This window comes from Lygodium microphyllum, chromosome 26, assembly GCF_053477565.2.
Source record: "Lygodium microphyllum isolate KBCC chromosome 26, Lygodium_microphyllum_v1.1.10, whole genome shotgun sequence".
In the NCBI taxonomy this organism is placed as follows: Eukaryota; Viridiplantae; Streptophyta; class Polypodiopsida; order Schizaeales; family Lygodiaceae; genus Lygodium; species Lygodium microphyllum.
Window position 1 is genome coordinate 7463126 of NC_141160.1, and position 72089 is coordinate 7535214.

Below are 72089 nucleotides of genomic sequence, written 5' to 3' on the forward strand. Positions count from 1 at the left end.
TCTTCAATACATGAGCTCCAATGTTAGCCATGAAGAAGCAAACCATGTAAAATCCTTAGAGTGAAAAGAGTTTAGCTTTCTTTATGCTTCAAAAATAAAAAAGACTCCTACTTGATGAAAAACCAAGAAGCTCTTCTACAATGGAAGCTTGAAGTCTCAAATAATGTCCATAAACTCCTAATCTTGCCAAGATTTTAAAGAGTCTTGCTACAGGTAACTCCCAAAGGTGAAAAATATCAAAATCCCCTTGAAATTGATGAGCTTGGGTGAAGCTTTAATGGCTACCCTATTATGAGAGTTAGAGTCTCTCAGAGAGAATGAAAGGATGAAAAATAGGCAATAATATTTACCAATGTGACCTCCTAAAGTAAGGATTAGGTAGCAAAGATTGATTAGAACAAAGCTCCAAGAAGATCTACATGATCCTCAGCATGATTTCAGGCCAAGAATTTAGTAGATTTTGTGCCTACTATTGGTTGTCCACATGGCATTTGATACATCAAGAAATGGTAATAAAAATGCTCAGTGAAGTGTGAGAAATCATTATAAAGCAATGACTAATATCTTTGACCACATAGGGAGAGAAAATTGTAAGAAATCCTCCATGGAAGCTTCAAGCAAGCGAAGAAGAAGAAGAAGAAGAAGAAGAAGAAGAAGAAGAAGAAGAAAGCTTTACTTCAAAAAGTATTTGAAATTTTAGTCTTCTCTAAGTCCAGTTCCTCTTCTTTCTCAAAGTTACCTCCAAAAATACATGTAATGTATGCAAGAACTACTATTTTAGCCATGGTTTGGCTAAATCTCTCCAAGATCTTTGTCAGAGTCCCAATATATGTCTCTACTTCAAGTAGAACACCTAGTACCTACCATGTGGCTCGTATACTTGCTATCCAAGATTAAATGGTGGAAAATTGGAGAAAATAATTCTAAAAATGAGAAAATCAAACATATCAAAAGCCTAAGCTCTGATACCACTTGTCAAGAAGTGAAGTAGATGAGAGAAGGATAAGAGAGAGAAGATTATTGAATGAGATAAAAAGAGTGCAAGAAGAGAATGTGAGAAACACTAGAAGAAGAGAGAGAAACACACAAAAGGAGAAAGGACGTCATAAATGAAAGCTGTGAGAAGAGAGATGAAGCAAGAAAGACTTGTACTTATGTCAAAACTAGTTACAAAACAATTAGTAACTTCACCTTTTATACCTTCCCCTATGTACCCTATTTCCTCTCTTATATTAAGGGAGATTACCAAATATTGGTTTTCCATGGTTATTGTTGAAGGAATGCTATCCATTTTTCTTTTTGCCAAAAGAGTAATGACCAAGTGAGTTTGTTCCTTGTCGCTGATGATTATGATTGAGCTCAATATGTGGCATCATATCCTCAAGATCTTCATCATACTGAACTCTGTCCTCTCTTCTTGAGTCTTCATGATGGTGTTGATATTGTCCATTCCTTGCATTAGGCATTTGAAAGTTTTGTGGATAAAGCTATTCATAGAAAGAGTCACACCAACCATGAATATATTCTTCTTTATCAGCATGCTAAATTTTCTATAGTTATCCATGATCCTTTGAAGAGTTAAAATTTGGTCTTTCTTTATTCCATGAGTTGGAAGGAGAATGAATTGCTTCATTGACTCTTGAAGGACCACCATGTTCATAGGTTGAGTGTATAAACTGATTGACTACCTTTGAATTCAAATTATGAGTTGAACTTTAAACCAAACACAATCTCATACCTTGCCCATCTTATAAAGCTAATCCCTAGAGAGGACACAATAAATCCAAAAAACTATGTACAAAGCTTACACTATGCTACACATTGGCTTTGAGATGAGACTCCTTGTCAACCACCATCATTCTAAAGTCATGAGAATCATATCTCTATCAATACAATACAAGGGATTAGGCTTGTAGATATATAGCTCCACATTTTTCAAATTGTTGATCTACACAATAGAGAGTTATTTTTATGTAGAGGTGGTCAAACCAATGGACCAAATTTGGGGATGCACATAAAAATGTGTTTCCCACACCTTTGTAACTCACCCATCATGTTACATGCTTGCTCATTATAAGTCTGTGCAACATAGAGATTTGTTTTAATAGAGAGGTGGTCAAACCAATTGAGTGCATTTGGAAACACGTATAAAAATACATGTTCCCCACCCCCTACAACTTGCCTACATTGCTACATACTCAATGACACACTATTGGTCTACACATTGGTCTACACAGCACAGAGAGATATTTTTATAGAGAGGTGCTCAAACCTATTGCATACATTTGTGAATGTGCATAAGAATGCATTTTACTACATATTTGCACATTTTGCACATATTTATCCACACAAATACACATGGTTCTTGCTCCACAAAATTTGTGTAGAGATCTTTTAAGGAAAAGAAGAAGAGGACTTTATCTCTATATGAGCTCACATTATTTGGAACCTATGGAGCTTTTTTTGCCTCTTTTTACAAACACAACCATAAAAGCATGCCATGTTACTGCATCTCTAGTCCAATTCTATTGTTTTGATTTTATTGTAATGATACACTTACATGAAGGAGACTCTAGCGAGGATCAACAAAATCATCATGCACCCCAACTGTGAATTGAAAATATAACTACAAAGTGATAACCTTGAATTGTTGTCTAGGTTTTCTTAACCCACCTTGCACTACACATTGGTTGTATAGACTTTGTATGATCCTTTTTACTTTTATCATAATATAGCTTACTTTTCAGCTAAGATAGGCCCATATATTCATTTTGAGTAGACACATGCCTCTTCCAAGGTAGCCTCTTCATAAAGTTCTAACCTCACTAAAACATCTATTCATCTTGTCTTTAAATGCACATGTGTATGTGCATGTGCATGCATGTGTGTGCATTAAGAGTAGCGTAGTGGATGCATGGTGGGTCTTAACCCATAGGTCATAAGCCCCATTAGTGCTTGTCTTCCCCAGTTTCTCTCGAGATGAGGACATCTCGATTTCTCTAAGGGGGGGAGGATGTAATATTTCCATGCAATAAAAGTTAGTTGGTTAGTTTGAAAGTTAGTTAGTCAATTAATATGTTAGTAAGATTGCTAACTAAAGACTAACTAAGGTAAAAACTGACTAGCATTAATAGCTAATAATTTTCATTCAATTAAAAAATATATTAAAAATTTTGAGAGTCATAAATCTGACATTTTTCTCGGATTGATAAGGACCGTAGCCACCCTTCACGAAAAGTACAATGTGAATGGGACTTATGATCCATATTAATCACTAGTATTAATGTGTATAGTTTGAATGGTCCAAAAATATTATATTCTTGGGGGAAAAAAACTATTATATTTTAGATATTATCCTAAAAAGATAGAACTAAAAGTCATTTAAAAGAAAAGACAAGTGATGTTTTAGTTAGTTTTGGAGATTTTATAAAAAGAGAAATAAAGAAAAGTGACTGGCAAAATCACGCGTGCCGCGATCACAATCTACAAGCAGTAGACAGCACTTCGAATAGAGAAAAGAAGGAGTGAACTAAGAGCTTTCTAACAAGTGTCTTGAAGTTTTACCCCCCTTTTGGAGCCAATGCAACCATCAGATTTATGATCTGAGCATCAGATCACTGAGTCTTCTAAGAGCCCCTCCACTCTTGTTCTCAGACTTATCCCCTCCTCTCTAATTCATTATAAATATGAGGCATGGGGAGGTACAAGAGACCATAAGGAGACCCCGAAAGGCTGCAAGAGAGAGGGAGAGAGAGAGTATACCCCTCCAAGAGATTGTGAGAGAGAGCTTGAGAGAGAGAGAGAGAGAGAGACCGAGAGGCTGCACAATTTCCCTCTATCTCGATCCTCGATTTAACCATCTTCTCTTTCACTCTTCCATCTTGAATCTATTCCACCTTCTTAATCTTTTGAGCCTACTTGTGGACGATGGCCTCCAAGCGAAGAATGGCGCATGCAGATGACAATCCTACAACCAGCAATAGAGCTTCGGGTGAATGCATCACTATCAATCCAATTGCGGTACCGGTCGTAAGTAATGTATTTTCAAATTGATATATGCTTGTTTTAATGCTCGCAAGAGATGCATTAGGCTCCGTACCTTGTGGTGCTAGAATAGTTCATTGAAAAGGATAAATCGCATCTCAAATATTCAAAGATGAAGTTTGTGAAGTGCTTCTATTAAAGGGAGTTAAATTGCACCTAGTTGCTATGTGATGAATCCATGCATAGCATAAGCGACATATGGGACACTAAAGTATTGAGCATCGATGAGTCTTTGATTAATCTTTACCAAGGATAATATTTTTTAAAGTTCGCAAATGCATATACATGGTACATACATGGGAGATATTATGTAAACTTTACATCGATGACATGCAACTCCTTGCCTATAGGAGAAAGGAAGATAAAGCCAAGAAAAAATGTTGCATAGTAAAAAAATGCTAAAAGATAATTGTCACTTAGAGAAGAGGCATAAATGCTCTTGCTAGATTGATAAATTTGCATTGGAATGATAGGACTTATGTCATGTATAGTATTGGAACCTTTAGCATATGCCTTAGACTAAAGGAGGGAATATTAAGTAAATTCTACTCTTTGGCCCCAAGGGGGAGAGCGAATATGCGATGGAATTATTGTCGCATCTATTATTGTATTGTTTGGAAAAAATACAATTAGTTTTGTTGGTTGATTGAACAATCAAGGGATTGTTGCATTGTGATTTGGATAAATATTCCAAGGCTTGTGTTGATGGCAAATGCATGGCAGGGGTCTGTAATGACAAGTTGCCATGGGAATAAAGAATTTTTTTTCTAGAATATGATATTAGGGCTGATTGCTTTGATTGTGCTTGAATTTTAATTAGATTAATTAAGGAAGGATATTTTACACGTGTGGATCATCTCCAAGATCACATCATGGATTATCCCAAGAGGGCACTGCTTGATTCACAGGTCGATGGTCGAGTGGTGAAAAGGCCAACCACGAAAATGGCATCTCACTCCTAGACCGCTTGTGGGTCAGGTGGAGATCTAGACACCTCTTGCCTGTCTAGAATGGAGTTGGAGATCCCCGTGAGCCCAATGTCTGGGACATTGGAAGATCCTATTCTAGATAAAGGATGGAAATTTCGGTGCCATGAGATTTGGACCGGGTACTTCTGTTGGACAGAAGGGATACATAATTCTCATGTATGGACAGGAGACAAAGATTAACTTAAAGATAAGTTAAGGAACTTGTTTGATAAAAGGACTGCTTGTTTTGTTTTTGTGCATGTGTTGTAAATTACGTGAATGAACTCTGTGCCCTAAAAGGCTTAGTTAATGAAGCTGATTTTAAATGTCACACATAAATGTGGTAGGACCTAATTAGACAACTAAAGCTATCGAGGAAAGTGCGATGGATGCGACTTGGATCCCGTCCTATGGAAGGGTGGTCCCGGTTAGTTGGGAACTTTTCTCAAAAGATGTAATAACGAAACTATGAAGGCCTAGAGTCAGTAGAGTTAGAATCTCGATTTATGTTGTTTTAGGGGAGCAGAATGGGACTATGCCTTATGGGCAAAGAGGTTGAGCTTCGCATCCCTCTCGTTTCCCATTCTCCATGAACCAAGTGCAGCATAAATCTGCTTCAACTCTATTGTTCCTACGCAAAGTGGTTCATCTCGAGCTCGACGCTAGCTACTTCCTAGAGACTTGGCTGATAGGAAAGAAACCCTGACTTTAGGTCGGTCCTAAGTGGGAACGGTCGGATACTTCCGCTTCGGGACAGACTCGGGAAGACCTCGATCGCAAACCCTGTGACATTCCTTGCGAGTGCCAGGTGGCGCTTTCTAGACTCCCCTCCTGATGGGCTGCTAAGACGTGTCCCACAAGTGGACAAGCAGACATGTTACAAAATTTATTGAGTGCTCACATATTTATTGATAACTATGGATGTGTGTATATATTTTTCAAGTTCTTAGCATCTATACTATCAATGTATTTGTGTGTCTATGTGTGTACTTGTGTTACACATTATATGTGCATATAACTTTATATATATAAACCATCTATATGAAATATATTCATAAATATCACTTTGTTTATATATAGCATTGTATATCATGTTCAACCCATGGAGGATAAGAAAGAAGAGATAGATTTAGATCCATTAATGCTGAGAAATGAACACAATCCTAAGGGAGATTCAAATTGGAGTATACCCCTACAAGAGAAACTCACATAAGCCTAGTTAGTAGATCTATTAATGATAAGAAATGCACACAATCCTAAGGGAGATTCAAATTGGAGTATACCCCTACAAGAGCAACTCACATAAGCCTGGTTAGTAGAGTTGGAGCCATTAGTTTATCAAATTTCATAAACCCTAAGAAAGGTTCAATAATAGAATCTACTCCTAAGGGAGCAACTCACAAAAAGCTCGTCAATAGAGTCTAGTCCATTTTGCTTCCTATTTTGAAAGGTCTAGGGACTCAGCATCAAAGTAAACCTCATCCTCAAAAGATATCAAATATGGCCAAGCTCAAGGATATCCAATCTCAAAGGAAAAGACATGGCCAAGCTCATCTAAGATGTTGAAGAAGCAAAGAGTCATGCTCCTACATCTCAATGGGATCTAGATTTCATCACAATACAATCAAGATAATGTAGCCCTAACTCATGCAAAGAGTAGCTAGAACTATCCTCTCCAAGAATACATAGAGCTCTCAATATCAATAGAGTGGAAAGTAAACAAAATCTAAGAGGAAATGATCAAACCTCCCTCTTCCTTTACAAAAAGAATGTCATAATATTTAAGCTATATACAAAAGATTTGGGTCATCACAAACCCATGGCAACATACTATTATATTCTATCTTGGTATCCCCTCAACCAATAGTGTGCCATGAAATATGCACCTACATCTATGCTAAGTGCTAGTGCTTCTCAAAATAAAGGAATAGGAGACTATCAACATGGAGGTATTTAATGAATTAAAAAGGTAAATTGAAATGAATGGAGTATATTTCTCTTACAATCAAGTATGCAAAGCACTAGCACTTCCTATATATAAGGGCATAGAATTAGAAACCTAAATTGCAATTATGTAGTAGTATACAATACGTGCCATGGAATGTGAAGCCTTAGTTCTTCACAACATTGAGTACATGTCAATTAACACAAGATAAACAAAATCTATACAACCTACGAAATCTATGTGTGCCATGGATTGTGAATCCTTAGTGCTTTGCATCATTGAGTATGTGTCAATTAACACAAGACAAACAAAATCTATACAACCTCCAAAGTCCTCCATGGAACTTGTTTTATCATGGAGTGTGTTCATCCTACAATCAAGTATGCCAAACATCGACACTTCTTATATATAAGAGCACAGAATCACTAATAACCACAATTGCAACTATGCAATACTATGTACCACTTTCTATGTACCATGAAATGCAAAGCGTTGGTGCTTCATAACATGGAGTGTATGTCAATTAACATGAGGGAAACAAACTCCATACAACCTCAAAAATCCATAATGGGACTTGTTTTATCCTACAAAATAAGGTCATTAAGGAAGGATCTTTGATTATCAATGGATAGATGTCCATAACTACTGCCATGTATGTAACATCATGTACCTTGACAAGATTTAAATAAAAGGGCCACAACCATATGGTGGTTGAAAAGACATAATGCCTCAACAAAAACTTGTTGATATATCACATGATGAAATTGGTGTATATGATTAGCTTGAAACCTTGGAATAAACACTACGAGTAGAAAGTTCTTGGCTAGTATCTGGTTGAGAATGCATGCTAAGGTACAATGCACATAAGATATGATGTACATAAGGTGTATCCTTATAGATTTTTCCAATGTGTTGATGTTAATTTTCCTACCCAAACATGCCAAGCATTGATACACGATCATTGTTGAGATGGCAAGCACAACACGTACGGACATTGATGATGGACCGCGTGGCTAAATGGGTCCTCATGTCTACACTTAGCACGTTGGTGGTCATTATGATACTCACATGGCCACTAACTTATCACTTATTATATTTAGTTTGTTACACCTACCTACAATTGGCAAAGACATAGCGCCAGTCGATTTAGTGCAGTTAGTTATGCACTGTTTGACTTTGTAGGCCACTTTTCTTTATGTTGTATCTTATCTATACTTTCTGTACATTGTATAGTGTGTGGAAGAAGAAAAAGAAACCAGCAAGAAAACGTTTTGGCCTCCATCTCTCTTCTTGTGTTCTTCAGTGAGCTTCCTCTTGTGTATACAGTGTGTGTTTGGCGCAGCAGCTAAAGCAAGTTCCCCCACCACATGATTCTTGACATGGTATTAGAGCCGCGCCACTGAGAGAGGCTGATTTCAAATGTTGCAGTGAAGGGGAAGAAGCAAGGTTCGAGCAAGCAAGCAACGGGTAAGAAGCTCTCCCATTCTTCTACTCTCTCTCTTGGATAGTGCCTGTGGAGGCACCGGAAGCAAGGTTGAGAAAAAATATCAGATTACTGTGAGATTTGGTGTGTGAACAATTATTTTGGGCATCTGAGGCCATTTCAGGCCCTATTCTAGAGCCGCAAGGTTGTGGACAGCAATTTCAAGGTACATTGTGATTTCGGCTGTATTGACCAAAAGTGGGTGCATAGGTTATAGATTGCATATCTATAGTTTTTGAGGTGTTTGCAAGAAGCAAACATAAGGTTTATCTGCAAACAGGTTGCAGATTACATATACTATTGAGCAATTAGTGAAAAAGGTTGCTTTGTGTAGTGTTGTGTGCACGTGTTGTGAAAGATTGCAAAAGACTAGCCCCCTTTATCAATTAATAAAATTTTTAAAATAAAAAAATGCCCTCTTGTCGGTGCCGCTAGCTGGCGGATGAAGGGGGGCATGCAGCCCCCTAGATGGAGGGTGGTGCTATCCCTCCCCCCCTCTATAAAGCCCCTTGTGGGCTGAGGCATAGGGGGCCCTTGCTACTACGGCAGTGCTCCCCCCTCCGACTGTAGCATGGCCTTCCCCCCTCGTCATCCAGAAACACGCTCCCCGCCGTCTGGGGTATAGTGCGCCCCCCTAGCGTCCTGATCGGCACCCCCCCCATGTGATCGTTGTGTATTATTGATCGGTTTAGGGTTCATTTTCATATTTTTATTGTATGAAAATCAATAAAAACTCACTAAAACATAAAGATAGAGCTGAACTGAGGCTAAACCTCATACTTCAGACCCCCCATACATCCACAAATATGGTTCTTATTTTTCCTTAATTTTCGGCACTCAAAATCCATTTTTTCCTTATTTTTACCCATTTTTTCTATTTTTCTTGTATTTTTTGCAATATTAAATAATTAAAAATACAAAATCAGTTGTGGGTTGTGGCCCTTAGGTTCATTTGCAGCAAAAACACAAATTTAGTTTGTGTGTCTTATTATATTTTCCACTTATATCTCAAAAACACTCAATTTTCCCATATTTCGCGTGTTTTACGAGTTTTACACCATTAATTTCATTCACAACACTTATGATTTTCTGATTTTCTGAGCATAAGCTGATCAAACTCATAGGAAACAACATTATTATGCATAATCATCCCATGGGAACAAATACTCATGAAGCAAATTGCATAAAACATCAATTTCCTTTGTAAAAATGAGATTACCGTTCTTTGCGGGTTGCGGGTTTTTATTTGCCATATCTCAGGACTGATTTCCAGCCACCATTAATGCTCATGAGAGCCCACAATCAGCAATCTTCCTTCCTCTTGAACCACGGAGCAATCCGGTCTTCATTGGACAAGCATCTATCATCCATTCTTCTTCTTCTTCTTCACCACATGAATCTGCCTCTAGAGGAGAGAGAGGGAGGAGAGAGAAAGACTAGAATTGGCTCTCTTTATTCATGCCACCATTGTACGGGTGAAGACAGGCGATAAGATCGGCCAAGAGGGAGAAGATCAACCCCAAGATCGGTTGTATGGGTTGCTTTCAGCCTGAATACTCCATCTCCATCATGAGAGGGCGCAAAAAACGGCCGCCATGTTGCTCCACGTTTTTTCTTCATCCCTCATTCTCTCTCCACGTTTTTTGCTTCATAAGGTGTATAAAATTTTAGGGAGGGGGTCCAAACTCAAAAGGCATGCCCAATTTTGGCCTCCCAAGTGTCCACCTTTTCATATCTTGACCATTTTGTGGCCATTTCTCTGTCCGGCCTCCAAATCGAGCTCTGAAAAATCTTGGGCATCCGGCTTGATATCCTGCATTGGCGGCAACTCTTGACAACCCGCATGACAGTCTGAAAATTTATGAAAAATCAACAAGTGTCGCTCGGACGCCTTTAAAGCACTTGACGCTTAAAATCGTCCTAGATGGAGCCGTCGCCTTCGACGTTGAATATTTTTCCCTTAATATTCATAATTTTTAGCTATTTTTAAGCACTTCTCGGCATCAATATTCCACTCTCATTGGCGACCACGGGATAGGGCGACTCAGCCCGTCGAATCCCACACCAGATCTGCACAAAACAACCAAAGGAAGCATCAAGCTGATACAAAATAGATACATATTAAAACACATCACAATGCTTACCCTACCCCTTGACAAAACCAAGGCATGATATCCACAAGGAGTAGGCCTAGCATAATCTGATAGAAGGTCCGAAGCTAGTCACTAACCAACTGCTCCAACATGGCCAAACTAAAAAGAACTATCAACGAGATTGCCCTAAGTGGTGGTCTGAACTACCTACCTAACTAAGGACAACACAACCAGGAAGCCTGATCAAGAAGTATTTTCTTTGAACACATTTCTTCTTTTAGGGTTTTTATTTTTCCATACTTGGACATGTAAAAAGGAGGGAGTTGAGCGTAGTGACCCAAGGAGAACAGGCATCGGCCTCAGGTCCTGTCTCGATACCCACGAACCTACCAAGCCCTCGCAAGGCGACACATAATTCTTTTCTAACGCTCACTTTTATTTTCGCTCCAACCTTCCTTAATTTCCTCTTTTCTAGCAAGATGCCTCCCCTAGGAAGACAAGGCATCGGCCCCGGGTTTGACTCATCCCCAGGAGCCTACCAAGCCTTCGCAAGGCGATGATCAACTACTTATAAATTTTCCTTTCTTTTCTTTTCTATTTTGGCAGGGGTTAGAACCCCTTTTTACACACCTTTGTATATATTTATTGTCTTTTGGGATATTCAGGGTTTCTTTTCCTTTATCCTCATTTTTTCTTTTTCGGCAGGCTTCTCTAACTGCCTCACAACTAACAAGAACTCCTAGAATAGTCGTCTAGCAGGTTAGCAGAACAGGGTCACTAGGACTACTTCTAAAACAGGTCTTTTAATATCTAACAATGTCTTTACAGGAGGCAACGACTACTTAGACCTCCCTTCAGACATACTTAACCTAAACCTGGGACTTCATGCCTTGGACGCCGGTCCCCAACAAGAAAAGAAAATCCCCCAAAAAGTACACAGACACATATAGCATAAAATACGGTACTCATAAAGGAGAGATATCACCTGGATAGGGCCACGAGAAGCTTCCGCGCAACAAAGGCTCCTTCCAAGCTCTTCTTTGAAACCTGTCTAGTACAAAAACTGAAACAATAATCCGTTAACCACACTTGTACTAAACAGATAACTGGCCCTCTTGGCCTAATGAAATTTGGATGTAATATCCAAAGCAGCTAGCCTTCCTAGCTTAAAATTAGATAGGTCATTTTAGTCCACGTAATACTGATGTCCTTGGCATATACATCACACCCTATCAGACTACCCAGGGTGCCAAGGATAGCATATAATAGGTCGACTAGCCCCATGCTACTCATGCAAGTTAGCTAAAAGCTTGATCTTGTGTTTTTTTTATCTTAGGTTTTTTTTTTTTGTAGAGATACAAGTCCAAGCCTTTCCACAAATAACTCATCAATAAGGCCGATCCCTTCTTGGGCACTATGAGCTGAATGAATGGCCTCCATGCTCGCATATCCTACATTTATTGTAATCCAAATAAACTGATCGTTCAAGCGGCTGAGTGGCTCCTTTGGCAAAAATAATCATAGCTTTGTACTTATTCGAACCTCCCCTATTTGGGTTTTCACATAAATCAGTGCTGGGACCCAAACTAGGTAGAGCTTCAAGCCTAGGCACATCACATGGATGTATCCCAAGACAGTGTATATTGTCAGATGTATATCCAGTCTTATCCTCTTGGGGGTTCAATAGAATATATCCAGATGGGATCCTTGGCCTTGCATCCGACAATCCTGCCATACTTTTGGAGATTTTGGGTCTCCAAGCCCATCTCACATTTCCCTTAATATTCTTGCATTCCCTCAATTTGCTACACTGGTCTAACGAACTCAATGCAAACTTATCCCTATGGCCAAATGGCCTCACATCCTTATGACCTTTGAGAAGCACCGGTGGACTTTTAGCATTTTTCATCCTCTTTACTTGTTTATGTCCATACTGCAAATTTTTCCCCATAAGAACCGTGCTTTCATTGAAGGGAACAACATCCACCCGAAAGCATGATTCCGACACCAAAGGTCTCTCAAGAGCCTTACTAGCAACAAAATTAGAACCACACACAGAATGCTTATCAACACTCATAGGCCCATTAGTTCTATCGATGTTGCCATCACAACTACCTCTCATGGAAGTGTTGCAAGCCCTAATGGGACTTACATGGCTTGGCACCTGTTCACTAAGAGGCATGTCATTACTACTCATAAACTTGCCCTTTTCTGCATTGAGATTTTGGCCACCAAGGTTCCCCTCATAGGCTGCCTTGGTATCAACAAGTGAGCTGTCTCCTTGTAGAAATGGTTGGAAGCTAGGATGCACTTGTACTGAGCGGGAAAAACTCCAAAAGTTTTCCCAACATCTCTGAATATGACCCTCATAATCAATGGCATGCATTTTTGCTTCCCTTAATGACTTAGGATTCCGCAGTCCCACTTGGATTTGCGTATTAATCTCTAAGCCATTCAAAAAGAGCTCACATAGCACATCATCTGGTAGTGCACTTGCTCTTCTTGGCCAAAGCCTAAGAATACTATCAAAGGCTCTAGCATACTCTTTAACAGAAAGATAAGACTCTCGTCTAACTGCATAAGCTGCCCTAAGACCTGAATCGTAGGGAGCTGCTTTTCATACTCATCTAAAAATCTATCACAAGTCTCCTCAAATGATCTGATCGACCCTCTTAGGAGGCTCCAATGCCATTTCCTCGCCTCTCCCTTCAGGGTACTTGGGAATACAAGCATTCAATGTATATTATCGAACCCACTTGCAATGCAAGTTAGGTCATATTCTCTTAAATGAATCATTGGATCCTCATTTGGCAACCCATAAAACACTGGGAGATCCCTATAAAGAGGAGGACATTTAGTCCTCTCCTTTGGAATCAAGACTGGGTCATCAAAATCTTCGTATTCCTCTTGACCTAATACCAGTGTGTTAGGGTCTTTAATCTCTTCCATTTCCACCTTTACTGGTGTGGAAGAGTCACTAATTCCATGAACTTCCCTTTCCACCAACTCACAAAGTGGTTTAGGGAGTCCAACACTATGCAATAGGGAATCTATCCCATCATCTGCTAGTGGTGTTCTAGTAAGCCCATTCCCATCTGCCACCACTTTGCTAGAACTTAGGATAGGTCCTAATGAAATCTTCCTTACTAACAATGGTTTTCCACACACATGGACATCATCCAATGCTTTATGGATCTTGGCAATCACACTACGGTACCCAACTGCGTCGGGCACTAGCATCAAAGTATCTTTAGATCATAATCATCATGTCCTCCTATGTGCATATTAACCATCGTTGTCACAGTCTTTTCTATGAAATTATCATCATGAATGATCATAGATGACTGTGTCATCTTAGCACTACTTTCACTTTCCCTTTTCTCTAATCTCCATGGGCTATTAATCTTAGAGGTAGCTCCATGGGTATTTTCCATAGTGACCCAAACTCAAGCATGGTATCACTTTCACGGCAAAGGGTAAAATAGTTAATCACCAGACGTGTCAAAGATCCCCCTAGACTGTTCAAGATAGACAAAGTATCCTTTGGGTGTTGGGGACTTCTTGGATTGACCGTCATACTGATGACCAAGATTTTTATTAGACTAACTGGATATCCACCACTTCAAGGCGGCTATCGACCAATAAAACTAATAGGTCCCTTATGAGACCAAGATTCGGAGACTGCCACTTATTGGCAGTGATAGACGCACCACTGATGGGACCTAAAACGGGCCGGCATTGGCTCATGCACTAGCCGGACCTCTATCATGTGCTCAACAACCCCACGGCCTCGCGGCCAGGAGCGTGGATAACACATACATCATCTTCCTAAACATCTTGCGTTTGTATCACGTCTCGTAGTCCAACTCTAACCCAATTAACACTCCTCAGAGGGAGTCCCAACACATTGCCAAATAGCTCGAAGTACAAACATAGGAGGTCCTCCCATGGCTGACTGCCGCTACCTCACTGCGACTCTCCTACACCTTGGGGATTGGCCCCTCGATGCGTCGCTAAACATATATAACACATACGAACACAAACTTCTCTCTTTTATGATTCGCGTATTTCCAGGAGATATACCATGCTTCCTCACTTTACTTTCCCCCTTAGACCCAACGCCTAGCCTACAGCTTGGGCAACCTTACTCAACGTTGGTCATATTCCTCTAAAAAGCAATTGCCATGCATCCAAGAGGTATTGTCTCATACCTTTTATCATTTCTTTATGATTTATGCAAATTGTGAATGTCCATGTGCTCAAACAATTAAGAAAATCAGCATTTGTGCACATGTGTAAAACATTTCATTCAATGAATTTGGCTATCGCTCGTATGCGGCATTGCATGAACCTAGTACCGAGAAACCCCCCGTGCTACTAGGTTTTTAATTTTTAATTATCGACCAACCTAATTGGTATGCATAAAAACCAGCAAGCTTTTCATCATTTCATTCAGCATTTAAACACCTTTTATACACTCTACCCTCTCACCCGTTTATATTGTGCATTATTAATCGGTTTAGGGTTCATTTCCATATTTTTATTGTATGAAAATCAATAAAAACTCACTAAAACATAAAGGTAGGGCTGAACTGAGGCTAAACCTCATAATTCAGACCCCCCATACATCCACAAACATGGTTCTTATTTTTCCTTAATTTTCAGCACTCAAAATCTATTTTTTTCTTATTTTTACCTATTTTTTCTATTTTTCTTGTATTTTTTGTAATATTAAATAACTGAAAATATAAAATGAGTTGTGGGTTGTGGCCCTTAGGTTCATTTGCAGTAAAAACACAAATTTAGTTGGTGTGTCTTATTATATTTTCCACTTATATCTCAAAAACACCCAATTTTCCCATATTTCGCGTGTTTTACAGGTTTTACACCATTAATTTCATTCACAACACTTATGATTTTCTGATTTTCTGAGCATAAACTAATCAAACTCATAGCAAACAACATTATAATGCATAATCATCCCATGGGAACAAATATTCATGAAGCAAATTGCATAAAACATCAATTTCCTTTGTAAAAATGAGATTACCGTTCTTTGCGGGTTGTGGGTTTTTATTTGCCATATCTCGGGACTAATTTCCAGCCACCATTAATGCTCATGACATCCCACAATCAGCAATCTTCCTTCCTCTTGAACCACGGAGCAATCCGGTCTTCATTGGACAAGCATTCGTCATCCATTCTTCTTCTTCTTCTTCACCACATGAATCTGCCTCTAGAGGAAAGAGAGGGAGGAGAGAGAAAGACTAGAATTGGCTCTCTTTATTCAGGCCACCATTGTACGGATGAAGACAGGCAATAAGATCGGCCAAGAGGGAGAAGATCAGCCCCAAGATCGGTTGTATGGGTTGCTTTCGGCCTGCATACTCCACCTCCATCATGAGAGGGCGCAAAAAACGGCCGCCATGTTGCTCCACGTTTTTTCTTCATCCCTCATTCTCTCTCCACGTTTTTTGCTTCATAAGGTGCATAAAATTTTAGGGAGGGGGTCCAAACTCAAAAGGCATGCCCAATTTTGGCCTCCCAAGTGTCCACCTTTTCATATCTTGACCATTTTGTGGCCATTTCTCCGTCCGGCCTCCAAATCGAGCTCTGAAAAATCCTGGGCATCCGGCTTGACATCCCGCATTGGCGGCAACTCCTAACAATCCACATGACAGTCTGAAAAATTATGAAAAATCAACAAGTGTCGCTCGGGCGCCTTTAAAGCACTTGACGCTTAAAATCGTCCTAGATGGAGCCGCCGCCTTCAACGTTGAATATTTTTTCCTTAATATTCGTAAATTTTAGCTATTTTTAAGCACTTCTCGGCATCAAAATTCCACTCTCAATGAAGAAGGAGGAGGAGAAGAAGAAGAGGGAAGAGAGAGAAAAGGGAGAGAAGAGAGAAGGAGAAGAAGAGAAGAAGAACAAGAAAAAGAAGAAGAAGAGGGAAGAGAGAGAAGAGGGAGAGAAGAGAGAGAAGGAGAAGAAAAGAAGAAGAGAAAGGGAGAGAAAGAAGAAGAAGAAGAGGAAGGAGAGAAGAGAGAAGGAGAAGAAGAAGAGCAGAAGAAGAAGAAGAAGAAGAAGAAGAAGAGGAAGAAGGGAGAGAGGGAAGGAGAAGAAGAGAGAGAGAGAAGAAGAGAAGAAGGGAGAGAAAGAAGAGGGAGAGAGAGGAGGAGAAGAAGAGGAAGAGAGAGGAAAAGAAGAAGAAGAAGAAGAGGGATAGGGAGAAGTGGAAGATAATTAGGGGAGGATCTAGGGAGAGCGAGAGAGAAAGAGAGAGGGAGAGAAGACTATGAGATGGAGAGGGTGAGATAGATGGAAAACAAATTGGGGAGAGGGTAAAAGAAGAAGAAGAGTTATGCATGTTGAAGTCACATTGTTTGGCCTTAGATTCCTTGTGAACCCGCTTACCATTTCCTTCCCCTAGGGCAAGAGAGGTCAATTTACCTCAAGGGTTGCAAGACGACCAGGAACGCACAAGGATGGCACCCAATAGATGAGTTACAAGGAGCACAAGAAGTTGCAAACGGAGCTAGGAACATATCCAATGCAAGTGGAGACATGAATACCACCAACCCTCCAGCAACTATAGCTCATATCCAGGTTGTACTAAGATTTAGATTCTTCTCACGCATCTTGAATTCTTAAATAGAGGTAGAATTGCATGTATTCACCATTAAAGGGCTTAGGATGGGTTGATCTTCTACCCTAAATAGGTAGCCATGATTAATAAAGGTCAAGGTGAAATCACTTTGATCATTTAAAAGATCTAGAAGGAAAATGTTAAATTGACCTTGTGAAGCCCTAACTCAAGGGGGAGAGCAAACTTTAGGGTAGTTGATTTATGCTAAGCATATTGCTTGGAACTGTTGAAATGGTTTTAACAAAGGTTGATCTTATTAAAGATGGAAAAAGTAATTGCTAGGCAGAGTGGTTATGTTGAGTGTTGAAATGACCTATTTTTTGGCTGATTTTTGTTGTTTTTGAGAGCTGAATGGTTGATTTTATGAAATGATTGATTGGTTTGGAAGTGGTTTGAGAGTGTTTTGGATAGGTGGGAATGGTTTTATTAAGCTCATGATGTTTATTAGTAGAGATGTGATGTTCTGATGATGTTCTGATATGTTCTGTTTGGTCCTGATAGCTTCTGTTGAGCTTCTGTTTTGTTCTGTTTTCTCTCTATATGGAATGATGGAGTATTTATTGATAGGGTTTGAGATTGTTTGAAAGCTTATTGAGTAATTTTTGATGGTTTGGAATGGTTTTGGTATGAGTTATGAGGTTCTGATGCTTTCTGTTGACCTTCTGTAACTCTCTATTGAGCTTCTATGAGCCTCTGTAGACCTTCTGTATGCTTCTGTATGTGTTCTGTTGGATGAGAGTGTAGCTTGGGAAAGTTTTCTAGCCTTCGAAAGAGGTGAATACAAGTGCAAAAGAGCTAAAAGAAGTCAAAGAAGTAGCTGTTGAAGACTCAAGTAAAGACTGGAGTGAAGTGATAGTGGTGAGCTATGAAAAGACACTGTAGTGGCTCTGGTGCCTCTTCATATCAAACATACCTCTTGAGAGGTGCATCCACGACCTAAGAAGGATTATTGAGGGTGATTATTGAGTGATTGTAGTGAGCATATGATGTACTATTGATGGAGAGAGAGAGAGAGAGAGTCAGAGATAGTCAATTCTATCAAAACAGTGTAATTGTATATGAGAGATTGAGAGAGAGAACTATGAAGACGTTGAAGATGATTACTATGTGATGAATTTCCATTCAAAGATGGTGTATTCCTTTGCTTTCTTTGTTCTATTGATGGATTTTGTGAAGATGTTGGAAAATATGGTTGATTCTATCAAATCCGTGGGAGATCTACATGATGCTGCATGAAGATTTGTTGTGCCTGGTGTTCTTTTCTTCATTGTGATCATATAAAACCTAATAAAAAAGCTTGTTGATGTTAGAAGATGTATTTTCTTGCAAGATAATTCCTTTTTCCTTGGTGTTCTTCTTGGGGCTCCATGTTTTTGGTGCGTAGCCGGGGAAACTTGTCATCAACAAGCACCAGAAGAAGCTGAAAATGAAGGAAATGGCATTGCCAAGAAGAGGAGAATTCAATGGATGTTTGTAAAGTTCATTCTTCCACTGAAGAGTTAGAATTTATCATAATCAAAGCCACTTTCCACAAGAAGTTCATCCCACAATGGCGGAAACACATCACCATCATGATGCATGCTCTATGTGGTGGATAGTTTCCTCTTCATGTTGAAGCAGCAGAAACTTGCATCTTGGTGGCAAATTGTCTAGGAACAAACTGAAGAGCAGAAACAGAGAGAATGACCATCCATGGAAGATTTGGCATTCATTGAGAAGTTTCCAGACATCATCAAGTGGGAGATTGTGAAGAAGCTTCAGGAGTCTTGGTCTGTGGAGGTTCACAAAAATAAGAAGGAAAAGAGTTGGAATTTGTTCGTGGATGCTCAACAGCAAGATACATGGGATGCTTGGTGCACTGATAATCTTCTGCTTGTTCAATTGGCAACCCACTGGAAGTTGGTAGACAGAGTGTTCTTTACAACATACACTGTTGAAACCATTAGAAAGATGGCATTACTATGATGATGGCACCACCACAATGCTCAGACGTATGCATTTTGACACCTTCAGAACCGAATACCTTCCTCTGTGCAGTGGCATGAAAGTAGAATTCAGAGACATTGAAAAGGAAGAAGTAGAAGAAATGTTGGCAAGAGAGTCCTCCAGAGACTGAAGCCTTCTGTTATCCCTTTGTGGAGCACTAACAACATAGTGGAGCCAACCCCCTGATGAATGATGCAATAAAGAGGCAAGCGTTAGAACGAGTCTAGAGGTACATGAGAAAAGAGAAGGCAAGAATCAAAGCTGAGAACGAGCTTGCAGCAGAAGCCACCTTTGACGCCCTTGCGGAACTCTTTACAGAAGTCCCAATGGCACATCAAGCCCTTCCTCCTCCTCTGGAGGTCCACTTCCAAGTCAGATCCGTCTTGGAAATATTGATGACAGGCCAGCGAATGTAGTCCCATTGCCAGTTTTTAAGGGAGAGTACAATGAAGACCCCGATCTTCATGTAGCAGAGTTTATGGTAGCATGTGTGGCTAACAATGCCAGAACCCCTGAGCATTGGTTAGCAATATTCCCCGCCACTTTCAAGGGCGCGGCGTTTCAGTGGTATGAGAGACAAGCAGCAGGAACTTTTGGCACATGGGACGACCTGAAGTTGGCCTTCCTCACTAAATTCAGGCGTGAAGGTTTTGAAGAGTGGATGCGAGAGGAATTTATGAATTTAAGTCAGTCCTGTGGAGAAAGAGTAGAAGCTTATGTCTCACGAATGGAATCCATCCTGAAGAGATTGACTAACCATAATTTAGATGATGGCATTCAGAAGGGGGTGTTTCTCAGAGGATTACAACCAGAAGTCTGTAAGTTTGTGGAGATGCAAAGACCAGCCACACTGCAAGCTGCAACAAAAGGTGCAAGATTGTACGATGAAGTGGAAGCTAGATTGGCGATGAATCCAGGAATAGGAGTCCTACCTCCTTTGATGCCAGGAATGATGTACCCACCAAATGCAGTTCTAGGGACAGTCCCCTACCCCTACCAATAGATGCCCCCAGTATCACAGTATAGTGCACCAAATCCACAGTGGCCACAATCAATGCCTCAAATGATGGTTCAACCACAACAACAATGGTCCCAAACAATTTCCCCAGTGCCAAATCAGCAGCAACAGTGGAACCCTACCAACTGGAGCCAACAGCCCCAACAGTTCAAACAGGAGCTCTGAATTAGAATCAGAACAGAGACCCCTCTGCACCAGCCCAACCTGTTTATGCAGTGATTACAGAGACTCCTCAAAACCCTACTGCCAGTACCTCAGGAGGAGAAAGCTTGAAGGATTATTTATCCAATTCAGTTGCAAATATAAAAAAGGAGTTGATGGATGTGATTATAGAGCAGCTACAGATGCTAAAAGTGAATACCGCCAGTATATCCAACATTGAAGGAGCAGGAAGAGATGTGATGCGGTCAAATACTTGGTGTGGTAAGTGTCATCAAGCAGGCCATTTAGCCACCCACTGAATGTACACGAAAACCAACCATTCCTGGAGCTTTCTGTTCCTACTATTTATGGAAGAACCATACAGAGGATATTTGCTCTTTGAAGGAGATGCATGATAGGAGAAGAAAGGAAGAAGACGCAAGATTCAACTTGCTGGAATCCAAAATGACAACACAGGATATTGGACCCAAGCCTAGAGAGTTTGGTTCTAATTTCGATCCAAGGAGATTTCCATCCCAAAGTTACAGAGGAAGACAGTTTGGCGGTGGTCAAAGATCAGAAGTGGAGTATCAGATGCGGAGAAAAGGGACACATTTCACCAAATTGTCCAAATCCCAGAAGGTCAGTGGATTATAAGCCCTTATGCAGTCGATGCAAAGGAGAAGGCCACACTGCAAAAGACCGTCCAAGCCCAATCCCAGTGAAAAATAGTGCTACTGATAATTCGTCCAAGGCCCAAGAGCCTACCTCCAATTTAGTGGAATTGGAAGTTGCTGCCATCACGCATGCAAAGAAGAAGGAACCACCTATCCAGAAAGAAAATAATCCTCCGGCCAGAACAGTGAAGTTCAATCTTCCACCAGAAGAACAGAACAGAACAGAGCCTGACAGTGCCGTACAGAGCACCACAGTGTCACAGAGAGTCACAGAGACAATTCCAGAGACAGGACCAGAGGTCCAGGAAATAGAAGAGGAGGAGGTGCCACAAGTGGCAGAAGAAGGCCCCATGATGCCCCTGTTGGAAGAAAAAAGGAAAATGAAAATGGGTGTTGCCCCATTCCCTAACCAGTTAGAGAAGCCAGTGGATCCTATTAAGGAATACAATCTGGTTAGAGATCTAGATACCTTTAAACCAAACCTCACATTTCGACAATTATTGATGTTGTCTCCCAGTTGCCGAAAAAGGTTCAAAAGTATACTAACAAGAAGACGTGGATTAAGGATTTCTCCCTCAACAGCAACAAAGTCCAATAAAGCTCCAGAGCCTGTAAAAGAAGTGGATGTGGCTAACGCCTTCCTAGATACGGGTACCCCAGAGACTGGCGTGTGGATTGAAGGTTGCTTTATTGCAAATGCACTGATTGATGGTGGTTCATCAGTAAACATTATGACGGATGTGACAATGAAGGATCTAGGCCTACAAGGTATGCAACCTACACAATGGCTTATCAGACTAGCAGACCAGAGCAGAATCAAGCCTTTGGGCATTCTCCCGTATGTGAAGACCACAGTGGGCTGGAAAAGATTATTGGCTAACCTATCTGGTGGTGAAGCCAAGATCTTATGATACATCCTACCCTCTATTACTGTGCAGACCATGGCTTTTTGAAGCCAGAGCAAGGACGGATTGGTTCAAAGGAATCTTGACCTTGGGTAGAGGACCTAATAAAGTGGTGCTGAAGCTATATGGTGCTAAAAAAGAACATGGATCCACCTCCTTAGAATTATCTTCTAACTCCCCTAATGAGGCTACAGATGGAACATCAATAGACGAAGATGCAGTTAAACAGATCCTTCCCAAGAAAACAGTGGCGCGTGCCTTAACAGTGGATACTGTAAGCCAACTCCCAAAAGATGCAAAGTCCCTATCAATGGGTGAATACTTCCTGCATGAACTAGGAACGATTTCCGAAATCACTTCTGACAGTGAGATAGAAGCATGGATGTACTACTCTCCCTGTTACATGGCCACAGCAGAGCCAGAGACAAAGGTAGAAGATGAAACAGAGAACCTATTCTTCTCTTACAGAGCTCTTACAGAGACAGTGACAGAGACAGAGATAGAGACAGAGACCGAGACCGAGACCGAGACCGAAGAGGATGGAGATGATATTGAAGAAGAAGGTTATGAAAGCGAGATGGAAGAGTCTATCCCACCTGAAGAGGATACATTTGAAGAAGAAGTTCCAGAAGCATCAGAAGCAGACGAGCTCATGCTATGGGACAGAATGGCGATGGTACCATTTGGTCTAGTAAATGGATCTTCTCATATGCAAAATCTTTATAAGAAATGGTTAAAGAAGAACAAGCCGTCTTTCAGTTGTGGCTCATGCCGCCCTCACCCACCTTTGCCAAAGAAAGATGATGATGATGCACCGTGCCAACAAGCACCAGTCTCACGATTCCAACAGGCATCAGAGGGTCCCTGTTATGTGATGTTCCTGGACTCATCATCAAAAGATGAGTCTTCAAGCCAAGAGGTAACTAATCGTGGAACCAAACCCGAAATGGCTCTAATCCCATTTCAACATCTCAAGGGGCAACCTAAGTCTCCACCAAAAGAAGAAGTTGGGTCTAGTGGGACATCAGAAGAGGACATCACCCCCTTGAGGATTTTGACACGTCTAGAAGAGGTGCATTTAACTCTTTCTGGACAAAAGTCTGTCTTTGGAGTTGAAGAGGTTTTGATTGTTGGGCATGTGTGTGGGCCCTATGGGCAAAGACCATCACCAGCAACAATAGATGGGATTGATAGAATGCAAGATGTATGCACGAATGTATCAAAGGTGCATAGATTCTTGGGTGCATGTGTGTTCTATTTGATATGGATTCCTCACTTTGCACATGTAGCCGATGCTCTTTATCAACTTCTCAGGAAAGGTCAGAGATTTCATTGGGAAAGGAAGCATCAGAAAGCAATGAAGAAATTAAAGCATGCCTTAAAACTTGCTCCTATATTGAGAAAGGCTGACTATTCCAATGGAAAGCCTATCATTATTACTGTTGATACAAGCCCAATGGGGATTGGATGGGAAATTGGGCAAGATGATGAGGAAGAGCAAAGATATGCAATACACTTTGGTGCTAAAGTATTGACTGAACGATAGAGAAGGTATCCATAGGTTCAAAGAGAATTATGGGAAATTGTGACAATCCTTAAATGTGATAAGGAGTATTTTACGGGTGCTCATGTTTGAGACTGATTATTTGTGTGTATTGGGTATGATTACTAGTTGTGCTACCCCAAACATTGCTGTGCTCCAGTGGATTGCATACATTAAATCTTTGAGCCCTGAATTTCAGCATATTGCAGGAAGAGATAACCCACTGGCAGACATGTATCTCGAGTACGCTATGAGAATGAAGATGGGATGATGGATGAGGAGGAAGAAGATGACTTTCTTGCGGCTGAAAATGATGTTGCAAGAGTGAATTTAGCAATGCAAGGTGTTGCTACAGTATTAACAAAAGCTTGGACAACAAAGAGAAGACACTTTAGATATTTTGCATCTTGTGTAGAAGTGTTTCTGGAAGAAAAATATGCAGGAGAGTGGCTGAGAATTGGTCAATACCTCAGTACATTAACAAAGAGAGATGAATGGTCAGATGAGGAGTTTAAGAAGATCAAGAGGAAAGCCTATGGTTTTTTCTTAAAAGATGGATACTTATGGAAACATGCTAAAAAGAAACATGGTATGCCATTGCGAGTTTTGGGTGACAGAGCTTCACAAGTAAATTTTATGCAAGAATTTCATGAAAGCTTGTGGGCTGGTCATAGAGGTGTTTGGGGTACTTTTGCAAAGATCAAATAAAGATATTGGTGGCATGGTATGTATAAGGATGTTTCTCACTTTGTGGAAACATGTACAACATGTCAAATGTATTCAACTGTGAGACATCGGGATGGATTGCAACCCACATATCCATTGTCTCTTCATTTTAAGTGGGTGGTAGATTTGATCACAATGCCTACAGGTCTTTGGAAAATGAGGTATCTTGTGCTTGCCCATGAGAAGACTTGACTAATCAAGTGGAAGGGAGAGCATTACGTACTAAGACAACAAATGCTGTGTGTACTTTTCTCTTAGAAGAGATCTTTTGTAGGTATGGTTGTGTGGGAAAAATTACAGCAGATAGGGGTGAGTTGGATGCAGATGAAGCTCATGATTTCTTTGCACAGTTGGGGGTAAAGATTGCTTTAATTTCAGCCTATAACCCTGAAGGAAATGGAAAAAGTGAAAGAGGTCATCCACCTATTGTGAAGGCATTGGCAAAAGCACGTGGAGAGAAGGTAAAAGAGTGGCCACGATTGCTCCCTTATGCTTTGGGGGCTGACAGAACAACTCATAGTACTGTTATAGGATATATGCCTGTAGAATTGATGTATGGTCAAAAACCTATCATGCCGATAGAAGAGATGGCAGTCACATGGAGTGTGCTACCTTAGGACGAGGAGTTGAATTGAGAGGAGTTATTGGCCTTGCGCATTAGACAGTTGGAAAGAAAGTCAAAAGATATAGAGGCAGCAATTGCAAAGTTAAGGGTAGCAAGAATACAAAACAAGAAAAGGTTTGACAAAAGACATAGACTGAGACCAAGAACCATACAAGATGGGGATTGGGTATTGGTTTATGATAGCAGTTTAGACAACCAGCATAGTGCCATGCGTAAAGTTTCCAAAAGGTGGTTTGGACCCTATGTGATAAGACATGTATTTGATAATGCTACTTATGCATAAAATGAACCAAATGGAATAGCCATTAAACTTCCAGTAGCACGAAAAAGAATCAAATTATTCAAGAGGCAGTAATCTACTGCCCATGAGTTGCCAAAATTGGAAGAAAATAGTGGCCATGATATAGGGGCAAGCCAGGAAGATATGGAAGATGAAGAAGCAAATGATATGGTTGCAGAGGATGAGGAAGACTCAGAATTCGGTGACAACTAGGACTTTGGCACATACTGGAGGATGTGCAGGTTCAAAGGGGGTGGATGTCGTGATGCTCTGCGGACACAGTGTGAAAAAGCATGGAATGCATCATCATCTGACTTTCTTATTAATGTAGAGAGTCAATGTGATCTGAGTCATTAGTGCTAGTGTCCGTGGCATGGATTATCCAAAAAATACTAGATTTTTGGATAAATTTATTCTATTTTTATATTATTTATTGTAAAAATTCGAAAAAGTTAAAAAAGCTTCTAGATTAGGATGGCATGCAAAAAGCAAGTTACTTTTTCAGCCAGTTATGGGATTTTCATAAAAAAGACAGATTGATGAAATCGCGCACGTTGCGATTGTTGTTGACAGGCTAAAAATTGCAGTTTGAATTGGAAGAGGAAGAAGGAGTGATCAGGGAGATCCATGACTAGGTGTCATGCAATTTTACCACCCTTTCGGAGGCAACGGAGCCATCAAATTTGGGTTCCGAGCAGCAGAGAAGAAGCTGTAATTTTGATGCACTTTTTGTTCTACGAAGAAGCTCTAGGAGATCTAATGCCTGGAGATTGCTTTTGAGTAGTACAAGGATTCCGGGTTCTTTCAATACATATTGATTCAACTCATTGTGCTTTGTCTTTGTCGTGTTTATCTCTTGTACCTATGATCCTTGGTGGATTCGACCTTTCGACAAAAACCCCTCCGATAGCGTGAACACCCATGTGAAAATCCCCACGGACTCGCATGAAAAACCAAGCATGTGAACACGAGACGGGCTCCCATGCGATGCCAGGCGAACATGTGCACCTGCGAACGGGGGGTGGGATTAGGCCAGTTGGGGGGGAGGTAATTAGGGTGAGTTGGTTGGGGGGGAGGTTAAGGGGTTATGGGGGGGGGTTAGGATAATTGGGTGGGGGAGCTAGGTTAGGGGTGGGGGGTTAGATTAAGGGGTAATGAGGGGAGTTAGGATTAATTGGGTGGGGGTTAGGATAATTGGGTGGGGGAGTGAGGTTAGGGGTGGGGGGTTAGATTAAGGGGTAATGAGGGGGGTTAGGGGATATGTGGGTGGGGGTAAGGTTTTAGCGGAGAGGGGGGGAGGGGGGAATTAGGGGTAGTGGGGGGTTAGGTGAAGGGGTGGGGCTAGGGGTAAGGTTTTAGTGGGGGGGATTAGGGTTAATGGGGGGGTTAGGTGAAGGGGTGGGGCTAGGGGTAAGGTTTTAGTGGGGGGGGGATTATTGTTAGTGGGGGGGTTAGGTGAAGAGGTGCGGTTAGGGGTAAGGGGGGTTAGGTTAGGTTAATGGGGGTTAGGTTAAGGGTAATGGAGGGGACGTGCGGGCAGTGTGGAGGGGGTAGGGGGAATGGGCAGGCAGGGTGGAGGGGAAGGGACAGCGAGTAGGGGATGGTGGGAGGGGGGTAGGGAAGGAATGTGGTGGGGGGATGGACTACAAGGGGCAGGCGAAGGCGGCAACATCGAAGCAGTCGTTCAGGCAGGAGTGTGGAATCAGCATTGGGTGGCGGCGAGTGCAAAGGCGGGCGGTGCTCAGCGGGGGCGGTGTCTACGACACACATAGGCTGGGGTGTGGCTGAGAAGAATGGTGGTGGGTGTCTTGGGGGCTGGCGAGTGCAGCAAGGCTAGCGGCATCGGCGGAGGGGTTGGGGGGGAAGGGAAGAAGAAAGAAGAGGGGGAGGGTAGGAGAGGAAGGAAGGGAAGGAGGGGGGAGGAGGGGGGAGGAGGAGGGGGGAGAAGGAGGAGGTGGGAGGGAGAAAGTTGGAGGGAGGAAGTGGTGGGGACAAAGGGGAGGACGGAGGAAGATGACAGCCCAAGGGGAGGAGGCAGGAAAAGAAGAAGGACGGGGGAGGAGGAGGAGGGGAGAAGGAGGACATGCAGGAGGAAAGAGATGGAGGGGAGAGGAGGAGAGGGAGGGGGAAGCGGAGATGGAGTCGGGGAGAGAGAAAGAGAGGGAGAGAGAAAAAGAAGAAGGAGAGAGAGAGGGGAGAAGGGGAGGGGGGAACCGTTGAGGAGGGAGGGGGTTTGTTTTTTTTGTTTTAAATGATTTTTAAATAAATAAAAAGAAGAAAAGAAAGGAAAAATGGGAAGCCTCCCTTGTCCTTCACGCATGCGTAGGGCAAGGGTAAAAAAATTTACAGTGACGAGAAGCAACAGGGAGTGGGACAGTGGTGCAAGTGCCGGGTGATGTGATGGACGCGATGTCAAGAGTAAAAATAAAAGAAAACGGGTGGTCACATGTGACGCGAGAGGCACGACAGGCGCAAAGTGTACAAAAAATTTCATAAAACCCAAACCGTGTCCCGAAACGAAATTCTGGAAAAAGAAAAATGGTGCCGAAGTCAAGGGGAGACAGCGGAAGAGTGCAACGGAATGTCCAAGAACAAGTTAAGGTGTTCACATGGAAAAAATACAAAAATTGGGCCCGAAAACGCATACGAAAATTAATATTGGAAAATCCATTCATCGAAATGAAACATGGGAAAAAGGAAAAATATGCGAAAAGGCATGCCGGACAGGTCTATCATGTCAGAACACAGTTCCGACAAAGATAAGACCCGTTCACATGGAAAAAATCCAAAAATCGTACTCGAAAGGGATTCAAAAATTAATATAAAAAATTTCAGGCACCAGAACAAAGGGTAGTAAAAAGGAAAAATGTCAAGACATAGATAATCTTCACGGATGTCACATTAGAACTCAGTTCGGAGGGGGTTAGGAGACGCGCACATAGAAAAAATAATAAAATGGAGCTCAAAAGCACCAATAAAAAATAATAACAAAAAATACAGAGGAAAAAATAGGGTGAAAAAAAGGAAAAATGTGCAAGAAGGATGGTTGGACAAGTCTATTCAGTCAAAATTGAATTCCAAGGAGAATAGGGTAGGTTCACATGGAAAAAGGGCAAAAATACGCACAAAAAAGACATGAAAACCTGCAAAAATTAATAATGGACAAACCATATAGCAGAATAACAGGCGGGTAAAAGGAAAAATATCCAAGGGAAGGTATAGGACTGGGTTGTCACGTCAGATCGCAGTTTTGAAGTGATAAGGACACGTTCGTATGGAAAGACATCCAATTGTGCGAAAAAAGCTTCAAAAATTAATAACACAAAAACAATAAGTTGAAACAGGGGGATGTAAAAAGGAAAAGTGTGTCATTCAAAGGGAAGAGCATGAATATAAGGTTGGATTGGGGGGTGGTGAATGGAGGGTGTGGGCACATAGAAAAGGGAAAAATAATGTGTAATAAAAGCAATCACGAGGGAAATGGCCTCGATAATAGGGGAGACAAGGGTGCGTGGGTACGGAAGGGACCCCATCAGGGCAAAACTAGTACGTGGTAAACATGCATGATTGGTTAATGACATATGCAAGGGTGTATGCACAATAGACATGCATGGACACATCCCCACACTTAAGACCTTACCAGTTATAGTAGATTGATTGACACGGCCTAGAACTTGTCAACCGACTGGACACTGACGTCTCAGTATTTGAGTTTCTACATCATGCTTAGGTAAATCTGTGGCAATTGGCTCATTTGATTCTTTGAACCACTGCTTAAGCTCCTGCCATAGCATTGGGTGCTACCTAAGCAGGTCGCCTAATCTCAGAGTTATCGAAGTGGTCACCAGTGTATTGAGGAGGTTGCTAGTTGCTCACCTCTCTTCTAGGTCTGTGGTTATTGGCCAATGGCCTTGATTAATTTTCTAGCTTGGGATAGTCATACTTTGTCCAAGTGGCCCAGCTTGTGGTTCCCTCATCTCTCTTGGTTTTAGTCATGGGAGAGAGATTGGGGTGCCTATGCTTGAGACATCGTCGATCTCATCCTCTAGTATTATGGGATCAATGTCTTTTAGGTGCTCCTGGGCCTCCCTCACCCATTATTTCACATTCTTAATGGCTTCGAGTTGGTGCTTTGGGTTGGGTACTCCCCAACCTTAGCACTTCCCTTTTTAGTCATTTGAGGTGCTGACATCTCTTCTTTTGCTTCAATGGCTTTCCCTCGAATCGGCAAAGTCATGGCGCTTTCGGTTTTGAGGGTGACCTTAGCATCTACTCGCTTCTTTCTTTGTCTCCGACTCTTTTTTCCAACTGAGGTTGCGTTAAGGTTGCTAGGCCTTGGCAATAATATGCCAACTTGCTTTGTTTGTGCATGGGTCATGACATGCAAAGGGATAGGTGTGGCCTCCCCGTCAAGTGTCTTGACATCGAACAACCCCAATGGAACTGATGGCTCATTTGCTTAACTAGAGGATGGTCTTTGCCTAGGGTAGTTGACAAAGAGATGAGTGATTCCACACTCAGCGCACTCAGGTCAGCCTTATGTTTGTTTGCATGCTCCCTCTCGGGCCAATGCGAAGAAATGTGTCCTGGGTGACCGCAAGTCCGCCCTCCTAGGCCCCTGCCTCTCCATTGTCCCAATGCCATCACCGATACTAGTCTATATTCCATGAGGATAGCATTGCCTTCCTCATCGTATGACATGTATGGGCTTACATACTTCTCATCATTGCTTGGATCGTTCGCATAGTGGATTAGAGTATCACTCAGTGGATGGGTCAGGTAGGGTCCAGGTGGTCTAGGGATACCCATAGGATTTATATTCCATCCTAAGGATGGTCGGTTTAGCATCATTCAATGTTGGAAGAGCCAATATGGATCCCCTTTCAAAGAAGTTCGGTTCCTTGTTAGCAATGTGGGGTTGATCATAAGGCTACGAGTTCGAGAGCCTATGAGGTAATCAACAATGCATGGTATCATGGACAAACCTACCACAATTAGCACAGGTTGTGACCTAGGGTCCTGGCACTCAACTGGCAAGTGGTTTTTGCCACAGTGCACACATTGGATGTGTGGGCGTGTTGGTCGTCTCATCATATTTTGTAGTTTGGCTATGTCCATCCTAATCTCAGCTAGCTCTTGTCCTGACTATGGCCCTTCTCTTTGTCCTGAGTACTTGAGTCTACTCTCTCACTCGGTGCTAAGGCTCTCTTAGCGCTTGGCATTGGACTCTTCTTGATTTGAGTCTTTGGAGCTTCTTTCCTTGAGCTGGTCATCCACTCTAATAACTTCTTCAAAGACCCTTGCAGTCAGTGCGTCTCGCTGCAAGCTTGAGTTGCTGGCCAAGGCTTTGTAGAGATCCTTGCTTTGTATATTTCGTTGACGAATACAGTGGATACCACCCTTTCGGTTGGTCTCTCACCCATGGGGATTCTCTTGAAGAGGCTCCTCGTGTGGGTCATGTAATCTTGAATATCCTCTTTCTCTTTCTTCTTGGCGTTCATAAGTCAGACTAACAGGTTATCGGAGTATCCAGGTTTAAGAAAATATCTTAATGAAGAGTTTTTTCAAGCCATTGAAATTGGTACGCTCTGCATCGTCTAGACTCATGTACGAGGTCCAACCCTTATTGCCTAAGTACAATCCAAAGGATTGGGAGCACTAAGTAGGATTAGTGAGGCCGTTGGCCTTGTAGACTTGCAAAACTATTCCATGAAGTTGTATGGGTCATCGATAACTTTGTATTTGTCCAATTTTTTTGCTACCACAAAGATTTCGATTGGCTCTTAGAGCCTTGGTTGACTTCTAACCTTGTCAATAGTAGCGATGTTGCCAATACTACAACACTTCATTCTACGGCCCTGTTATCTAGCAGCCGCTTTGTCAGAATCTCGCTCAGTGTGAGATCTTCTTCTAGTGCTCTCTCGCTCTCTGGCCGATTCCTAGGCCTTACAAAGCCCTACACGCCAGCTTCCTCTCCTCCTCTAGGTCTGCTATGATGTCCTGTACTAGCCTACCATGGTGTTCTAGCTCAGTTTGAGTGTTGTATTGGTTCACTAAATGTTGGACAACCTCAAGAAAGTTTCCTAGGTTAAGCTCCTTGTTGCCTCTACAGCATGAGCTGCCTCCTTCCATGTCTAGGACTTCCTATTTTGCCAAGTTTTCGATCAAGTTGATAAGGCCGGGCCAATCCACTTTCGTGGTATTGCCTGTCCTTGTTGCGTTTAGATTTTTGGCCGTGTTCTCCTCTTGGTCCTACCTTTGGGAATTTGATATCTCTTCTATGTCCTTGAGTCTTCTCTTACTAGTGGGTTTCTTTGAGCATTTAAGTTTGGGTGTGTTCCTTATTACTTACAACCAGTCCTCATTTTACCCTCACTTCGTGCGTGTATGCGTGTGTGTACTCTTTTCTGTGCACTGTGCGAAACCAGGCTTTTAGCCTTTCTTCATCATGCTTTGTGGGCTGGAATTCAAAGTGAGTGAGAAGACAAGTGCCTAAATGACTCTATCGCTCTTGTCGTGGGTTTAGCCTGATAGGCTCGTATGCCCGATTTTTGGCCATCCCTGCTGATTTGTAGGATTTGTTGCTAGTTTCCCCGTCCAGTCATGACTCGGTAGTGCTTTTAGACTCCACTCTATGCTCCTATCGTGAAGAATTGCTAGATGGTCGGCTAGTGTTGCCTTCTATGCTCGAATCTCATTGATCCCCTTGTTCCTTGTGCCAAAAGGGCTTATCTAGTGTCTGTATGGTCTTGAGATGTCAGGATAGCCGGTGCCTAGGTGGTTTGGTCCAATGTTCAAAAATTCTGAAAAATTAAACTCGGCCCAATAGGTCTGAGTTGCAGGGGCCGAATGTCCGAGGGCTGAATGAGAAAGGGCCAAACGTAATTGGTTAGACTATCGAATTCTCACAGTTTGAGTGCGGTTGTTCGAGGGCCGAATCAAGTGGTGGGCCAAGGGCCAAGTGGCCGAACGGTAGTGGGCCGAATCCACTGGTCCGAGGGCTGAGTGGATAGGGCCGAGGGATGGATTTTTGAGCGTCTGCGTAAGATTGGACAAATGTGAACTTGTCTGAGTGGGGCCGCGTTGTTAGGGCCGAGGGTCGAATATCAAGTGTGTCCAAATGGTTGACTTGGACGGGCGGAGTAATGAGTGCCTGAGTCTGGTGGGCTAAGTGGCCGAATATAGGGTGGGTCGAGGGTTGATTCTGGGACTCGACCCAGAATTACCGTTGCTCGGACGGGTCGAGCATGATGCATTTTCACCGAGCTGACACAAAATTCGCTGTGCCGAGCGATCAAAGCTTTCACACTACTTGAGCACCTCCAAATCCTAACTACACATGTAGGAGAATGAGGAGCGAGGGTACTCTCTCCCTCTCCTTCTCCCTCTCTCTCCCCTCATTTTCTTTATCTTCTCCTCTCTCTCTATCTCTCTTTTCTCTTATAATATATGCATTTTTTGGAAAAAAAGGTTGATAAAATTTAAATATAATTATTGATTGGGAATGTTGACTAATAGGGGGCTTGTTTGAATGTTCCCCCCTTCTTTCCTTCATTTACTTATTTCTTTCTTTAACCTTATTACTCTAAGGTTAAAATTTCTTAGCTTAGGCCATTGTCACAAGTAAGTTTTGGGGAGTAGAGTTTACCTACTTTGGGGGAGCACTACAAGGATATGAGGGTATAGCGACACCCATTAGCTATGAGAAATAACGGCGCCGCTATTAGCAGCGCATTTGCAAATAGCGGCATCGCTATTTGCGTCGCATTTGTGACACTAATAGCGACACAAATAGCGATGGTACCCAAACAAAAAAAATGCAAGCTGAAACCCGAGCGTGTCATTTTTCATGCATTCACGAAAGAGAGAGTGAAAGGGAGAGTGAGAGGGAGAGTGAGCATCTTGCTGAGAGAGAGAGAAAGAGAGAAAGAGAGAGAAAAAAGGCTTCTCACCGCCACCGCCATCGCCGTTACCATTCGCGAAGAAGAGGAGGAGGTGTATGGAGGGCAAAGAGGAGCCGCCAACAAACCCTTCTTCAAGCCTTTACGATGAGTGCATTGTCCATTCTTGCTTTGCTTTTGTGTTTTCTCTCTCTCTTTTACTTGTTTTTGGTATAATTCGTGTGTATTGAGAGAGGGAGAGGAAATGAGACAGAAAGAGAGGGAGAGGGAGAGGGAGAGGGAGAGGGAGAGGGAGGGAGAGGAAATGAGAGAGGGAGAGGGAGAGGGAGAGGGAGAGGGAGAGGGAGAGGGAGAGGGAGAGGAAATGAGAGAGGGAGAGGGAGTTTTCTCTCTCTCTTTTACTTGTTTTTGGTATAATTCATGTGTATTGAGAGAGCGAGAGGAAATGAGAGAGAAAGAGAGAGAGAGGGAGAGGGAGAGGGAGGGATAGGAAATGAGGTATAATTCCTATGTATTGAGAGAGGGAGAGGAAATGAGAGATAAAGAGAGGGAGAGGGAGGGAGAGGGAAAGAGAGGGAGAGGGAGAGAGGGAGGGAGAGAAAATGAGAGAGGGAGAGGGAGTTTTCTCTCTCTCTTTTACTTATTTTTGGTATAATACATGTGTACAAGGGGGTCACTGCGCAAGATATGAGCAAGCGTGATCGCCAATATTCGAGCAATTCTTATGTGGACGATGCATGACTTTCCGAGATTCGGAGAGTGCTCAGGTAAATAGGCTTCCGTTCTTGTTGGTAATATCTATATTTTATCTTGTTCAAGTTTGTATTCGCTAGATAGAGGGTTGGAACAGGTCTAGTTACCTCAGGTTATCATGCATGTTCATTGTGTGGGCCACAATTAGACTCCCGAAGGTCACAAACCATGAAGAAGATGGTATATCAAGGACACGTTGCTTTCTTGCCAGAGGGTCATGAACTTAGGGAAGGTTTTCTTGGATGACCTCTTATACGTATGAATGCCGCAAGCTGGTACGAGCTGAAAATGGTCCATGCGGAGTCACATCCAAATGAAATGCGATAGTTCTCAGTTTTCTACGAGTTGCCATATTGGACCCACTTACAGATCAACCACTTGTTGGATCCCATGCATATTTTCAAGAATTTGGGTAGCTTGCTATGGGACCACATTACAGGAAATAGAGACACTATAGGGGCACGAATGGATTTGAAGGAGGTAGACAAGATGGAGGTGCTTTGGTCGCAGTCGAGTACTGATGGTCACATGCAGCTACCTCGCACTCCTTGGGTTTTGTCCACTAAAGAAGAGGGCATTGTGAAGCAAGTAGTCAAGTCTATCCGCACTTCAATGGGTATGATGTGTTCTCTTAGGTTTGCATTTTCTAAAGACGACCAATTATCAGGGCTAAAATCCCATGACTGGCATAAGATATGTCAGGTTTGTACTAGGAATGGATTGTAATTGGCGTGCACATTTTGCCATTTGAAGTGTAGCCATTGTTCATAATGCATTCTCATTTGTGGCAATTTGTACTACCGATCGCGATCGCGGGATGACTTACTCTAGAAATACACGGAGCCATTTACAGGTTGTTGACTTTAGTGCAATGGATCTCATAGAAGGAGATTAAGACGTCCTCTATTGAATCCGTGAGATGGGGAGCAGTGTAGACAGTCTGTCTCTTTGAGAAATACCTGCCTACCAGCATGCTTACGATACAAATCCACCTTCTTGTGCATCTTGTAGATGAAGTGGAGATTGCTGGACCTATCCATATGCAATGGATGTTCTTCTTGGAGTGCTTCATGAAAACCTTGAAAGGCTTTGTGCGACAATGAGCTCGGCCAGAAGGTAGCATGGCTAAAGGTTGGTTGGTGTTTGAGGCGCTAGTGCATATTTCACAATGGCTACTAATGGTGGATCTAGGCAAAAAAATGCTATGGTCGTTGAAGGACAATGATAGATTGACTAGAGATGTGGTGGTTGGAAATGGGGTAGAAAAAAGAATGGATGCTGCAATGGAGGAGAAGGTGAATCACTTTTGTATGTTGCACCATGCCTCTATAGAGACGTGGCTCGCCATAAGTACTAGATTGCTAGGCAAGATCGAGAGGAAGCGCAATCTAAATTTTGACGTAGTACACGCCATCGACCGATTCGATATCCCAAGGGCATGGAGGAGATACCGCGGTTCATGTCAACACGATGGTTGCATGGAGCTTTGACCGCAGCATCTCGCGAAGGGGCGGAGGTCTCAATTGAGAAGTGGGAATTGTCGAGGGGATATAGTCCAAAGGTGATGACGTGTTTAGGATTTGTCATATCTATATTTTATATGCGACAACTAATTTGAGTGTTTCAATGTACAGTACAAAATATATAGTACAGCATGGTCACGTGAACGGCATTTTCACGTGGAGCGTATTGACAAAATACGCTCCACAATGGATTGTGGTATCATGGCAAGGTTCAAGAAAGAGAGCCGACGACAAGCAACGGATCCAAACAAGGTTATAGATGAGATGGAGTATTTTGAGAACTTGCAAAGTATTGTTACGGTGGATTACCGTAGCTTCTCCATGATACTATTCAATGTGCAGTAGTTCAAAGTGGTACTTGAAGGAGCTGGAGCAACACTTCGACGAGGTCCATCTGGATTTCTCGAAATAGATTCTGAAAAAAAATGGACGGATTTGTGTGACACCTTTGTGTTGCCGGCCCATTGTGAACAGGTGCATAAACTCATTTGTTTGTTAATTGTATTACGACATGGTACATGTCATAATAGTTTAATCTATTTTGTACATGTTTGTGAATAGGTAATTGTCTATCCAAACCCCCGACAACCTCGATGGTGGTATGTTATACCTTTAGCTCCCCGAAGTGCAAGAGTATATGATCAAAGCGATGTTCCGAGCATAGATGAGGACAATATGCAAATAGAGGGGTCGATAATGCAAGGGGTGGAGGCCATCGAAAGCTTGGAGCATGTAGAGGAGCCAGCATCGGTTAATAATGATGGAAATATAGGAGCCCAAGAATTGTTTGAGAATGAGGTGGACTCATCCTTTTGTGGTGACATGTCTATCGACTTTCCAGTGTATGCGGAGTTGTGTCAGGAGATTGACATGGAACCATATGATACTTCATATTTGGAGCATCCATTTACTTAATTCATTGACTAATCGCTTATAAGGGTACATAAGATATGCATTTTAAGTGAGATCATTTTTTTAGGATCTATATTACCTTGCTTTGTATGATTTAAATTGATTATGCTAACATCATTTTTTGTCTGTGCAGGTGACCTTTTCACGATGAGTCGAGGGATGAGCGATGAGGAGTTGCAGGATATCTTCACGCGCATGTCTCCAAATCAGATGGCAAGATTCAGAGACATGGCATACCAGGAGCTGTCTCGGACATCATTAGGCCACTCTATTAGATCTACTTTGGTGCGATCAGATGCTTCAGCTTCGAAGAGATGAGGTCAATGCTCCAGTCTTGGGCTAGAGGGAGGGAGTGCTTCAGGGTCAGGGGGGATGCTGTAGAGATACAGAGGTAGTGAGCCCGCGGTCAGCACGGGATACAAGTGCGAATCCTCGCTCTCATGGCGGTTCTAGGGAGTGTGGCTCAGGTGGTTGTTGTGGAGGCACGGATGCGCTGTCTCCGTCTCGTCATTCTATTGGAGTTGCATCACCTCCAGGATTTGTCACACCTATAGGGATGTCTACTTTAGTTACTTTGGCTTTTTCTCAGTCGTTTGCAGGAGGTGGCACCCCTATGGGTGCTACACTGATAGATACTATCCCAGTCAGTACACCGGATGTATAGGGGTCTCCTAGATATGCCCAGGAGCGTGGACGCAGGTGGCAGAGGACCCATCTTAGGCATACCCCAGAGGGATATGCCTATATTGTCAATGATAGGTCAAGAGCCATCATCATGAATGATGAGGGGAGGAGGGTGATGGCTCACATGAGAGAGTTGTGCCAACAATTTTTTCGGGCTGTCGCTTCTCTTGCAAAGTGTCCACCACATGGCTCGTCATGGCTTGGCTTCAATATTATGCTAATTTTGTCTCGTGTAGCATATCTTTTCACAACACTCCATCTTTTCCTTTCTTATATAGTGCACCACCTAGCAAGGTGTAGGCGACTAATTCCAACAGAAGCTTCTTCTTCTCATGGCTCGAGATGCCAGGGGGATACTATTGAGTTACCAGAAGGTTGTTTATGTATGTATACCAGGGAGTTACAGTCTCAACCAAGAATAAGGAAGCATCATGAGGTTTGGATCATCCTATTCCTCTTCTGAAAATTGAGGGATCCATGACAAATGATCAGCTCTATAGGACATGGAAATGACCAAGCTTAGTGACCACTTCAAAATCAAACCCTTGGAATAGATACAACCATCACATCATTCGTCCTTTCAAATCTGCTTTGTTCATCAAGAAGGACAAGGCTTCATGGTCCACGTAGAATTTGAATTGCATTGACAGCAGATAGCGTCGAAACTTCTCCAATAGAAACACCATTGCTAAGCACTCAAGCTCTGTCACTGTATAGTTTCCTTCTCTATTAGTGACCTTTTAGCTTGCATAATATATTGGTTAATCCAACTTGGAAGAACCCTTCTGGCATAAGACAAGGCCTAGCCCTTCAACCGATGCATCTGTGTGAACATGGAACTCCTTTGTCTAGTCCCAGGGGGTTCCCTATAGATGTTGTATGGTATCACGTGAGTGTAAGGGAGAGGGGGTTTTGGAAGGGGACACTTAAGCATATACATTAGAGGTAGACCCCTCTTAAGTTCCTATATTGAACTTAAATTTAAGGAGGGGATAGAGGGAAAAAAGAAGGGGGGGATGCATTTGATCACCTCTCTCCATAGATTGGTTTCTCCATGGCATACAAGAGACCTTGACAAGTAAGGTTAAAACCCTAAACCCTCACATAGTAGGGTTATTGAACCTAATGTTTCTAACAAAACAAAACATTAGCAAACTGTGATATGACCATTTTGATACTTTTAATTGCTTAGGATAATTTCAACTTTTAAAAAGAAAGTTAGTATATGTTCTATGAAGACTTACATTTAAGAAAGGGGATACATAAAAATTCATACCTGTATATATCTTATAAGCTTAAATAGGGGGATATATTAGTCTTACAAGCTTCATAAATAGGGTTTTTTTTGGAAGTGCTTGCACGCATGTGACATGTCTTCTTTATTATGAGTGAATCCTCGGTGTGTCGAGTCAGGAGGTTGCAGGATGGATGCTCTGATGAGGCATTGTTTTAGGGTGTTGAAAGCTTCTTTGCAGTCATCAATCTAAAGGATATCTGCATCTTACCTTAGGAGTGTGTAGAGGGGCTTCCTTGGTTGCAAAATGTGCAATCTTCTGTAGTAGCCCACATGGCCAAGAAATCCTCTCAATTGCTTGAGTTCTATTGGTGATGTCAAGGCGGCAATCTTCTCAATCTTCACCAGGTCTATTGCAATCCCTTGTGCAAAGAAAATATGGCCCAAAAGAACTCTTGATGAGATGCCATAGACACATTTATCGGGGTTGAGAGAAATCCCATACTCTCGGCATCTATTAAAACATTTCTCTAGGTGTCTCCAATGCTCACGGATTAGGCTATAGACACAGAAGTCACCAAGATACACCTTAATGAAATCATACAGATGGTTTTGGAAGGCAACCATCAACACTCTTTGAAAAGTAGCTGGGGCATTGCAGATCCCAAATGGCATTACTATTAGGCATAGGTCCCCCATTCTACGGTGAAGGTTGTTTTGGATTGGTCCTCTTTTGCGATTTGGACTTGGTTATATCCATTGAATCCATCCAAGAGGGAATACAGCTCATGGCTGGCCACTGTGTCCAACAGTTGTGGTCTGTGAATGGGATAGGGAAATGATCCTTCTCAAGTTCAGCTTTTGGAAGTCCACATATATTCGAAGTTTCTCGTTCTTTTTGGGTACGATCACAATGGGAAAAACACATTCACTGTTAGCCACATGATAAATGAGCTCAACTTCAATGAGTTTCAATAATTCAACCTTCACCAGAGTAGAATAATTGGGATTCATACACCTTTGTCTTTGCCTCACGGGTTTGGCATTTGGTTCAAGGTCAATGTGATATTGACAGACTATATCCCCTTCAGGTCTTTGTACGACCAAGCAAACACGTCTAAGTTCTCCTTTAGTAGGTTGCTCAGGACCACTAGTTCTTCTTCTGGAAGATTTAGACCCACTTTCAGGTGACCTTCAATATTGTCAGCATCCAGGAACTTCAATTTCCTTTCACCTTCCACTTCACATATAAATGTCCCATGTCTTGCTTCTGGGTAAAGATCTGACTCCTTCAAGGGAGTGGTCTCATCTTCTGATGATACACTAAAACTACTATTGTATTTTAATGGAGGCTTAGCTCGCTCTTTGGGAGGCTGAAAGGGTATCATTAAGGTTTCGTGTTTGGGTTAGGAATGAGTTACTTCTTGGCTCAAGAATTCATCTTCTGAAGATGCATCCAAGAATGTCACATAACAAGAACTTCCTGTGTTCTGTTTGAACTGCAAGGCCAGGGGTTGTTGGTAAGGTGCATCGTCATCATCTTATTTAAGGAAGGGTAACTTTGGGTGACAAGAGCCACTGTTGAAGGAAGGCCTATTCTTTTTAATCCATTTCTTATAAAGGCTTTGCATATGATATGATTCTTGGATCAGTCCAAAGGGTACCACAATCATTCTATCAAATAGAAAGGGATCTTCTACTTCTGAGGCTTCAAGAACGTTAGGAACGTTTTCCTCATCTCTGCCTTCTGTGATAAGATAGACCCTTCTAGCTCACTTTCATAATCTTCATCTGTATTATCACTTTCGTCCTCTTCAGATCCTATTTCTACATCAGTAGGTGTTTTGTAAGAGAAGAACAAGCTCTCTCTTATGTCCTCTACTTCTGCTTCTGCTTCTGACTCTATCTCTGTCTTTGACTCTGTCTCTAACTCTGCCTCTGTCTTTGCCATGTAACAAGGAGAACAATACATCCATGCTTCTATTTCACTGTCAGAGGTGATTTCAGAAATCAATTCGGGTTGAGCTAGGAGATATTCTCCCATGGACAAAGACTTGGCTTCCTTCGGTAATTGGCTTACAGTGCCCAGTGTTAGGGACTGTGCCTCCACTTTCTTGGGAAAGATCTGTTTGACAGCCTCTTCGTCTCCTGATGTACCATTTGTTACTTCATTGGAGGAGTGTGTTATGACTTCGATGGATGTAGATCCATTGGCTTTTTGCGATCCATACAATTTCAACACCACTTTATTGGGTCCTCTACCTAGGGTTAGGTTTCCTTTGAACCATCCCGTCCTTGCTCTTGCTTCGAAAAGCCAAGATCTTCCCAATAGCAGAGGGTATGAGGTCCCCTAAGAATTTGGTTAGACCATCAAATATGTTAGCCAATAGTTTCTTCTTGTAAGGGTTGTTTTTATGTATGGGAGGATACCCAACGGTTTGATTCTGCTTTGGTGTGTCAATCTGATAAGCCTCTGTGTAGGTTGAATTCCTTGCAAACCTAGATCCTTCATTGTCACATCCATCATTATGTTTACTGATGAGCCTCCATCAATCAATGCATCTGAAATAAAGCATACACTAATTTCTAGGGTTCCAGGATCTAGGAAGGCACTAGCCACATCCACATCCTCTTCGTGGAGCCATTGATAGCCTTGCTTCAACTTCATCATACAGTCTTGCACCTTCCACTGCAGCTTGCAAATTGACTAGTCTTCTCAATTCCACGAACTTCTAGTTGTAGGCCTATGAGGAACACTCCCTTCTAAATGCCTTCATCCAAATGATGATTGGTCCATCTCTTGAGGATTGATTCCATTTGCGATACATAAGATTCTACTCTTTCTCCAGAGGACTGACTTAGGTTCATGAACTCCTCTCGCATCCACTCTTCAAAAACTTCACGCCTGAATTTAGTGAGGAAGCCCAACTTCAGGTCATCCCATGTGCCAAAAGTTCCTACTGCTTGTCTCTCATACCATTGAAATGCAGTGCCCTTGAAAGTGGCGGGAAAGATTGCTAACCAATGCTTAGGGGTTCTTGCATTGTTAGCCATACATGCTACCATAAACTTTGCTACATGAAGATCGGGGTCTTCATTGTACTTTCCCTTAAAAATGGGCAATGGGACTACATTTGCTGGATTTTCATTAATATTTCCAGGACGAATCTGACTAGGAAGGGGACCTTGAGTCGCTATTGGGACTTCTGTAAAGAGTGCTTTTAAGGTGTCAAAGGAGGCTTCTATTGCAAGCTCATTCTAAGCCTTGATTCTTGCTCTCTCCCTTATCATGCACCTCTGGACTCATTCTAGCGCTTGCCCCTTGATTGCATCATTCATGAGGGGGTTGGCTCCAACCAATTGGTCTGTACTCAATAGAATAGAATCAGAGGGGCTTCAGTCTCTGGAGGATTCCCTGGCCAACATTTCTTCTACTTCCTTCTTTTCAACATCTCTGAATTCAGCTTTCAAACCACTATAGAGGGGGAGATATTCTGTTTTGAAAGTATCAAAACTCATTCTTCTTAGGATCGTTGTTGTGCGATCATCATAATAATGCCAGCTTCTGATGGTTTCAACAGTGTATATTGTAAATAATACTCTGTCTACCAACTTCTAGTGGGTTGGACAAATAGAAGATTTTTAGAACACCAAGCATCCCACATATCTTGCTATTGAGCATCCATGAACAAATTCCAACTCTTTTCTTTCGTGTTTTCGTGAACCTCCACTAACCATGACTCCTGAAGCTTCTTCATGATCTCCCACTTGATAATGTGTGGAAACTTCTCAATGAATGCCAAATCTTCCATGGATGGTCATTCTCTCTGTTTGTACTCTTCAATTTATTCCCAAACAATTTTCCACCAAGATGCACGCCTCTGTTGCTTCATCAGGAAGAGGAAATAGTCCACCACACAAAGCTTGCGTCATGATGGTAATATGTTTCCGCCATTGTGGGATGGACTTCTTGTAGAAAGTGGCTTTGGCAACAATAAGAATCTCCAATTCCTCAGTGGAAGAACGAACTTTGCAAATATCCATTGAATTCTTCTCTTCTTGGCAATGCCATTTCCTTCATTTTCAGCCTCTTCTAATGCTTGTTGATGGCTAGTTTCCCTGGGTGCACACCAAAAACATGGAGCCTGAAGAGAGAAACCAAGTAAAAGGGGTTTCTACTACAAGAAAATATATCTTGTAACATCAACAAGCTTTTGTTTCATTCTTTAGAGAACTACAACAAGGAAAAAAACAAATCTTCATGTAGCATCATAGTAGATATCTCCCACAGGTTTGATAGAATCAACCATAATCTTCAACATATTTATAGAATCCATAAAAACCAATAAAAATAGAAAATAATAAACTACTTTTGAATGGAAATAATCACATATTATTCATCTTCATTATCTTCATAGTTCTCTCTCTCAATCTCTTATAGATAGATACATTGTTTTGATAGAATTGGTTATATCTGATTCTCTCTTTCTCTCTTAATCAATAGTACATCATCTCCTCACTAAGATACTCAATAATCACACACAATAATCCTATCTTGGTCGTGGATGTATCTCCAAAAATGTGTGGGAGGTATGAAAGGGCACTAAAGCCACTATAGTGTCTCTTCATAGCTCACTACTGTCACTTCACTTCAGTCTTCTCTTCAGTCTTCAACATCTATTTCTTCCATTTTTAAAAGCTCTTTTGCACTTAGATTCATCCTTTCCAAAAGTTAGAAAATTTTTCCAAAGTCACACATAAATTCCACAAAACACTTACAGAAGATCTACAGAGGATTTACAAAATAGAAACAGAGCAGTAATAGAGGCTCACAGAGGATCTACAGAGGGTTATAGAAGGTGAAATAGAGAACATCAGAACCTCATAACTCATACTAAAACCATTCCAAACTATCAAAAACTATTCAATAAGCTTTCAAAAGACATCAACCTTCATCAATCATCAATCCATGCTTCATACAAAAGAAAATCAGAACTAAACAGAAGCTAAACAGAAGGTATCAGAACCAATCAGAACCTATCAAAACATCACAGAGCCTCATATTTATACGAAGAATCATCATGAGCTTCCGAAACGTAACCAATATCATCCAAAACACTTTCAAACACTTCCAAAACAACCAAACATCACTCAAAATCTATCAAAAATCAGCTATTCAAGCCTCAAAATTAACAACAATCAACCAAAAAATCTAGTCATTTCATCATTCAACACTCCGATTAACAAAAAACATAGTGTAGATACTCTATCAACAACTAGGGGATAAGCCAAATAATTTATGATATTTTGTAGAACCAAAAAGTTTCATTTAATTAAAGTATACCAATTGATAACACACTCTTATCTTAATCAACTAGTAGTAGGTGAAATACACTTTGGTGTTCTCAATAAGTTGACTATATTTACATCTTTAATTATCTTTCCCTTTGATGCATTTTCACTTACATAAGGAGGGTTATCATAAATGTTTCTACTCCTACATTGGACTAATGTACGATAAAGTTGTTGTTTACATATAGGTCCTAATTGAGCAATTACTTGAGGTTCATTGTCAAGGAGATTTCCTCTAATGCTTCTCAAAGATCATATGACTTACTAGCATTTTCCTTTTGATTGTTACTCACCTCTACTAGGGAAACTAGTCCCTCTAGGAATAGAGATAGTCCCCCTTGAGTCTTAGGACCTTGTTAAAGGTGCAAGCAATATTGGATGATCTAAAGAATGTTGAGAAGAATTTGGCTTTGGTAATTCTATACCTAGCTCTACTCATTTTATTTGTCTTTTACAAGTTCTCCTACGTGTGGACTCACTTTCGCTATCACACCAATCGTAGCAATAGCATTAAAGTTAATCCTATAAGAAATAAATTTAGTTTTAAACCCTTGCTCTTGATATTTCACTTCTACTTCAACTAAATTGGTGGATGAAGTTGAGGAATCTATGGTGGAGGCTTGTTTATCTTTATTGTCACTCTTTTTCTCATTCACTTTTTGAAAATTTCTTTGTAATCTATCCCTTGCCACTATAACTTTTGCAAAGATAGATATAATCTTGGTTTTTTCTTGCATTTGGATAATAGATAGCTAAATGACCTTGTTATTAACATGAATAGCAAATAATTGTTCTTCTAGGCCTTTTCCCATTTTATCCCATTGAATTTTAGAAGTTTCAATTATCCATTCTAAAGGGAGATTTATTCCATGATTCCTATTACTATTATATCTATTTCAAGAAACTAGGGTCTACCTTGGATGGGAAATCCTCATGATCTAAAAGGTTGAGTACATGGTCCAATCTCATAAGTGATATTATTTCTATCCATACAAGTACATATTGTTTCCATTTCTCATACTTATAGTTTCTCTTGGCCTATTTTGTGTACCGACAAGTGTAATGAGTATCCAAATTCCCACAATTGTAAGGCAAAAAGTAAAAAATGACATATTTTTCCTAGTACTAGTCTTAAAGGCATTGACAATTTCATAGCTACATGACCATTACTCATGATATTTCTCACACTAAGTATTTGATCTAGGTGGATTAGAATAAGAACTACTTAAAGGTCATTACATAGTGGCAACTTATGTTGTTATTTCTCACACTAAATATTTGATCTAGGTGGATTATAATTAGAACTACTTAAAGGTAATTACATAGTAGTAGCTTATGTTGTTAGTGAATAGATGAATAGATTTCCTTAAGAGGAGCTTGGAATGTACCCACTATTTCTTCACGCATGGGGGTGGGCATAGGGGAAGGGGAAGGGGCCCATAGGATGGGGGGTGCCCGAAGGGTGGGGTAGGGCTAGGATTCAAAAAGGAGGCGTACCCCCCCCCCGATCCCTCGCACATGCGCGGGGCGGGGGTAAAAAAATTTGCCCGTGAAGGGAGTGAAAGGGCGCCGGAACGTCACGACGGGGCACACGGACACAACCAGTGCGCGTTAAAACGTGTAAAATTGAAAAAGGTGCGTTCACGCACGGGACGGAGCGCGTAAATACACAGAAAAAATAAAGAAAAATTAAGAACTCCCAATCCGGACATCAAAACGAAATAGCGTAAAAACAAAAAGTGGGCAGGACGACAGGGGGAAGACAGGAAAAATATGCGACGGAGGTTCCAGGAGGGGTAAAGGGCGGTCACGTGCAAAAAACGCAAAAACGGGTATAAAAATGCAATTAAAAATTAATATCGAAAGATCCGTGCATCGAAATGAGGTGCAGAAAAAAAGAGAACTGTGCAGAAAGATGTGCTAAAAAATCCTATCACATCAAAACATAGTTCCGACTGAGATAAGATGCGTTCACGTGGAAAAACCCAAAAAACAACCCCAAAAATGGGATCAGAAATTAATAGCGGACGAACCGTTCACCGGAATGACATGCAGTAAGAAGAAAAAATGTCCGCAGGAAGGAGTGGCACAGGGTTATCACATTAAACCGCAGTTCTGGTGGAAGTAGGAGGGGTTCACATGCGAAAAACTCAAAAAATACGCCTGAAAACTCATTTAAAAATTAATAAGTAAAAATCCAGAAGTCGAAAAAGGGTGGAGGAAAAAGGAAAAAGGTGGGGGAAGGCACAAGGGACACGGCTGTCAAATCAAATTGGAATTCCGATGCAAACAGGGTAGGTTCACATGGAAAATTGTCAAAAAGACGCACGAAAAAATTGTAAAAAACCGGAAAATTAATATTGGGCAAACCGTGTATCGAAATGACTTGGAGTAAAAAGAAAAAATTTCAGGGGAAAAGTGCTTGGTAGGGCTATGACGTCAGATCACGGTTCCGAAGCAAGCAAAGCGCGTTCACATGGAAAACCGACTAATCTGCGTAAAATGCTTCAAAAATTAATAACTCAAAAACCGTGCACCGGAACAGGGGTAGGTAAAAAGGAAAAATGGTCAGGTCAAAGAGAGGAATAGGGGTATAAGGTTGGATTTGGACTTCGGTGAACGTAGGATGCATTCACATGGCAGGACCTCAAAATCAGGGAATGAAGGAAAACTGCAAGGGAACAGCCCCAAGGGTGGGTGGGAAGGGACCCCATCAGGGTAACAGCAAGTCATGGCATACATGCATGAGCAGGTTAAGGCATATGCAAAAGGATATACAATGTAGACGCGCATGGACGCATCCCCACACTTAAGATCTTAATGGAGAGGGTTAACCGAGCAACAGGGATCTAGCACCACGCCACAGACCATCCACTAACGTCCCCACACTTAAAACATGACCGTCACGGAGAAACAGAAGGTGTAGGGTTAGAAAAACTTGGCCCATTTCGTTAAGAAGCAATGTTGAGTGTCGATGGCACGTCCAGTGTTGTCGGCTTCTGGAGGTACCAAGGCATCTTCTCGGCACACGTCCGTCATGGCAGGGACCACGCGGCAACACCTAGGGAGGTAGCTGATGGAAGGAATCGCAGTAAATTTATCGATGATGAGGGATATTGCACTCAACTCACAGTCACTCAAATGAAATGAAAGAACAGTCACTCGCCCCATGACTAATATCACTCAAGGAATAAGGATTGAAACCCATATCGCATACCCGGTTGAGGAATCGACAAGGGGGAATGGTGCAGAAGGAGTATGCCAGGGTGCACAGTTGATGGTGCATTAGTGCGTCCAACCCGTTTGGCATAAGTGCAAGGAGGAAGGCAAAGGAGCCTTACAGTGCAGTATACAGAATAGGGTGACGTGGCTTGTGATGACGGCAAAGACCCATCCCGTGGGTGCATAGGGAAACGGGAACATACCTTACTCCAAATATCATAACGTCCCTCAATCTCACCTCTCGGTAATTGATTGAAGAAATTCCAGTCACACTCAGCCCACCCTCTGTCTCACTCTCTGTTGATAAATACAGAAGGGCAGCCTTTTCCTGAAACCCATTGATGTAATCCTCACGGTCACTTGTGCAAAGGTTGTATGCCGTGTGCGCATTTGATGGTGCAACTGTGCATCCCGCCCTGTGCCGGCATACGGTGCAAGAAGGAAGGCCAGGGAGCCTTATGGTGCAGTGCACAGAACAAATTGTGCTTTGTGCATTGAGAGGCCCATCCCGTGCGTGCAACACTTCATTCACACTTCTCATCTCTCATTTGATTTGAAGGGAAAAGATTGGTCACTCGCCCCACCCTCTATCTCACACTCTGTTGATAATTATAGAGGGAAACCATACTCACTTCCCCATCCGGTTAGGATGAAAGCTCACATCACTCAAGAGGTTGTCGATGAAGATCGCGTCGTCAGTTGTTGAAGAGGCGTACCCAGGGAGGTAGCCATCAAATCGAACGTTGTGTTAAATAGGACATGTCGTCTGCCAGAGGACAGTTAGACGCTTTGCAGAGAGACCCAGGACACACCGTACCAAGGGAGGAAGCTTCGGAATTGGATCCTGGAAATTTCAAGTGATGAATCCACTTTCTGGACTGCTGGTGGGTGTTACCACATTTTCCACAGCCAGCTTCTCGCCCAAGGGTGTTTGCCACCTTTTCTTGGAACGAGGCCTGCTATGACAGGGAATTGCTTCCTTTTCTCTCATAACAAATTTGTTTTTCTTATTTTTTCCTTTTTAAAATATTTTTCTTTGTTTTTTCCCTATTCTCGAGGGTGTTTCCACCTTTTCTCAAAGAATAGGTAGGCATGACAGGGACCTAAGTCCTTTTCTCCCATGACCGATATGTATATTTTTTTCTCTTTTTTTTAAAAATCTTCGAATTGAGCAAGGGAATGGTAGAAAGACTATTTGTCAAAACTAACCTCGCCACTGTCGCTGGTGGAAAATAGAGGATAAGAGATCAAGGCTGGAAGGTAGGGTTGAGGGGACAGAGGGTTGCGTCCACCTCATCAGGAGTGGCTGAAGAACGGCTATCAGAAATAGCATCATAAGAAGTACAATGCCATACCAACGAGGGAAAGGATCAAGTGACCGTAATTGTCAAGATCCCCAAGGAGGAAAGTACTTCTTCAGGCGATATCCATTGATCAGGAAAGGATCATCAGAGGCATCAACGGTCTGCACTTGGACAGAGCCATTAGGGTTGACGGCAAGTACCTTATAGGGGCCCATCCACCGCTGTTGAAGCTTGCCAGGAAACTTGCCAAATCGTGATACATAGGCTAGGACCAAATCACCTTCTTTGAACTCCTTATGCTTGATGAAGCTATCATGGTAAGCCTTGCGTCGAGCTTGCGTGGCTTCCATGCACTGTAGAGCCATCCTACGAATTTCGTCCAAACATTCCAGGTGCAGGAGACGGTATTGCAGTGAATCATCGTCTCCCAAACGCTCTTTGATAGCCACTCTCAAAGAGGGTAATTCCATTTCAACAGGGAAAACAACTTCTGTACCATATACTAGCTAGAAGGGTGTTTGTCATGTTGCTGCTTTATGAGAGGTTCTGTATGCCCAGAGGGCCTCTGTAAGTCGATCATCCCAATCACGACGATGTGCGGAAATCGTTCTTGTCAAAATCGAGCAGAGGATGCGATTGGTGACTTCGACTTGACCGTTGGCTCTGGGGTAATAAGGAGTGGACTTACGATGGCGGATCTTATACAACTCTGTCAATTCTTCCATGACTTTGTTAAGGAAATGAGTGCCTCTGTCACTTACCAGCTCTAAGGGACTGCCAAAATGGGTGATGATATTCTCGTACATGAACAGGGCCACGCTGTTACCATTGTCCCGCTTTAGGGCTTTAGCTTCACACCACTTTGTGACATAATCCGTACATACGAGGATGTATCGGTTCTGCTTCCTTCTGGTAGGAGGATCGATCGGACCTACGAAGTCAATGCCCCACTTCTCAAACGGCTTTAGGGGAAGGATAGGTTGCAGTGGCATGGCACTTGTCTTGGTGGGTTTCCCCATTCTCTGACAAGCATCACATCTTTTACAGTAATCATAGGCATCCTTATGAATGGTAGGCCACCAGTATCCTGCTAGCTGAGCCTTCCTGGCTGTGGCTTCTCCTGCAAAGTGACCCTCGCATGGCTCGTTATGGAAAGCCTTCAGAACAATCCCAATCTCATCTCCTGCAACACATCTTTGGAGCACTTCATCTTTGCCTTTCTTGTATAGTGCACCGCCTAGTAGGGTGTAGGGGGTTGGTTCTAGCATAAGCTTCTTCATTTCCCGACTAGAAATACCAGAAGGATACTGTTGGGTTGCCAACAGATTGGCAATGTCTGCATACCAGGGAGTTACAGTTTCTACCAAGAAAAGGGAAGCATCAGGGAGGTCGGGATCATCCTGCTCCTCGTCTACAGTTTGTGGGATACGCGACAGATGATCAGCCAGAACATGGGAATGACCAGGCTTAGTAATCACCTCAAAGTCGAGCTCCTAGAATAAAAGGAGCCATCTCATCATTTGTCCTTTCACATCTGCTTTATTCATCAGGAAGGATAGGGCCTCATGATCCACATAAAATTTAAAGTGGGTGGATAGGAGGTAGTGGTAAAACTTCTCTAGGGCAAACACCATTGCCAAGCACTCAAGCTCTGTTCACTGTATAGTTCTGTTCCCTATTAGTGACTTTTCGGCTTGCATAATAGATTGGTTGATCCAGCTTCGAGGAACCCTTCTGGCAAAGGACAGCACCTAAGCCTTCATTTGATGCATCAGTGTGTACATGGAACTCTTTCGTCCAATCAGGAGATTGCAGAATGGGTGCCTCAATCAGACACTGCTTCAGAGTATTGAAGGCTTTGTCACATTCTTCCGTCCAAGTAAACTCTGCATCTTTCCTCAGAAGCTTGTGCAAGGAGGTTGCCTTTCTTGCAAAATGGGCTATGAACCTTCTGTAGTAACCCACATGGCCTAGGAATCCCCTCAACTGTTTGAGGTTGGTGGGTGCGGTCAGAGCTGCGATCTTTTCGATCTTTGCAGGGTCTATTGATATCCCTTGTGCAGAGACAATGTGGCCCAACAGAACTCCAGAAGAGACCCCAAAGATGCATTTGTCAGGGTTGAGGGAAATCCCATACTCCCGGCATGGGTCAAAGCATTGTTCCAGGTGTCCCTAGTGTTCACGGATCAAACTATAGACACAGAAGTCATCCAAATATACCTCAATAAAGTCGTGTAGATGATTTTGAAATGCGTCCATCATGACTCGTTGGAAAGTAGCAGGGGCATTGCAAAGCCCAAACGGCATTACTCGGTAAGCGTAGGTCCCCCATTCTATGGTGAAGGTTGTTTTGGACTCTTCTTCTTCTGCAATTTGGACTTGGTTGTATCTGTTGAATCCATCCAGATGGGAATAAAGCTCATGTCCTGCCACTGTGTCCAACAGTTGGTCTGTGAAAGAGATAGGAAAGTGATCCTTCTTCGTCTTGGAATTGAGCTTGCGGAAGTCCACACAGATTCGCAATTTGCCATTCTTCTTGGGTACAACCACGATGGGTGAAACCCATTCACTATTTGCCACTGGATAGATGAACTCGTCTTCCAGAAGCTTCAGCAGCTCCGCTTTCACCAATATGGAATAATTCGGGTTCATTCGCCTCTGTCGTTGCCGTACTGGCTTGGCATCAGGCTCCAAGTCAATATGATGTTGACATATTGTGGGATCAATCCCCTTTAGGTCTTTGTAGGACCATGCAAACACGTCCAAATTTTCTTTCAACAAGTTGTACAAGGTTGACAACTTCTCTTCTGGGAGACTGCTACCCACCTTCAAGTGGCGTTCAGTGCCATCTGCATCCACAAAGGTTAACTGCCTTTCACCTTCTACTTCACGGATGAAGGTCCCACGAACTGCTTCTGGATACAGATCCGACTCCTTCAAGGGAGTGGTGTCCTCTTCTGATGTCCCACTAGAACCAACTTCTTCTTTTGGTGGAGACTTAGGTTGCTCCTTAAGATGTTGAAATGGGATTAGAGCCGTTTCGGGTTTGGTTTCAAGATTAATTACCTCTTGGCTTGAAGGCTCATCTTCTGATGACACATCCAGGAACGTCACATAACAGGGACCCTCTGATGCCTGTTGGGTTTGTGGGACTGGTGCTTGTTGATGGCACGGTGCATCATCATCATCTTTCTTTGGCAAGGATGGGTTAGGATGGCATGAGCCACTGCTAAAAGACGGCTTGTTCTTCTTAACCCATTTCTTATAAAGATTTTGCATATGAGAAGATCCATTTACCAGACCAAATGGTACCATCACCATTTTGTCCCATAGCATGAGCGCGTCTACTTCTGATGCTTCTGGAACTTCTTCTTCATATATATCCTCTTCGGATGGGATAGATTCTACTGGCTCACTTTCATAACCTTCTTCATCCATATCATATCCATCCTCTTCTGTCTCTATCTCTGCTTCTGCTTCTGCTTCTGCTTCTCTCTCTGCTTCTGTCTCTGTAGGCACTCTGTAACAGAAGAACACATTCTCTGTTTCCTCTCCTGCCTCTGTCTCTGCTCCTGCTATGGCCATGTAACAGGGAGAGCAGTTCATCCATGCTTCTATCTCACTGTCAGAAGTGATTTCAGAAGTCATTCCTGGGTCATGCAGGAAGTATTCACCCATTGATAATGACTTTGCATCTTTTGGAAGTCGGCTTACAGTATCCACTGTTAAGGAACGTGCCACTATTTTCTTGGGGAGGATTTGTTTGACAGCATCTTCGTCTGCTGATGTTCCATCTGTAGCCTCATTAGGGGAGTCAGAAGATAATTCCAAGGAGGTGGATCCATGTCCTTTTTGAGAACCATACAGTTTCAGAATCACTTTGTTGGGTCCTCTACCCAAGGTCAAGGTTCCTTTGAACCAATCCGTCCTTGATCGAGCTTCAAAAAGCCATGGTCTGCCCAGTAACAGAGGATAGGATGTACCATAAGAGTTTGGCTTCACCACCAGATAGGTTAGCCAATAATCTTTTCCAGTCACTGTAGTCTTCACATATGGGAGAATGCCCAAAGGCCTGATTCTGCTCTGATCCGCCAGTCTGATGAGCCATTGGGTGGGTTGCACACCTTGTAGGCCTAGATCCATCATTGTCACATCCGTCATAATGTTTACTGATGAACCACCATCAATCAGTGCATTTGCAATGAAGTAGCCTTCTATCCACATGCCAGTCTCTGGAGTACCCGGATCTAGGAAAGCGTTAGCCACATCCACTTCTTTTACAGGCTCTGGAGCCTTGTTGGACTTTGTTGCTGTTGAGGAAGCAATCCTTAAGCCACGTCTTCTTGTTAGTATACTTTTGAACCTTTTTCGGCAACTGGGAGACAACATCAATAATTGTCGGAATGTGAGGTTTGGTTTAAAGGTATCTAGATCTCTGACCAGATCATATTTCTTAATAGGATCCATTGGCTTCTCTAACCGATTAGGGAATGGGGCAACACCCATTTTCATTTTCCCTCTTTCTTCCAACAGAGGAATTACAGGAACTTCTTCTGCCACTTGTGGCACTTTCTCCTCTTCTGTATCCTGGACCTCTGGTCCTGTCTCTGTAACTCTCTGTGGCACTGTAGTGCTCTGTACGGCACTGTTAGGCTCTGTTCTGTTCTGTTCTTCTGGTGGAAGATTGAACTTCACTGTTTTGGCTGGAGGGTTATTTTCTTTCTGGATAGGTGGTTCCTTCTACTTTGCACGCATGATGGCAGCAACTTCCAATTCCACTAAATTGGAGGTAGGCTCTTGAGCCTTGGCCGGACTATCCGTAGCACTGTTTTTCACTAGGGCTGGGCTTGGATAGTCTTTTGCAGTGTGGCCTTCTCCTTTGCATCGACTGCATAAGGGCTTGTAATCCACTGACCTTCTAGGATTTGGACAATTTGGTGTGATGTGTCCCTTTTCTCCGCATCTGTAACACTCCACTTCTGATCTCTGACCACTGCCAGACTGTCTTCCTTTGTAACTTTGAGAGGGAAACCTTCTTGGACCGAAATTAGGACCAAACTCTCTAGGCTTGGGTCCAATATCCTGTGTTGTCATTTTGGATTCCAGCAAGTTGAATCTTGCATCTTCTTCCTTCCTTCTCCTATCATGCATCTCCTTCAGAGAGCAAATGTCCTCTGTATGGTTCTTCCGCAAACAGTAGGAACAGAAGGCTCCAGGAATGGTTGGTTTTTGTGTACATTCAGTGGCTAAATGGCCTGCTTGATTACACTTACCACACCAAGTATTTGACCGCATCACATCTCTTCCTGCTCCTGCAACGTTGGATATGCTAGCGGTATTCACTTTCAGTATCTGTAGCTGCTCTGTAATCACATCCATCAACTCCTTTTTGATGTTTGCAACTGAGTTGGATAAGTAATCCTTCAAGCTTTCTCCTCCGGAGATACTGGCAGGAGGGTTTTGAGGAGTCTCTATAATCACTGCATAAACAGGTTGGGCTGGTGCAGAGGAATCTCTGTTCTGGTTCTGATTCAGAGCTCCTGTTTGAACTGTTGGCTATTGACTCCAGTTGGTAGGATTCCACTGTTGCTGCTGATTTGGCATTGAGGAAATTGGTTGGGACCATTGTTGTTGTGGTTGAACCATCATTTGAGGCATGGATTGTGGCCAATGTGGATTTGGTGCACTGTACTGTGATACTGGGGGCATCTGTTGGTAGGGGTAGGGAATAGTCCCTGGGACTACATTTGGTGGATACATCATTCCTGGCATCAGAGGAGGTATGACTCCTCTTCCTGGATTCATCGCCAATCTAGCTTCCACTTCATCGTACAGTCTTGCACCTTCTGTTGCAGCTTGTAGTGTGGCTGGTCTTTGCAGCTCCACAAACTTACGGACTTCTGGTTGTAATCCTCTGAGAAACACCCCCTTCTGAAATACCATCATCTAAATTATGGTTAGTCCATCTCTTCAGGATGGATTCCATTCGTGAGACATAAGCTTCTACTCTTTCTCCAGAAGACTAACTTAGGTTCATAAATTCCTCTCGCATCCGCCCTTCAAAACCTTCACGCCTGAATTTAGTGAGGAAGGCCAACTTCAGGTCGTCCCATGTGCCAAAAGTTCCTGCTGCTTGTCTCTCATACCACTGAAACGCCGCGCCCTTGAAAGTGGCGGGGAATATTGCCAACCAATGCTCAGGGGTTCTGGCATTGTTAGCCACACATGCTACCATAAACTCTGCTACATGAAGATCGGGGTTTTCATTGTACTCTCCCTTAAAAACTGGCAATAGAACTACATTCGCTAGCCTGTCATCAATATTTCCAGGACGGATCTGGCTTGGAAGTGGACCTCCAGCAGGAGGAGGAAGGGCTTGATGTGCCATTGGGACTTCTGTAAAGAGTTCCGCAAGGGCGTCAAAGGCGGCTTCTGCTACGAGCTCGTTCTCAGCCTTGATTTTTGCTTTCTCTCTTCTCATGTACCTCTGGACTCGTTCTAACGCTTGCCTCTTTATTGCATCATTCATCAGGGGTGTGGCTCCACTATGTTGTTAGTGCTCCACAGAGGGTTAACAGAAGGCTTTAGTCTCTGGAGGACTCTCTTGCCAACATTTCTTCTACTTCTTTCTTTTCAACATCCCTGAATTCTGCTTTCATTCCACTGCACAGAGGAAGGTATTCGGTTCTGAAGGTGTCAAAATGCATACGTCTGAGCATTGTGGTGGTACCAACTTCATAGTAATGCTAACTTCTGATGGTTTCAACAGTGTATGTTGTGAAAAACACTCTGTCTACCAACTTCCAGTGGGTTGCTAATTGAACAAACAGAAGATTATTAGTACACCAAGCATCCCATGTATCTTGTTGTTGAGCATCCACAAACAAATTCCAACTCTTTTCCTTCTTGTCTTTGTGAACCTCTACATACCAAGTCTCCTGAAGCTTCTTCACAATCTCCCACTTGATGTTGTCTGGAAACTTCTCAATGAATGCCAAATCTTCCATGGATGGTCATTCTCTTTATTTCTGCTCTTCAGTTTATTCCTAAACAGTTTGCCACCAAGATGCAAGTTTCTGCTACTTCAACAGGAAGAGGAAACTGTCCACCACATAGAGCATGCATCATGATGGTGATGTGTTTCCGCCATTGTGGGATGAACTTCTTGTGGAAAGTGGCTTTGATTATGAGTAATTCCAACTCTTCAGTGGAAGAAGGAACTTTACAAACATCCATTGAATTCTTCTCTTCTTGGCAATGCCATTTCCTTCATTTTCCACCTCTTCTGGTGCTTGTTGATGGCAAGTTTCCCCAGCTACGCACCAAAAACATGAAGCCCCAAGAGGAACACCAAGGAAAAGGGAATTCTCTTGCAAGAAAATCTATCTTATAACATCAACAAGCTTGTTTATCATGTTTCATATGATCACAATGAGGAAAAGAACACCAGGCACAACAAATCTTCATGCAGCATCATGTAGATCTCCCACGGATTTGATAGAATCAACCATATTCTTCAATATCTTCACAAAATCCATCAATAGAACAAAGAAATCAAAGAAATACACCATCTTTGAATGAAAAATACATCACATAGTATTCATCTTCAATATCTCCATAGTCTTCTCTCTCAATCTCTCATATATAATCACTCTGTTTGAGTAGAATTGGCTATCTCTGGCTCTCTTTCTCTCTCTCTATCAATAATACATCATATCCTCACTACAATCTCTCAAAATCACCCTCAAATAATCCTTCTTAGGTCGTGGATACCCCTCCCAAGAGGTATGTCTGATATGAAGAGTCACCAGAGCCACTACAGTGTCCTTTCATAGCTCACTACTGTCACTTCACTCTAGTCTTCACTTGAGTCTTCAGCAGCTACTTCTTCCACTTCTTTCAGCTCTTTTGCACTTGTATTCACCTCTTTCCAAGGCTAGAAAACTTTCCCAAGCTACACTCTCATCCATCAGAACACATACAGAAGCATACAGAACAGTCGCAGAACAGTACTAGAACAGCTACAGTACAGAACAGAACAGAACAGAGACAGAAATAGAAGCTCTACAGATCACCTACAGAAGGTTACAGAAGGTCATCAAAACCACATAACTCACTCTCAAACCATTCCAAACTTTCACAAACCATTCAATAAGCTTTCACAAGATCTCAATCTTCATCAATCAACACTCCATCCCTCCTTACAGAAGACAATCAGAACAAAACAGAGCAAAACAGAGCAAAACAGAAGGTATACAGAACCAATCAGAACCTATCAGAACATCACAGAACCACCAATAAACATCATAAACTTCCAAAACACAATCATTATCATCCAGAACACTCTCAAACCACTTCCAAACTAATCAATCATTCTCATAAAATCAACCATTCAGCTCTCAAAAACAACAAAAATCAGCCAAAAAACAAGTCATTTCAACACTCAACACTTCCATAAAAGTTGCATTAAAAAATTGACTCTCCAAACCGACTGTGTAGTTTATGTCTGGCCTAGTGATCATCAAATAGATAAGGCTACCCACAATCTTCCAATACATAGTGACATCCTCAATCAAGTCACCCTCATGTGCACTAAGCTCAGCATTAACATCCAAAGGTATGGAAATATGCTTGCAATCATCTATACCATACTTCTTTAACATATTATTTCTAGAGCGTTGATTATCTTTATACTTCTTTAACATATTATCCAAAGGTATGGAAATATGACAACCATTTCCTCTAGAGTCTTGATTATCTCTATGCTAAGGAATTAGTGCAACTCTTCCAAATCCTTCATCTCAAAGTCAATGCTGAGGAGATCCTTCACATGCTCAATCTCTATCTCACTATTATACTGACAATGATCAAATCATCCATACATATAGTAACAATCACAATAAACACCATATTGGGGAATACAGGAATTTCCCATAAGTTTGGGACACGTGTTCAAATCTTTGGATTTGTCATAACTTGAACATTATAATTGCAAATCGAGCGCTCTATAGGTCAATAGATTCCATTTTTCAAGCACTTTCAAATGATAGGTCAGATCATATGGTTTTGAGAAACTTATGGGTATATTATCCGGGTGCCACCTTTTTAGTATTCAAAAAATGGGAATTAGGAGATTCCCAAACTCACTAATATTGTGTTAATACCTGTATTACTCTCATAGACATATAGTGAGTGATTAGTCTATGCTATGCAAAATCCAATGCTAACAAGGTATTCTGCAATCCTATCATGCCATACCTTCTTGGGTACTTGCTTTAGCCCATTCAAGGCCTTATGAAGCCTATATATGTAATTTGGATGATTCTTATCCACATAACCAAGTGGTTGCTCCACATAAACTTCCTCTTACAACTCCCCCTATAAGAAGGCATTCTTAACATCCATTTGATGCATGATCTAAAATTTTGATATAGCCACTACTATGACAACCCTTATAGTGGCCATTTAAGCCACTAGAGGAAAAATCTCATTATAATCAATACCATGAGTTTGCACATATCCTTTGGCAATTAGTCATGCCTTATAGCAGTCAATGGTTCCATCCATTAACCTTTTAAACCCATTTGTAGCCGAGATTCCATGTATCATTATCCATAAGTGCAACCATTTTTTCATCCATATCATAATCCCAATACTCATTATCCATTGTATTCTTAAAACAACTAGGTTTCACATCTTGAGACAATGTGACCTAAAAGAACACCTGATATCGGGGTTGAGAGAAATCCCATACTCTCGACATCTGTCAAAACGCTGTTCTAGGTGTCCCCAATGCTCACAAATTAGGCTATAGACATAGAATTCATCGAGGCACACCTCAATGAAAATTATGTACATGGTTTTGGAAGGAAACCATCATCACTCGTTAGAAGCTAGCACGAGCATTACAGATCCCAAACGGCATCACTCTGTAAGCATAGGTTCCCCATTCTGTTATGAAGGTTTTTTTGGATTGGTCCTCTTTTGCGATTTGGACTTGGTTGTATCCGTTGAATCCATCCAAGAGGGAATAGAGCCCATGGTCTGCCACTGTGTCTAACAATTGGTTTGTAAAAGGGATAGGGAAATGATCCTTCTTTGTCTTGGAATTCAGCTTTCGAAAGTCCACACATATTCAAAGTTTCCTATTCTTCTTGGGTACGACCACAATGGGAGAAACCCATTAACTGTTAGCCACTAGATAAATGAACTCAGCCTCAAGGAGCTTCAATAATTTAGCCTTCACCAGAGAAGAATAATTGGGATTCATACGCATGTGTCTTTGCCTCACTGGTTTGGCATCAAGCTCTAGGTTGATGTGGTGTTGGCATACTATGGGATCAATCCCTTTTAAATCTTTATACGACCATGCAAACATGTCTAAGTTCTTCTTTAGTAGGTCTCTCAAAACCACTAGTTCCTCTTTTGGAAGATTTAGACCCACCTTCAGGTGATGTTTAGTACCGTCAGCATCCATGAACGTCAATTGCTTTTCACCTTCCACTTCATAGATAAATGTCCCATGGACTGCTTCTAGGTAAAGATCCGAATTCTTCAAGGGATTGGTGTCATCTTTTGATGATGCACTGGAACTACTATTGTTTTTTAATGAAGGCTTATCTTGCTCATTAGGAGGCTGAAAATGTATCATTGAGGTTTTAGTTTGGGTTGAGGATGAATTATTTCTTAGCTTGAGGATTCGTCTTTTGAAGATGTATCCAAGAATGTCACATGACAGAACTTTCTGCATTCTGTTTAACCTGCAAGAAGGTTGGGGAAGGCTGGGGATTGTTGATAAGGTGCATTGTCATCATCTTCTTTAAGGAAGGGTAACTTTGGATGACAAGAGACACTATTGAAGGAAGACCTATTCTTCTTAATCCATTTCTTATAAAGGCTTTGATCATGGCATGATTCATTGATCAGTCCAAAGGGTACCATAATCATTCTGTCAATAAGAAAGGAATCTTTTGCTTCTGAGGCTTCAGAACTTTAAGAATTTCTTCCTCATCTCCACCTTATGTGAGTAGGATAGATCCTTCTAGCTCGCTTCAATAATCTTCTTCTGCATTATCGCCTTCGTTCCCTTGAGGTTCTGTTTCTACATTGGTGAGTGCTCTGTAAGAGAAGAACAAACTCTCTATTATGTTCTCTGCTTCTGCTTTTGCTTCTATCTCTGTGTCTGTCTCTGTCTCTGCTTCTGTCTCTGTGTGTCTGCCATGTAACAGGGAGAACAATACATCCATGCTTCTATTTTGTTGTCAAAGATGATTTCAAAAGTCAATTCGGGTTCAGGCATGAGGTATTCTCCCATGGACAAAGACTTTGCTTCTTTTGGTAGTTGGCTTACAGTGCCCAGTGTTAGGGACTATGCCTCTATTTTCTTGGAAAATATTTGTTTGACGGCCTCTTCGTCTCCTGATGTACCATCTATTACATCATTGGAGGAGTATACGATTTTGATTGATGTGGATCCATTGCCTTTTTGTGATCCATACAACTTCAACACCACTTTGTTGGGTCCTCTGCCTAGGGTTAGGGTTCCTTTGAACTAGTCCATCCTTGCTCTTGCTTCAAAAAGCCAAGGTCTTCCCAACAGTAGAGGCTATGAGGTCCTGTAAAAATTTGATTTGACCACCAAATATGTCTGCCAATAGTCTCTTCCTATGAGGGTTGTCTTTACTACGTTGAGAGAATGCCCAACGGTTTGATTCTACTTTGGTCTGCCAATCTAATAAGCCATTGTATATGTTGCATTACTTGCAAGCCTAGATCCTTCATTGTCACATCTATCATTATGTTTACTGATGAGCCTCCATCAATCAATGCATCTGCAATAAAGCACCCTTCAATCCACATGCCAATCTTTGGGGTTCTAGAATCTAGAAAGACATTAGCCACATCTACTTTCTTCACGGGTTTTGAGGCTCTATTGGACTTGGTCGCCACGGAGGGAACAATTCTTAAGCCTCTTCTTCCAGTCAGTATGCTTTTGAATTTCTTTTGACAACTAGGAGACAACATCAACAACTGTCGAAATGTTAAGTTTTGTTTAAAAGTGTCTAGGTCTTTGACCAAATCATCTCTGTGGCTCTATACTGCTCTGTACTTCATTGTTCTAGACTACATTGTTCTGTCTTTCCTTTAAGAAAGTTAAACTTCACAGTCTTGACAGAAGGAATGTTCTCTTTTGGAAATACAGTTTTCCTTTCTTTGCATATATTGTTGCGGCCACTTACAATTCCACCAAATTGGAAGCGGGTTCTTAGGTCTTCTGTTGGGTATCAAAAGAATATTTCACGAGGGCTAGACTTGGACAATCTTTATAGTGTGGCATTCTCCTTTGCATCGACTTCATAAGGGCTTGTAATCCATAGACCTTCTAGGGTTTGGACAATTTGGTCAATTATGACCCTTTTCTCCACATCTGTAACACTCCACCTCTAATCTCTAACCATCGCCATAGATTATTGTCCTCTGTAAATCTGAGAGGGAAACCTCCTTGGATTGAAATTATGACCAAACTCCCTAGGCTTTGGTCCAATGTCATGTGTTGTCGATTTGGATTCCAGCAAGTTGAATCTTACGTCTTCATCTTTCTTTCTTTGTTCATGCATCTTTTTCAGAGATCAAATATCCTCTGTATGGTTCTTCTTCAAATAGTATGAGCATAAGCCTCTAAGAATGGTTGCTTTTTGGGTTCATTCAATGGATAAATGTCCCGCTTGATGGTACTTTTCACACCATGGATTAGAACGCATTACATCTCTCCCACCTCCTGCAGGAGTGGATATATTAGTGGTATTCACCTTTAACATCTATAGATGTTCTCTAATCACATCCATAAGCTCTTTCTTGATACTTGCAATTGAATTGGATATGTAGTCCTTCAAATTTTCACCTCATGGAGTGCTTGTAGTATGGTTTTGGGAAGCTTCTGTGATTACTACATACGTTGGTTGGGTTGGTCCAAGAGGTCCTCTGTTTTGGTTCTGATTTAGAGCACAAGTTGAGACTTGGGGTTGTTGATTCTAGTGGGTAGGATTCCACTGTTGTTGAGTCACCATTGGAGAAATTGTTTGAGACCACTCTGTTGTGGTTGGACCATCATTTGGGGTATTATTGTCTGTGGCCACTATGGATTAGGTGCATTGTACTGTGGCACTATTTACATCTGGGGGTAGGGATAGAGAATTGTCCCTGGAATTGCATTTGGTGGGTATACCATTCCTGGCATGGGAGGAGGTAAGACTCCTCTTCCTGTGGTCATTGTCAACCTTGCCTCAACTTCATCATATAGTCTTGCACCTTCCACTTTAGCTTGTAGATTGATTGGTCTTCTTAATTTTTACAAATTTGCGAATTGCTGGTTGTAGGCCTATGAGAAACACTCCTTTCTGGATGCCTTCATCCGAATGATGATTGGTCCATCTCTTCAAGATGGATTCCCTTTACGAGACATAAGCTTCTACTCTTTCTCCAAAGGATTGACTTAGGTTCATGAACTCCTCTCTCATCCGCTCTTCAAAACCTTCACGCCTGAATTTAGTGAGGAAGGCCAACTTCAGGTCGTCCCATGTGCCAAAAGTTCCTAATACTTGTCTCTCATACCATTGAAATACTACGCCCTTGAAAGTGGCGGAAAATATTGCTAACCAATGCTCAGGGGTTCTTGCATTGTTAGCCACACATGCTACCATAAACTCTACTGCATGAAGATCAAGATCTTCATTATACGCTCCCTTTAAAATGGGCAATGGGACTACATTTATTGGGCTATTATCAATATTTCCAAGACAAATTTGACTAGGAAGGGGACCTTGAGTTGCCATGGGGACTTTTGTAAAGAGTGCTTTTAGGGCGTCAAAGGAGGCTTCTGCTGCAAACTCGTTCTTGGCCTTGATTTTTGCCTTCTCTGGTCTCACATACCTCTGGACTCGTTCTAGTGCTTGCCTCTTGATTGCATCATTCATTAGGAGGTTGACTCCAACCAGTTAGTTTGTACTCGACTGAATAAAATCAAAGGGGCTTCAATCTCTAGAGGAATCTTTGGCCAATATCTCTTCTACTTCCTTCTTTTCTACATCTCTAAATTCAGCTTTCACACCACTACAGAAAGGGAGGTATTCCATTCTAAAAGTATCAAAACTCATTCTTCTAAGGATCATTATTGTGCCATCATCATAATAATGCCAGCTTCTGATGGTTTCAATAGTGTATATTATGAAGAAAAATCTATCTATCAACTTTTAGTGGGTTGCTAATTGGACAAATAGGAGATTGTCAGTGCACCATGTGTCCCACGTGTCTTGCTATTGAGCATCCATGAAAAAATTCCAACTCTTTTCTCTCTTGTTTTCATGAACCTCCACTAACCATGACTCTTCATTCTTTAGAGAACCACAACAAGGAAAAGAACACCACTAGCAAGAAATCTTCACGTAGCATCATAGAAACAATCCTCCCACGGCTTTAACTTCAATAAAATTCATCATTCTCTTCATGTTCTTCATAGACTTCTTTGAAAGATAAAGAGAACACAAAAAAAATACCACTTTGAATGGAAAAAATGTCACATAGTATTCATCTTCATTGTCTTCATAGTTTTCTCTTGCAGTCTCTCATAGATAGATACATTGTTTGGTATAGAATATTCTATCTTTGACTCTCTCTTTCTCTCTAAATCAATAGTACATCATATCCTCACTACAATACTCAATAATCACTCATAATAATCCTTCTTTGGTCATGTATTCCTCTTCCAAAAGGTGTGTTTGATATGAAAGGTCACTAGAGCCACTATAGTGACTCTTCATATAGCTCATTCACTGTCACTTCACTCCAATCTTCTCTTGAGTTTTCAACAACTACTTCTTCCACTTTCTTGAGCTCTTTTGAACTTATATTCACCTCTTTCCAAGGCTAGAAAACTTTCCCAAAATCTTACACATACATTCCACGGAACACTTACAGAGGCATACAGACTGCCCTAGCCATGTATGCATAGTGATGAGCTACATAGCTATCATATGTCAATTGTTGCATTGGCTTTCTTACTCTACTTGACTTTCATGGACTTGGATCACTACCAAATTCCCTAGCATCCTCTTATTCCTTCTACACACTAGGTGTTTTAATAGATAGAATCCCAAACTCCTCATCCAAGCTCTGCTTAGAGCCATCTCAATCAACATTAACATGAGAGAAACCTGATGATACATCTATCATAATAGGTGAGTCCCCAACTTTCTCTTTACCTCTTCTTGACACCTATGATGTACTTGGTGAAGTAATCTCTTATCTTAATCTTCCACTCAAAGGTCTATCAATAAAACCATGACTAGGAGACTCTTGTGGTCCACTCAATGTCTATGATTGTTGACCTATTATTTACATTACCATACTCTCATGCTCATCAATCTTAAATACATTCTACACATTTCTATATCATTTACTCATTTAATTAAAAACAACATCCTTTGCTAACTCTTATCTCATGTATAATAGGGTTATAACATCTACATTCCTTTTTCTCAAGAGAATATCCAAAATATATATATTTCTCTACTTTTGGATCCAATTTACTATGCAAATCATTAAGAATATGCACATAAGCAACACATCCAAATACCTTCAGATGGGATAGATTTTTCTTTCTACTTGTTGGGGGTAAAGGCACTTGTGCCTAGCCACTCGTGTATTCCTACAATGATAGTACCCACACACTTGTACACTACAAGTAGCAGGTGTCTATCACTGTCACTTTATTCTTTATTCTTTCAATGGCATTTGAATAAAGAGAAGGTCGGTCACACATTGTGACTATTGAAGTTCCCACATCTTGTGTGTGTCTCTCTCCCTCTTGCTCTTGCTCCTTCCACCATAGCTCTTACTTCTACTCGCATGCCTCCACTTTGGGCTCACTCCCTTTAATTGGTATCAAAGACATCTTCCCTAAGAGCTCCAATCCTGACTCAACACTGCTTTACCTTCCATCCGAATACCTATAGCAATCATTTTAGCGTAGTCATTGTTTCTTCACCCTAAGGAATGCATTGAGATCTACCTTCTACTCCTGCATCACTTGAGGCTTGTTCCAAGGCTTTGTGGACCCCTAGTGCCACATTCAACTCAACAATGGTAGTAGGAGCAACCAACGACTCAGCATAAATTACGTCAGGTTATTGACCTCGATCTATGATCAATCTTCTCCTCATCTTCAACTTGGCTATTTTTTCTTAGAGATTTCCTTGCTGTAGTAATAGGGTTGAATACATTTATCTAGAAAAAGCATATGCCTCTTGTCAATTGATGCTTCAGATGCTCGGTATTAATGCTTGAATGTTTGCTTGACACTTGGAGATGCTTGACACATGTCTTAGAATGCTTTTGGGATTTGTTCAAGCTTGCATTCACTTAGTTTTGATTGTCATATCCTTGTTGTTCATAGTAGATACCAAGCATGTGTTTGATAAAGATTATGCTAATTATGATTTGATGCTACTCCAATACCACATATTGGATATAGTGACACTTTGGTTATCATGTATGCCTATGGATATTTTTTATGACATGCTCCCAAGTAGAGATTGGAGCTTGGATGCTTTGACATTGTCTGCCATTCCTATCCTTGGATGCTACAATGTCAAATTCTTGCCAACTAGTTGGGCTCAATGCTTCTTGCAAATGTGTGCTCTATGGATCTTGGATGTCATCACCATGATCTTCTAAGATTTCCTTGCTCATTTTGTATTCAACTTTTGCTTTGCTGGAAGCTATTCGGATTTGTATGTTGAGCCAATTGGACACTTGGCTATATATAAAGCATTTGGTTTATGTAGTTGAGCTTAACCTTATCACGGTGAGATAGTGGGACTCATTGTGCCATGTACATGCTCTCTTGATAGTTATTAGATACAGTTTTCCTATCATGGGCTGATTTAATCTCTTGGTTCACACCCAATACTTATGTCTATCAGGGTGTTATCAGTGGCATTTATATGCTTCTAGGTTGTGTATTGAGTTTTTTCTCAATGACTTATGCATCTGGCAGTTCTCTTCATTTTGTTGAGAAATAACAAATGATGTATGATCTAGGAAGAGATGTCCTGAATCACATATGCATAGTGAGGAGAGTGGAACAACCTAACTTCTATAAAGCATTGTACTTGACAATGGAATGAATACAATATCATGATGCTTTGTACTTTCACTTAGTTTCTGGTCAGTGTCAGTAGTCCATTATACAAGATTGTCTTTATGAGTCCAAGCTTCCATCTTGGAACCTAATTCACTTGTGTAACAATTGGTCTCTCTTTGTCTATGCCAACATGAGCCTTGTCTTCATCTTCCATCCTCCATAGCTCCTGCCATGTTCTAGATCCACACTTTAAACATGGTATTAGAGCCCAGTCCGGGCATGGCACTACTCCTCCAATTCCATTTCACTCTCATCTAGGGCATGCAGCCATTTTAGCTCCTAGATCTCACAATAGAGGTCGTATCTCATTACGATTTCTATTGAGGAGTTGTTCAACATCTCACGGTGCAATCAACATTGGCAACTCTATGCACAGGCATTTCCAAAATTCATGATCACTGGAATTTTTGCACCTGCCTCAATTCATACAGCTCAATCTTTGCCTGTGCACTGCAATTCCTCCTTTGATCATAGGGCATTTGAAGGGTGTCTTCTAAGCTTCCTCTCCATCAAATATGCGACTGAATTATCCACTATAGCTGTTGTACCATAAAAAAGAACAGTCATCTATCAAAACCCTAAAAGAAGAAGCCATAGCCATTGACCTTCAAGGTCATAAACACTTCATTTTCCCTGTCATTCCAACACACTAAAGCCTCAAAAACCTAGTTCTGATCAATTTCTAGCAAGAGAAATTCTCAAGAAGAAGATTTGGAACATCAAGCATCAACTATCAAGCTCAATGTCAAGTCTTCAAGGCACAGTTAAGGCATAGTATCTCTTAATACTCCATTAGTGCTTCTTAGCACTTGGATCATAAGCTCACTCAAACACAACTCATTTGTTGATCCCATCTCAACTGCTTATTGTACTATCCTAATTGATCAAATCTCTTGTAAGTCTTAACCCCTTTATAAAAGGATAGACATTGCTCGAGTACACTCATGGTAAGACCTTAAAAATGAGTGAGCTTGAGCAAATAGCTAAATTCAATGGTGAAGGCTTTCATGCCTGGAAGGAAAAGACCATGTACCACCTTATGTGAAAGGACTTGTGGGACCTATTTGAAGATGATGCAGATAGCAAGAAGGAAAATGATGAAGACATGTTTGTTGAATAAGACCAGCTCAAAACCAAAGAATGGAAGAAGATGAATATGAAGGCACTAGGCATCATTGCCTAGGGACTAAGTGATTGTGTGCTATATTATATATTTGGCATTAGAGATGTTAGAACTGCTTGGGAGGAACTTGACAGGATGTTTGGTACCCAAGTAAAGAATTCAAAGGTAAAATTACTCATGCAGTTTTATAAACTGGATATCAAAGACAGTGCTTCCATGACCATACACATTAAAAATTTCAAGAGCCTAAAAACCCAGCTTGCAACTCATAAGAAGAATATTGATGAAGATGAAGCAATAGTCGTACTGCTTGCAAGTGCAAATAAGGATTCATATGAGAATTTTGTGTCCACCCTAAGTAATGTTCCAAGTCTCTCACTTAAAGATATTGAGCACTCTCTTTTTTATGAAGAGAACAAACAGAAGAACATAAAATTTGTAAAAGATGATATTCCATCATCTAGGAAAAATATCTTATACACCAAAGGAGCTACTAGACCCAAAGGAAGAGGTCGAGAATTCAACACCAACAACAACAAAAGTTGGATGACATGTCATTATTGTGGTAAGACTGGCCATATAGCCAGTGAATGTTTCCACAAGAAAAGAGCACAATAGATGCATAATGATCACCACCAGAACCAATTTATGAATAAAGAAGAAGAAGAAGATGCTTTCGCTACCATCAACAACTCTGATAGACTGTTCTAAAAGAACTTTTTCATTGTATGTTTTTCCCTTAGTGGATTTGCTTCCCATAGTGGATATAGAAACCCTTACCAAAATGTAAAGTTTAAAGCCTTAACTTGATTAGGCTACCAAAGAGCTAGTCTCCTAGGCCATGTCATCATGTAGGGGGGCAAAAGCCATCAAGGGTAGAGACTCATCATTTGAGGAAGGGTGTTGAGAAATAAAAAACTATGTATGCTCCAAGAAGAGATGTCATGAATCTCATATGCACAGTGAGGAGAGTGGAATAACCCAACTTCTATAAAACATTGTACTTGACAATGGAATGAATACAATATCATGATGCTTTGTACTTTCACTTAGTGTCTGGTCAGTGTTAGTCCATTACACAAGATTGTCTTTATGAGTCCAAGCTTCCATCTTGGAACCTAATTCACTTGTGTACAGTTGGTCTCTCTTTGTCTATACCAACATGAGTCTTGACTTCATCTTCTATCCTTCATAGCTCCTGCCATGCTCTAGATCTACACTTTAAACACATTTATCCTTGAGATCTACCTTGTGCACATGACGTCTATGCCTATTGTATATATGGTTTCTAATGCACTAGAATTGTGACATATTAAGCGTTGGTTTTTTCTGACTTCTTCCCTCTTGGTTGCTCATATTTGCTTGTTGACATTTTATTGCAATTTATTACATCAAAACCCGTCATTTCAATTTTATACATTCTATTTAAGGGAAATCACTTCTACTTGACAATTTCCTAATTATAATTTGTGCATAACTCATTATTTTATCAATACCTCTTGTTTTCAACTTGATTTAGTAATGGTTTTGGGGCCAATTTGCAGGATATTATAGCAGCTCATCTTGTCTTTCTATGCACTTTCTTGGTCTCATTAAGGCTAGTGATTCTCATGAAATTCTATCATCAATGTTGAGAAACTAGATGGGACCGATTGTAGCTATTGGAAGACCTAGATATGGCAAGTTTTAGTACAAAAATCATAGGTTAGACCACTCAAAAATGGGAGTGCCAAACCCAAAAACATTGCATCTAAGGACTAGGATGAACTAAATGAGCTATGCAAGTCCACAATCATTTTATCATTCTCTAAGTAGGTTCACTACAATGTTGTAATTGGAAATCAAACTACATATGAGTTTTGAACAGATTAAGAATCTTTATGACAAGTAGAGTCATGCATCTCAAATGTATTGGCTAAAATAGTTGATGAAACTTCGTATGAAGGAAGGGGCTTCTATGTTTGCACACTTGAATAAGTTTCGCTCCATCATCAACCATTTAGCTTCGTAGAAGATTGAGTCCAAGTATACTTTGCATCCTTTATTTCTACTTGGTAGTCTACTTGATTTGTGGGACACTTTTTGTACGGCTCTCTATGCCAAGGATGGGCCGAAATTACATGATATTGAGAGTGTCCTCTTAACAGAAGTGATGAATAAAAAGAATGTGGATGCTTCCTATATGTCACATGTATTGATTGTGAGAGATTAGAAGATGGAAATGGCCATTGTAGAGACTCTAATAGGTCTCAGTCTAGGACATGTGGACATGTCGGGACCTAAAATGGGCCTGACACTGGCTATAAGCACTAGTTGGGCCTTTCTATACTCAAGGAACATAACCCCTTAGCCTCACGGCTAAGAGCGTATAAGGGACACATTGCCCTAACCTAACTTCTATTGTAAATTTCATGTTTGTTTTAAATTTTAGTGCAACGATTAACTCTTTCCCTACTCCTCAGAGGGAGTCCCTACACACAGATCACTATAAGATACCTTGTAACACAAACATAAGGAGGCACCCCTTCGTGAATGTCATGGTCCCACTGTAGCTCTCCTATACCGGGGGGATTGGCCCTCGATGCGCCCTCTAATACGAATAACATTGGCGTCACAAACTCCACTCTTATTTTAGAATGATCCAAGAGATAAGATATTTCCTCACTTAACAGTTTCCTAAGGAATCCAAATGCCTAAACCTACACCTTAGGTATCTTACAACTCAACATGGATCATATATATAAGAAACCAATTGCAATGCATCCATGAGTTACCATGTGATATGTGCAATGCAACTGTGAATGCCATAGTTCTCAAATAATTTATGATTTATAAATCAATGTTGTGCAATAAATATTTTTTTAATGATTTCAGGCTACAAGTCATGCTTCATTGCTAAGGGTCAACCCCGAGCATCCTCGTGCTACTTAACCCCTTTTAACTTAATTTATAAACGTCCTATATGGTATGCACAAAAAAATAGATCAGAATTTCATATGTTATTAGTAACTAATCAACATCAAAATCCCTCTTTTCCCCTACCGTTTAGGTTATACATAGTTGATACCTATATTTTTTACCAATAGAAAATTATAAAGAGAGAGAGAGAGAGAGAGAATTGTTCCTCATCCCCTCCTTCCCCCCAACATGTCCTCAATTTCTCCTTTTGTTTTATCAAACATATTCCTAAGGATATTTATACCTCTCTTCTCCCTTGCTTAACACATCAAGCATCTTTGATTTTATAATTGGAGAATTTCAATGAGTTTTCTCCTCCCCAATAAGAAACTCTTATTAAGAAATTAGAAAATAGATTACCCTCTTGCCAACACATTATTCTCTTAAAAAGAAATCTAGATATTTCATGACAAATCAAAGTCTAAGAAATTCACAACTAGTGGCATATCAATAATATCATCCAAAAAATTTGTACCCTTCTCATGCTACCATCTAACACATCAAAATGCAGATGACATGGGAAAATCCCCTCTCCTTCCTCCTCAACTATAAATAGGACCCAAAGAAATGTACCCTTCTCATGCCACCATCTAACACATCAAAATGCCGATGACATGGGTAAATCCCCTCTCCTTCCTCAACTATAAATAGGACCCAAATTGTAGAGAGTTGGGTAAGAGACTTAGATGACAGTGAAGCTATGACATATAAGGGAGTGATATTAGAATAAGAAAAAAATTATAGAGTACCAAAAAGGATAATTACTATTTCCACTAATCCCTTATGTTTATTGTACCTAAGTGTTTTTCCTATTGTCCATCGATGATGCCTCCTTGCAAGCACATCAACATTACCACTCCATCAAAAGAGGCTAGACCATCTAGTGTAGCTAGTCTCTCTCATCGATATTTCCTAATGTGGGAAGGAACATGAATGTGGCCAATGATAATAAGGCTTAAATGGTCCAAACCAGGTTTTCTACTTTTTATTATTGCACGAGAAGTATTTCTTGAATGAGTAGAGAAAAATAGATATAGCTAAAGCATGCATTTTAATAATAGTAAAAGTTTTGTAAGAGCGTAGATAAGAACTATTCATGTAAAACCTAGTTAATAAATTATTAACAACATGGATTTTGCACATATTGTGTGTGTGTGTGTGTGTGTGTGTGTGTGTGTGTGTGTGTGTGTGATATTGCACAAAATATTGTCCACAATGTGAAACTCTTGAGCATTATGTATTTAGGTAACTTCAAGTTGATGGTGATCATCTGACGATGACCTTAGAGTGGTTTACAATAAAACTTCTAGGTCCATAGAGTAGCACTGGCCAAAAAAACTTTGCATTGGTCTACAATGGGTCATGCAAGAATAAGGATTATATGTTTGTCAAACTTTGAAGTCCTGGAAGTGTTAGTCGAGGATGTGCACCCTTAAGTGCTTACCAAACTTAGTTGGATGCAAGGAAATTGGGTGAAACCGCATGGGTGACCTTGGTTTAAAGGGTCCCTTAGGCTTTGTGACAATGAGAGAGGGAAGGAGGAATCATCCAATGAGAATGTATGACCTACCTTATAGATATTTTGGGTGAGTTTAAGTTAATTTTGGGGGGGGGGGGGGGAGGAGGAGGAAGGATCACACGCTTATAAAAGATAAAAGCAAAGAAATGAGAAGAGGAGTATTATGGTGTGCATGATAAGGAAGGGAAGAGAGAGATGAAGGACACTGGATAAAGAGCCTGCTTTATGATGATGCAACGTGCTTTTGGGATGGCATTATCTTTGGGGAAAGCATGTGAAGAAGGAAAAAAGGCATGCGCTATAAGGTCACGAGATCAAGAGAAGAGGAAGTCTTGCATGTTTTTAGGAAGCAGAGATACATCAAGAAGGGTGGAGGATTTCATCTCTCTGCGTGGAGGGTCAGTACAGTACTGATTGCCACAGACCCACCATCCTGTCCTGTACACATATACACCTTCCCTTGTTCAATCCAATCAGACAAACAAAATAAATAGACTAATTATAGTAGAGTTAAGCGACTTTTACTCTTGCTTGGCCATGGCCTCCGCTGCAACTGACTGGTCCTGTTCACTGCAAGGTTTCCTCCATTTGACACATGGGCAGGCTCTACAATCTCCCCTGCATTTCCTCATGGCCTGTGGACGCCAAGAGGCACGTGCAGGCATGGTTCTTGTACCAACCAAGGAACATTAAGCTTGCGTCGGACTGCTTCGTGCTGATGAGGCAGAAATATCGGATATTGTCAAGCCTCGACAAGCGTACTGCGGGTGATTCAGGAGAATGCGAAGGATGCCAACACTGAGACCATGCCCATAGCCATCGAAGTGGCTAGTGTGCCCGACCGTCATTGCCATACAATCATCAACCAGAAATATACGACCACACACTTCAAATTTGGTGACTGCAATGTGAAAACAGAAGGTGGATGCGCTGGGCTGGTTGATGGGCGGGATAAAAACTTTAGGGTAAGATCTCTTGGAAAGAGGACCTTGATTTGGTTGCACTACAAGTGGTGAAATTGCTTTACTGATGACAAGCTTTCGGGAGCCACATAGCCGAAGTGATGTAGCTAGCAGAGAAAAGCTCACAATATCCGTTTTACGTAGCTTGAAAGAACCCTTGAAGTATGCACCAAAGTGACTATCATGAAGGAGGGTTGTTTCTTGCACCATAAAGACAATTTCAAGCCACTATACTTATGTAGCCTTCATCAAAAGGCAAAAAAGCTTCAAAGGATACTCCATTGGAAAGAATAGCATGACCATGATTAGTATGATTAGACCTTGGAAAGAAAGCCCCATCGAAGGCAACATCCTGACCA